A 55,862-nucleotide genomic window follows, 5' to 3' on the forward strand; every position below is an offset into this window, starting at 1 on the left:
GCACCACACCCGGCTAGAAAATTTTATATTTTTAATAAAAATTTTATGTATACTTATATATTACATATAATTTCTTGCTTTACTTAGAAATATTAGCTAGGCCTAGTGACACAGACCTATAATCCTAGCTACTTGGGAGGTTCAAGCAGGAGGACTGAATGTTTAAGGCAACAGAGTGAGTTCCAGGGCAGCAGAGGCAGTTCAGCAAGCCTCTGTTTCAAAAATGTGAAAAGAAAAATAGACTGTGGATATAGCTCAGTAATAGAGTGCCTGCCTAGCATTCAAGAGGCCCTGGGTTCAATTCCCAATACTGACAAAAAGAAATAGAAGGGGCTGGAGAGATGGCTTAGCAATTAAGAGCGTTTGCTACTCTTGCAGAGGATCTGAGTTCAGTTCCCAGCACCCACTTCAAGAAGATCACAACTATCTGTAACTCCAGCTCTAGAGGATCCAGCACTCTCTTGTGGCCACCACTACATATGTGGCATACACTCAAGACAGACACACATACACATGAATTTTTTTTTTTTTTTGGTCTTTTTGAGACAGTCTCCCTGTCACCCCAGCTGTCCTGGAACTCACTATGTAGACCAGGCTGGCCTTGAACTCATAGAGATCCACCTGCCTCTGCCTCCCAAGTGCTGGGACTACAGGCGTGTGCCATCATGCTTGGCCACATGAAAAATTTTTTAAGAAGAAATACTACTAGCTTCAGGTATTAACTGGACACACCTATGAAGAGGGAACCTCAACTGGGGAATTTCCTCTACCAGACTGGCCTGTAGACATGTCTGTGAAGCATTTTCTTCATTGTTGAATGATGTGGGAGGTCCCAGCTCATTGTGGGCAGTGTAATTCCCGGGCAGGTGGTCCTGGGTTGTATGAGAAAGCAGGCTGGGGACTGGAGAGATGACTCACAGTGTTAAGAGTACTGGCTGCTCTTGCAGAAGACCTGGGCTCAGTTCCCAGCACCCACATGGTGGCTAACAAACATTCGTAACTCCAGTTCCAGGGCATCTGATGCCCTCTTCTGATCTCCGTGGGCATGGCATGACATGGACGAACCTACCTCCATGGGCATGGCATGACATGGGCACACCTACCTACGTGGGCATGGCATGACATGGGCGCACCTACCTACATTCAGACAATATACTCATACATATAAAATAAAAACAATAAATAAAATATTTTAAAAAAGAAAGAAAGCAGAGTGGGCACAGGTCAGAGGAGGAAGCTAGTGAGCAGCATTCCTCCAAGGTCTGTGCTTCAGCTCCTGCCTATAGGTTCCAGCCCAGCTTAAGTTCCTGCCTTGGCTTCCCTCAATGATGGACCATCACTTAGAAGAATAAAATGCAATAAAACCTTTCCTCCCAAGTTGCTTTTGGTCATGGTGTTTATCATAGCAATAGAAAACCAAACTGAAACAACTACCAAACCCATGCCCTACCGTCTCAGGAAGGAGCCCACTCACTGCTTAGCTAGGAGGGAAAAAGGAGCCAAAAAGGAAGGCAGGGTGAGGAGGCTGTTTGAAGTCTGCTCTCTACTGCTGTGATAAGAATGCTGATTAAGGGCTGGAGAGATGGCTCAGTGATTAAACACTGACTGTTCTTGCAGAAGATCAGGGTTTGAATCTCAGCACCTACATGGCAGCTAACAACTGTCCATAATGCGAGTTCCAGGGGGTCCAACAGCTTCTTCTGTCCTCCGCAGGCATTGCATGACACAGGTGCACTTACCTACATGTAGGCAATACACTCATACACATAAAATAAAAATAGTAAAATATTTTTAAAAAAGAAGAACACTGATTAAGCCTAGCATGGTGGCGCATACCTTTAAGTTCAGCACTCAGGAGGCAGAGGCAGGCAGATCTCTATGAGATTGAGGCCAGCCTAGTCTACATAGTGAGCTTTAGGTCATCAGGGACTACAGGGAGATCCTATCTCAAAAAAAAAAAAAAAAAAAAAAAAAAAAAAACCACCAAAAGCAACACTGACCAAAAACAATTCAGAGTATTTTATCTAACATCTCCCTGATCACAATTCATCACTGAGGGAAGTCAGGGCAGGAACTCAAGTCAGGAACCTGGAAGCAAGAGTTGACACACAGACCATGGAGCATGACTGCTTACTGGCTTGCTCTCCTGGCCTGTGCTCAGCCTGCTTTCTTATATAACTAAGGACCACCTGCTCAGGGGTAGTACCACCTACAGTGGTCTGGGACCTCCCACATCATTGAACAAATGAGAAACTGCCTCACAGACATGCCCACAAGCCAATCTGATAGAGGAAATTCCCCAACTGAGGTTCCCTCTTCCCAGGTGTATCAAGTTGGCAACTGAAGCTATCCAACATAAGTGAGTCCATATTTTCTGTTGGAGCTGCACACTAGAATAGCCAATTGGGCTTTGCAAATTGGGTGCCTGTTTTCTACTGCAGATGAATTAAATCAGAACTTCTAGATGTGGACCTGGTGAGTGGGGACCTTGGTGCTTCTGGGTTCAGATGAATCTGCTGTGCACTGAGAGTTGAGAACCATCCTTTGAGAACAATGATTCCCACTCTTCAGTGCCTCTGAGTCCCCAGAAGGGCTGGTATGGGGCATACTGTGGACTCCTCACTTTGTAGCACTAGGATGAGACCTATGCATTTCCCATGACTCCTTTAACAAATCACCATTAATTTTGTGGCACAGCAGAAATCTGTGCTATTCTTAGGGTTCAAAATGTCTTGCTGGGCTAACATCACTGAATGGGGTTGTGCTACTTCCAGAGGTTCCAGGGAAGAACCTGGTTTTCTTACCTACCACTCTCAGTGAAAATCCTGTGTCCATCTCAAGGACTTCAAACAATGACAGTGTAAGGCGCTCACTTCAGTGTGGCCCCATGATTTGGACTGGGCTCAGTTGGCTGATTCTTCTGAACTCATTTGTATGGCTGCTGTCAACCTGTGGCAGCCTATGGTGTGATTGAGATGGATGATAAGGTGGCCTTCCCCCGAGCTCTTACAGCTGGTGTGGACTGTTGGACTTACTGGGGGCTTCCAGTAGGCTGGCCTGGGTTGCTTCTCTGGGCTTAAATGTTCCTAGAGGGCAAGCCCAATGCACATGGGACTTTCAGTCTTACTGATATGTAATGGCTCAAGCAAATCAAATGGGCAGCCAAGAGACCTTATGGGAGAAAGCTTCACAAGGGTGTGGGTGTAGAAGGCATGATTAATCAGGGACATATGTTAACAATCTGTTGGGACTACCCAGTACTAACTCCCCTGCCTCCCAAAGCACTCTACTCCTTCGGAGAATCCCTCATGGTGCAGGAACATGTTCCAACTTCCCACCAGGAAGGCAGAAGGTCCTGATGATTCTTGAACTCTCAGCAGGGATGTGAGACAGGAGAAGGGCAACGGCAAAACTGGCCCAGGCTACTTTCCAGGTGTTTCTGCCGTGACCTGGCCTCTAGGCCAGGAGTGACAGACCCTCTAAGAAGGGCCTCACATTCACAACCCCACAGTGGTGATGGCTTTGGTTCAGTGGGTATCACCAGTGAGATGCACCTGGAACTAGAGTTGTGTGGAGCTTGGCAGGGCACTTGTCCTCAAATAGGTACAAACAGGACAAATAGGATCTCTGTTTATGCATACACAGTTACAAGTGGGGACAGAGCCCAACTATGGAGCACCCAGTTCTGAGCACCCTGAAGACTCTGGGAAGGCAGGATCCTCAGGCTACCCAAATCTCTGACTCCTTTTACCCAGGTGTGGAGGGTGACGACAAGTTTTCAGGTCCCTTAGGCCAGAAGGCTACAAAGAGGGGACAAATGGGTGTCACCCAGATGTCATGCTAGGCTGACTGTATGTCCTATTCACCTGGGGCAGTTCTGTTTACACCTGCTGTCTCAGTGTAATTATTAATGATGCCCCTTTTCTGTTTGGTTTGAATGTTACAGGTGAAGGGTCCCCTAGTTAAAAACCATGTTCATCTAAGATGGCAAGAAGGTGACTGAGAAAGCTCAGCTGTGGCAGGAGCGCTTGTCTTGCTGCTGACAAACCAGGGGACTTACGCATGTCTGTTTTTCTCTCTGGTGGCAGTGTCTTCCTGTCTAACTTGAGGGGTTAGGTCAGATAGCCCACCCTATCTGTGGAATAAGTGAATGTGAGATGCTATCCTGTATGTGGTATCCTTAAGCTGATGAGCCTTTGACTCACTGTCCTCTAAAAACCCACCATATTCTGCTAGTTCTCTCCCCGCCTCCATCTATCTGTGCTACAACTTTTCCATATCTCTTAGTCTCTGTCTCAGGGCTCTAGGCCAACTGAGACCCAATATACCTGCCTTTTCCTCCTATACCCTGCTCCAGTCAGACCTTTCTTTACCCTGTACTTCCTAGCTGGGCATAGTTTTGGACAAGAAGTGATTTTCTCTATACATCGTATAGAGTGATGGTTTCAACCTTCCAGGGTTAAGGGTAATGTATATGAAGTACCCGGCTCATGCTGGAATTCCCCATGATATTAGAACACTTGCTACTCCATCTTAACATTAATCACCTGGAGGCCCCAACCCAGGTCCTCACAGGGTCATTTGAGAACTAAAGGGAGTGATTTGCAAATATGAAGGTCTCTGAAGTTTCTGCTGGAGCACTCTGTTACTGGACGTTTCTATGAAAACTCATTGCTTAATTCCACCTCACAGACTCCACTTTCCACCTTTCACTTGACTAATTAATGCACAGGATGAAGCAATATGGACACGTTGATCCCATTAAAATGATCACGTAGCTCCCTATGTATCCTAGCAAGGCCAAGCTGTTAAGCTGAACATCCTTCCCTAGTTTTTATTTTATGTGTATGCATGTATTGCCCGCATGTAGGTTAAATGCACCTGTGTCATGCAATGCCAGAGGAGGACAGAAGAGGCTGTCAGATCCCCTGGAACTGGAGTTACGGACAGTTAGCTGCCATGTGGGTGCTGGGATTCAAACCTGGGTCTTCCAGGGTTAGAATGGCTCAGTGGTTAAGAACACTGGTTCTTAACCACTGAGCCATCTCTCTAGCCCCAATTAATAATTATTTTTTATTTTTATTTATTTATTTTTTGTCTTTTTGAGACAGGGTCTCCCTGTAGCCCCAGCTGTTTTAGAACTCACTATGTAGACCAGGCTGATCTTGACTCACAGAGATCTGCCTGCCTCTGCCTCCCGAGTGCTGGGATTAAAGGCGTGCGCCACCGCCCGGCTTTATTTTTAATTATGTGTGTGGGTATGGGCATGTGAGTGCAGTGCAGGTGCCCGAGGAGACCAGAGGAGTCAGATCCTCCTGGAACTGGAGTCACATTTGGATAAATAGAAGAAATAGATAAACAAAATGTGGTATACACATACACTAGAATCTTACTCTGTAAAAGTGAAGGAAATTCTGACATGTACTACAACATGGATGACAGTGATGGATTCAGGATTTGCTTTCAGATATTTTGTAGCTGTTACAGTGGTTAAGACTCAGTGTCAGTTCCCTCTCAAAGACTTTACACTTTTCATGTAGGTAAGTGCACCCATGTCATGCAGTGCCCACAGAGGACAGAAGAGAACATTGGATCCCCTGGAACTGGAGTTATGGACGGTTGTTAGCTGCTATGTGGGTGCTGAGATTTGAATCCGGGTCTTCTGCAAGAACAACCAGTGTTCTTAACCACTGAGCCATCTTTTCAGCCCATTAAACTTTATTTTAAAAAGTGTTGCAGGGCGTGGTGGCGCACGCCTTTAATCCCAGCACTCGGGAGGCAGAGGCAGGTGGATCTCTGTGAGTTCGAGGCCACCCTGGTCTCCATGGTGAATCCAGGGCAGCTGGGGCTACAGGGAGACCCTGTCTCAAAAAGACAAAAAAATAAAAATAAAATAAAAATAAAGTTTAAAAAGAACCCACTCGTTCCGATTTAAAACAAAACAAAACAAAACAAAACAAAAAAACCTCAAAAGGAAAAACATGGATGAGCACATACCCAAGGCACTAAGATCAGTAATGGGGAGGTGGGGAATTAAATGAGTAGGTAGCTAGGGAACAGAGGTGGGAGCAGGACTTTCACTGTGTTCCTTTTAATATTTTTTCAATGACTGTACTTCCTGGTCAAACATTAAAAATATAATTACAAGATTTAAAAATAGTTCTTCCTGGTATTAACCCCCCTCCCCCAAATCTGTTCTACCATCATGAAGAGCAGGTCAAATTCTCCCTCAAAGCACCAGGCCTTTAGCATCTTGCAATTTTGTGCTGGGGCAGAGGTTGTCTGAACCTACGGCTGTCTAGGGGACACTATGGTTTGTAAATATCCAGCCTGTATGTCTCTCAGCTGCTCAAAGCACCTAATCTCTCCTTTGGAGAGTCTCCCACTATGCGCAGTCTCCATAGAAGGCCAACAGAACTTTGAAGAAGAGCTTCTGTTGGTGCTTTCCTCTGTCCACACTTGTCTAGTCAGGACACAGCATGTCACTCAACTAATCAACTGGCTCTTCCTAGGCTTCAGTCTTCATGGAGCGCTGCCAGGAAGCTTGGCCCTGGAGGTCCTATTTATTATCTGACCAGCAGTACCCCCACATATTGGATTATATAGTTCTTGAGCTTTCTCCTTTATGGAGTACCTGCTGCCAGCCTTCCAGGACCCATCACAGATCAATTAAGTGTTTTAGGTACTTGTTTCATTAACCTCTAATGATTCCCCACACTTTTTGGTCAGTCTTGACTCCTACTGTATGTTTGTTTTTTGAGACAGGGTCTCATGTAGCCTAGACTGGTCTTGAACTCACTATGTAGGCAATGATGACTTTGAACTTCTGAGCCTTTTGCCCCTAACCTCCCAAATTCTGGAATTACAGGCCACCATGCCTGTTTTATGTGATGTGGGGGAACCAGCCCAAGGCTTCATGCATGCTAGGGGAACACACTACCAAATAAGCTACACCCCCAGCCTACGCCTACAGTGTTTTAAGAATTGGACCTATGAACACTTCCTGTTCAAAGGAGTTGATCAAAAACATTTTAAGATTCTAAATGGAAACAAGAGCCTCATTTTAAACTGTAATGTTTTTAGTAGTATTTGGGAATAAACAAGTATGTTATTCTCTTGCTTTTGATACCAGAGCCAAATATTTTGTTCATAGACATTTTCTAGTTCTAATTGCTTGATTTATTCTAAATCTGCAGATAACTGATCAAATCAGGCATATACACCGATGGTAATTTCTTCCCTGGCTTTCAGCTTGTCTTCAGTGCCCTAGTCCTGCCAATGGTGGGTCAGCCCCTTTGGGAAAGGAGTTACTCAGAGCCCTGCCCTCTCCTTTAAGCACATTCTCTCCTCCTTTGAAACAACCAGTATTCTCAACCGCTGAGCCATCTCTCCAGCCCCTGAGCAGTTTACAGTTTTTTTTTTTTTTTTTTTTTTTTTTTTTTTTAAACAGGGTTTCCCTGTAGCCCCAGCTGTCCTGGAACATCACTATGTAGACCAGGCTGGCCTTGAACTCACAGAGATCCACCTGCCTCTGCCTCCCAAGTGCTGGGATTAAAGGTGTGCACCACCACACCCGGCTGGTTTACAATTTTAAACATACTAATTTTGAGAAAAGATGGGATTTTTCAGGAAGCTTTATCAGCATACATCTTGTTCTTCTGGTGTAAGCTCTGAGACTATGAAATTCTGTAGGAAGACAAACATTATTTTGTAGAGATAGCTTCCGATACATGTAAGAAAAATGCTTATTGGTGAAATGTCTTTCAAAAAAATCATAATAAAACTGGTTGCTGTATTTACATGTGAAAGTCTTAGAAAATAAATTTTGGACTTAAAAAAAATTGGAGCTAGAAAGATGGCTTAGTGGTTAAGAACACTGGCTGCTCTTGCAGAAGACCCAGGTTCACTTCCCAGCACCCACATGATGACTAACAACTGTCTCTAACTCCAGTACCAGGGGATTCAACACCCTCTTGTGACCTCCATGGGCACTGTGTGACATGGGCCCACCCTCTTTGGCCAACTTTTCAAGAGTTCCAGAGGAACTTATATCTGTGATAATCCCAATTTACAAAAGATTTTCCTATTCATTTCTAGTCAGGCATAAGAGCCACTGCTTCATCAAGTATGTACTCCATGATGTGTGCTAAACACATCACATTTGTCGGTCACCTCTGCCAGTACTGCCACTCTTATATGGGGAAAGAGAGACTCAGCAGCTTGCCAGCCAGTGGCCATTCAGCTATGATGTAGCAGGGTTGGGACTCCTGCCCTGGCCACTTTGAGTCTCTGAGTCAGTGCTGAATGCCATGCTGTGTGGACTTACTGGAGCTGTGTAAGTCAGATAGAGGATGAGACCAGGGAATTTTCATGCTCTAATCAGTTGTAGGACGGCTGACCAGTTTGAGAAGGTCTGACTCCTGGCCTAGTGCTCTTATCAATCTGCTTATGGGACCCAACCATAAGACGTGAGAGTACCGATGGTGACCTGCCAAGAGGGAAGGGCCACAGCGTGACCAGTCCTGCACCACTCTCCCAGCGCAGCCACACCTTTTAAGAAAGACAGTGGAACCACCTAACCACCTCCTCCTTCCCATCTGCCATTATGGTGCTACACCCTGCCTCTCCTTGGTTGTGGAAGGAACCATCCTGACTAGACTAATCATCACTGGTTATCAAGGAAGGCCTTACTTCAAAGATAGTTACTACTTCCTCAGGTAAAGCCTTACTTGCCAGACAGACTTGAGCAATGGATTCCTTGAACCCTAGGACAAGCCCAGAGTTCCAGCATGCAGGCAATGGGTAAGATCCTAGGGTAGGGAGGGGTATGGGGAAGGAGGTTTGAAATCATCTGCCAGGGGTTCATGAGACAAGGAAAGCCAGGTACTTATTACCTACTCTGCAAATCCCACATTGTGCTGGATAGCTTTAGTGTCAACTTGACACTCCTGGGTTGAGGGAGCCTCAATTGGGGAATTTCCTCTATTGGACTGGCCTGTGGCCATGTCTGAGGGGCATCTTCTTGATGAGTGATGTGGGAGGGCCAAGCCCACTGTGGGTGGTGCCACCTCTGGGCAGATGGGCCTGTGTTGTATAAAAAAGCAGGCTGAGCAAGGGCCAGGGGAGCAAGCCAGTAAGCAGCGTTCCTCCATGGCCTGTGCTCCAGCTCCTGCCTCCAGGTTCCTGCCCTGAGTTTCTACCTTGGGCTCCCTGATGAACTGCGACCTGGGAGATGTAAGCTGAATAAACCCTTTCCTCCCCAAGTTGGTATTGGTCAGAGTATTTTGTCACAGCAATGAAGAAACAAACTAGGACACACATCAAAGTTCATTTCTTCCATGAAGCCCACCCTGAGCACCCAAGGATGCTTGTCCTATTTATCCACGGGGAAACCTGTGTTTCCTCTTGATGGAGGACATCTTTTTTTATAGCTGTTTGGGTCTAATACTGAGTTATATATGCATTGGTTGCTCAGTACCTGCTTTAATTAGGTAAATTGAAAGAATTCATCCATTCATTCACTCAGAAAAACAATTCATAAGCTACTACCTAATCTCTCTCTCTCTCTCTCTCATGATATATGCATGTGTATGTGTATGTGCACATGTGAGTATACATTTGAAGGTCAGAAGTCCACACAAGGTGTCTTCCTCAATCATTCTTCACCTTATTTTTTGAGGCAGAGTCTCTCATTGAACTTGAAGTTCATTGATTTGGGAAAATTAGCCGGCCAGTAAGTTCCATGGATCCTCCTGTCTCTGTCTCCCCAGCACTGGGAATACAAGTGTGCACCACCATACCTGGATTTTAATGTGGATACTTGGATCCAAACTCAGGTCTTCATGCTTATACAGCAAGTGCCTTAACAACTGAGCCTTCTCTCCAATTCTCTGTCTCATCTCTCTGTCTCTCTCTGTCTCTCTGTCTCTCTCTGTATCTCTCTCTCTTTCTCTCTCTCCTCCATCTTTCTTTCTTAGACTGTCTCATGTATCCCAGGCTAACCTCACACGCCACATGTAGCCAAGGATGACCTTGAACTCCTATCTCTACAAGCATATGCTACCAGGTCTGGCATGGAGCTGGGCTCTCTTCTAGGTGCCTTTCACCTCAGGGCTGACTTTCTGGTGCTGGAGACAGATGCTAGGCAGACAAATAAACATAGAAGATGAGCCCATAGCACAAGAAGAACGAGAATAAATGTGGAGACTTGGGATAGGAGAAAGTAGAGACAGGGCCAGGAATGAGAGGCTCTTGTCAGACACTCTAGAGGTGACAGCCATCTAGCCTGGCATTTTGCTAGCTGGAGAGAGAATGTTCTGGGAAGTAACATATTTCCTAGGCTTCTGGGATAATGACTACTTTTTTTTTCCCTCTCAAGGGTATCAGAACTATTGGCCAGAACTATTGCAGAAACTCAGAGCCTGGCCCACCACAAAGATGGAGGGCAGTCAAGGAAAGGGACAGTGTCTGGGGTGTTGAAAGGAGCAATAACCTCAAAATATAGCAGTTGGAACCAGCAGCTGAGCCTAGGGGAACCAGAGTGAATCCCTAGCAAAAGTCTGAATTTTCCCTCCCTGTAGCCTTCCCCAGTCACCCTGTTTACACTGTACTCTACCTTCTCTTCTACTTTCCTTTTCCCTCAAGAGCAACCACTACCCTTCACAAATTCCAGATAGTCCACAGATGTCTGAAGCCACAGATGGTACCAAACTCTGTATATACTATATTTTTTCCTGTATTACACATGCTTCTGATAAAGTTCGTCAGTTGGGCACAGGAAGGAATGGATGTTAACAATAAAATGAAATAATTATGACAATGCACTCTAATAAAAGTCATTTAAAATTTATGAATTGTTTATTTCTGGAAGTTTTCATTGAATGTTTTTGGATCCCAGTTGATCACAAGTATGAAATGGAAAGGGACAACACAGGTAGGGGATGTGACCCTGCTTGCCTGCATGTTCATGTTTTGCTAGCCTCCCTCACTGTCTCTAGAATGCTGGCTCTAAGAACAAGGGTTTTTGCCTCTTTTGTTCACTGCTGTACCACAGGGCTTAGAACAGTGCCTGACATATAGTAGATGTTTAGAGAATATTACTCTCATCTTCCTTCATCTTCCTGAAGCATTCCCAGGTACTTACTCTGTGACCACCCTGTATTGTAGATGGGGAGACTTGATGAAAGACAACACCTGGGTGTTGGAGACTGGAGAAATGGCTCAGTAATTAGAAGCACTTCCTGCTCTTCCATAGGACCCCAGTTCAGTTCCCAGCACCCATATTGGGCAGTTCATAACTGCCTATAATTCTAGCTCCAGGGGATCTGATGCCCTCTTTTAGCCTCCAAGGGTAGCTGTACACACACACACATGCACACACACACACACACACACACACACACACACACACAGAGGGGGGGGGGAGAGAGAGAGAGAGAGAGAGAGAGCCTCCATCTTAAGGAGCCCATGACTCCACAGATCTGTGTGCTTCCCTAACTCATCCCAAAGTCCTTGTCTATCTACCAATAACCTTGGGTCTTAGTGCCTGCAGAGCTAATGTCATCAGTTTCTGTCTGTGGCCTCACTTTCTTGAATACTGTACAAGGTACCACTGAGGGGTGCAACACCTCAGCAGGAGACATAGGTACCATCAGTGGCTTGGCTAAGAGGATGCAGAGTATGGAGAAAAGAGAGGAGGCTGTGGGAAAGAGGAAGGACCCTATCTGTTTTCTGTGGCTATAAGTGAACACAAGCAGGGCAATTTATAAATACTAGAGATTATATAAGGGCTGATGCTGTAGTTTAGTGGTAGAGGGCTTGCCTCACATGCATGCATCCCTAGGTTCAATCCCCACTACTAAAAACAAAACAAAAAAAACAGCTGAAGTAGAAACAGAGAATTCAAATGCATATTTTCCCTCTACATTCCCTGCATTTTGGGTGCTAGACCATTGAGACCCTTCAAGCCACAGAGACTTTCTGACAAGTGGTAATGCAATACAGAAGAGGTAAAAAAGTGGAGCGGGGGGATGTAGCTCAATGGCAGAGTGCTTGCCTAGCATGACCAAAAAAAAATCATAAAAGTTTAAGCACTGTGGTATGTTGATATGCTAAATAAACGAATGGTTTTGGTATCCAGAAAGTTAATGCAGCATAACCATATTTGCCATTCACAAGGTGACAGGGTTTGGGTTTTTGTTTTTTTTAAAAAGGATTTTTAAAAAATTATTATTTTTATTTTATGTGTATGTGTGTATTGCCTGCATGTAGGTAAGTGCACCTGTGTTGTGTGTACAATGCCCTCGGAGGTCAGAAGAGTTTGTCGGATCCTCTAGGGACTGGAGTTACACACAGTTGTTAGCTGTCATGTGGGTGCTGGGATTCGAACCTGGGTCTTCTGCAAGAACAACTAGTGTTCTTAACTGATGAGCCATCTCTCCAGCCCCCAGGGTTTGTTTTTGAATGTTAATTCATGGTGACCTATCAGTTGAATGGCCCAGGAATGTGACCTAGGAAAAAACCATCTGATGACAGTGTCTCGCTTCAACCTTGGGTCTCTCACCATCTGAATTCCCTCATTTGCTTCCCTAGCCTGTCATAGGCTGGCAAGATGACTGAACAGGTGAAGGTGTCTGCCACAAAACCTGAAGACCTCAGTTAGATTCCTGATGCACATGGTGCAAGGAGAGACCTGCCTGCTGCAACTTGTCCTCTGACTTCCACATGCTGTGGCATGAGCATGCCCCCATCCCCTGTGCAAAATAAATAAAAAGTTTTAAATTTAAAGAATTTATTATTTTTTTAATTAAATGTATGTCTGTATGTGTCTGTTGGGATGTATGTGCATGTGAATGCAAGTACCCACATAAGTCAGAGGCATTGGATCCTCCTGGAGCTGGAGTTACAGGCAGTTGTGAGCCATCTGACATGAGTGCTAGGAACTGAAGCCGGGCCCGCTGGGGAAAACGTACATGCTCTTAACCACTGAGTCATCTCTTTGGCCCTAAAATTTTTAATACATTATTATATTATTATTATTATCTTATGTGTATGAGGGTATTGCCTGCATGTCATGAAATGCCCTTGGAAGTCAGTAGAGGGTGTTGGATCCCCCTGGAACTGGAGTTAGGGACAGTTGTTAGCCACCCTGTAGGTGCTGAGAATCAAACCTGGGTCCTCTGCAAAAGCAGCCGGTGCTCTTAACCGCTGAGCCATCTTTCCATTCCCCTTAAAAATTTTTGTTTCTTGTTTTTCGTTTTTTTTTTTAAATAGGATGTTGTAAGCCAGTCTCGGTGGGTCACTCCTGTAATCTCAGCATTTGGGAATCTAAGGCAAGAGGCCAGCCTGGGCTACAGAGACCCTGTCTCAAAAAACAGAAACATGAACAAAATAACAACAAAACCCCAAATTATGGTAGCAAATACTTATAATCCCAGCACTTTGGAGGTAGAGATAGAAGAATCACTGCAAGTTTAAGACTAAGCAAGTCTATGTAGTGAGTTCTAGGCCAGTCTGGACTACGTAAATTCTGTCTTAAAAAAAATTTTTTTAAAGATGTTGTAGAAGATGTGGAAAGATGTTTGTTTATGAACTATTCCATAATGCAAGCTACACATCAATATTACAGAACAAAACACTCTCTCCTGTACCCCTGTTGCCCCTCTCTAACAAGCTATAGGAGACACACATGCACCAAAATTCCAGTGTTGCTCCTTCATGGAGTACAAATGCTTTTCATTTTCTTTTTGTGTTTGGTCAATATTTTCCAAAATCTCTACTATATAAGGAAAATTAGAAATCACATTTATCTTGACAAAATACAGAGTAAGCATAGATTTAGTTTAGATATGGTCAAAGAGTGTGAAGATAATATGTGAAGATTGCACATGGCTAACTAAAAGATAATTCCTGATCATAGATTAGTGAACTTTTGGAAAAACTCTGTTCTAACAAGCTAGAATTTTTTCCCTACCCTTATCAGTTGTGGATAATTTTAGATTTATAGAAAAGTTAGAAAGATGGTAAAGTTCCCACACACCCTTCACCCACCTGACTCTGATATTAACCTCTTAGGCAACATGGTTCCTTTGTCCCAAGTAAGAAATCAACGTGGCTCCTTCGCTATGAACTAACTTAACTACTGTGTCTCACGATTCTCCATTAGCAAACTGTTCCAGTATCAGTCCAGAAGAGAGCATGGCATCCCCCCAGCCCCCACCCCTCACCCCGGTCCTCCAAGCTTCTCTTGTCTACAACACTTTCTCATTCTTTCCTTAGTTTTCATTCATGCATACCATTTGAGTTTTGTAAACTGAAGAAGAAAGGGATGCGTGCCTCACACCTGTAATTCCACCACTCGGGAAGACTGAGGCAGGAGGACTGCCAAGTGTTCAAGGCCAGCCTGGGCCACAGAGTGAGACACTTTCCGAAGGAGGAAGGTGGTGGTGATGGTGGTGGTAGTGGTGGTGACTTAAGTCTGGGAATTCCGGGAGTTTCGAGGGGCGCTGAGTTCCGGGCGGGCCCCTTGCCGGTTGGGCAGCTCACGGTGCGCGTGGGCGGCACCCGAGTCAGCTGCTTCGCGGCCCCCAGCGGCCACCCCGCCCTGTGCCCCGTCGTATAAGCATCTCCCGGGCCTCGGAGCCCAGGCTGCGGAGTGGCGTAGCCGGCGCGCAGGATGCCCAGGGGCACCAACCTCCGCTGGCGGCTGCCGCTCACCTGCCTGGCCCTGCAGGTGGCCATGGTGGTTCTCTTTGGCGTATTCGTGCGCTACGACTTCCAGGCCGATGCCCACTGGTGGTTGGAAAAGAAGCGCAGGAACATCTCCAGCGATTTGGAGAACGAATTCTACTATCGCTATCCAAGTAAGTCCCACGCCCCCGTAGGCTCACCTGAAACGTCTCCCAGTAGTCTCCACCTTGCTGGGCGGCCACCGCTGTGCTCCACGTTCTGCCCACTGCTGGCTCCTAACCAGGGTGGAGACCCGGACGGTGATGCTGCCCCTCAGTCCCCAGCTGGCCCCAGGGTAGACTCTGCATCAGCCTATCTCTGCCAGTCGAGCTGGGAAAATGGTCAGATGTACACACACTTTCCTGTGAAAGACTGGTAAGGAACCCTCCTGGGGAAGGTGGGTTGTTTTTGTTGTTTGTTCTTTTTGAAAAAACTTCAAGTCTCCTGGCCATCAAATGCCTCCTATGACCCTGTCCTACTTAGTGTCCTCGAAAGTCAGAGTCCCACCTCCATCACCCAACTAGCAGGTGCCCTGTCTCCCATACACTCCAAATAGGGGGTTAGATCAGATGTCCAGGGCTATAAAGGTGGCATGATGGCATTCCCATTGTGCTATGGGGGCAGGTATGTGGGACCAGAGGTAGTGTTGGGCTAGGAGGTTGGAACACCCACCTTAATCTTCTGTTACTATGGTGCTATGGTTAAGAATATGGCCCTGGAACAACAGGTCTCCTTTCTAACATGACTCTGTTGTGGGGAGGATGGTCTCAGGTAGGTGTAAACCTTGCTGAACACTAATTTCCTCCTCTACTGAATAGGGATGATGGTGAGACCCACCTGACAGAGGAACAGAGAGGCCAGCAGCAGACACCATGTGAAACTGAGGTCCAGTATTAGGAGTATAATCCTCACTTTAGAGCAATCATGACACAACCACTGAACACAGGTGCCATACAAGGACTCCCTAGGCATCTCTAAGAGCTAAAATAACTAGTCCAAGAACACTCTGGGCAGCTTAACCTTTAGGCTTCTAGCCCAGGACTCTTTCAATGTCCTTGTGCTTTCTGAATTTCCACTCCATTTGCCAGCAGCCAATGACATTTCTAACAGTGTTCACATGGTCATGGACCACTGGTTTTAGAAGGGACGCTGAAGCTTATCTCCAACAGTCACCTATATTAACTGCTCCTTCCTCTGCAGCTTATACAATCAGTATCAGGACATTCTTTTACTGTCTAGAAATAAAGGGGCTCTACTCAGGGCCATGTTTTAAAAGAGCTCTTGACATCTGTAGCTTCAGAATCCAAGTCGCAAATCCACTCTTCACATTGCCCAACTTTTCTATCCTGGTGGGAAGACCAGGCAGGCAAATGGGGACATGGGCAAGCCTGAGTGAGACCTTCCTCGGCTTATTCTATTTCATCCCTCCAACTCTCTTGCTTGAGCCATCCCCCCAGCAAAGTGTGAGGGCAAGTCCCTTCCATGGGTATTCATTGATCCTTTACCCATCCAGGCAGCGGAGGGCCTCAAGACATTGCAACAGGAGACTGCAGAACCTCACACTCCCTGAAGACGGGGTACAGTCCTTAGTTCCTCCAGCTCCTACCCCCCCACCCTCCACACTCAACCACCTGCCTCTTTTCCATCACTCCACAAACATTTGTCTATAGGGTAACCACAGACTATATCTTCCAGAGGAAGACACTTGGTGTTTAAGGGATGCGATGCTGGTGGCAGTGAGCCAGGACCCAGATATAAACCTTGACTGTCCCAGCAAATTAGGGCTTATGATTACTCTGGACAAACAAGTCGCATATTCTGAATCTCTGACTCCCAAGGTCTCTAAGATTTGTTGGTAACAGAATGTTGCACCCCCAAATTTGAGCAGGCAGATCTGAGTTCCATGGGGGGTAGTGAATTCTGAGGAGGAAGCAGGGCAGCTAAGGAGCCACTGAAAGGGAGAGCTGGGAATTTGAGGGTGTGAGAGGCCAGAATGGTCCAAGAGTAGGATTTGTGAGAGGGAAGAAGGAGAATACTGAGTGAGAAGGGGACCCCAACCACCAGGGATGGCCCTGAGTTGTCCCTGCCACTTCCCCCAGAGATGTGGGGTTGCTCTTGGTCTTGGAGTCAGGAAGTGGGAAGGAATCTTCCGTGGTGTTCCTAGGCAAGGACAAGGAGTATTGTGGTGGCAGAAGCACCTCCAGCCAAGCATGTGGTCCCTCCTTCACCATCATCCCACAAGGGTAGACATTTTTAATGCTCCCTCCCATTTTATAGGTGAGAAAACGAAATCCATAGAGAAGAGGTGTCTCACACAGGTCACCCAGTAAGAAACCAGGAGCTAGAGTAATGAATGGCCCTGGGGTCTGAGCTTATCCTTCTAGGTGACTCTCCCACTTCACATCTCATCTTTCACCTCTCTTCAGACCCACCATTTGAGCCCCATTCAGTCACAGTGACTGTGGTTAGGAGCTAAAGAGCAGGAGGGCTCCTGGCCAGGTAGGTCCCCAAGCCTTGGTTCCTGCATGACTGGATAGTTCCCAGGGGCGTGGGGGAGGGCAGGCCCCAGTGGTACTTCTAGTTCTTGGCTCACAGCCATCAGCACCTGTGCAGGGTGTACTGTGGGGGGCCTCATTCCTACCCAAGGGATTAGTGGAGCCTTCTGGGCATCTCTGGTTTCCAGAGTAAACCAGTTCCAGTGGGCATGGGCCAGGTCTCAGAAGGGCCTGAAGCCAGCTCTCCAGGCCACAGCCCCTCAACACAGCTAACCAGGAACCTGCTCCTGGTGCCTTGCAGGCCTGAGGTGCCATGTCAGCTGCTGAATATGAAGCCTCCTCCTCATGTGCCTTAGCCTCAGGGCCTGAGGCTGTGGCTCCAGAGGCTGGCCCAAGAAAGGCTACCAGGGCCTGACCCCAAAAGCCTCTTGGGAATGCCAAGCAAGGGTCAAGACACATCTTAGTAGGCCTGAGGCAGAGGATGCCCTGGTTTCAAACAACTGAAGGCCCTGTGTCCTGAGGCCAGAGCAGCCAAGCTTGCCTGGCCTCCTGGGGACCTGCACCTTAGATTCAGTTCCATTCCATCAGGACAAGTTTGGCCAGAACAGAGCCGAACATAGCCTAGTGATGGTGATAAGCTTGAAATGAAACATCTGGATCTGATCCTTCACTCAATGGTCTAATCCACTGAGTCTCAGTCTACCCCTCTGTGAAGTGGGACTATGCTATAAAGTACAGGGTCTCTAAGAAAATTCAAGATGCAGGGTACAAGTCTTTTGGTAAACATTGGCTTAAGCATTCCATAATATTTAAACGGAGGCTCAGCATCCCACTACAGATGTGACTGAGGAATATGCCTCTGGATACTAGTTTGAACTATCCATAGCCTTTAAGTTCCTTTGTACTCTTAGCTACTAAGTGCTGCTTGCCTGTTTTGTCAGGCAAGAAGTTTATTCTGTTTTACAGTAGAAGAAGCTTGGCTTAGGGAGCCTAACACTGGAGTTGGACAGTGGCATAGGAAGGGACAAAGCCAAACCCTTCCACTCTGCAGTCTGCCTGCTTCCCAGAATTGTCTGTGGCATTGCTGTGGCCCCTTACCTCCCCCACCCCTATCTGGACATTGTGTGGTACTGGTGTGTGGGGAGAATTAGGCAACTGGCCAATAGGTGTCAAAGAAAACAAGTGAAGGCTAATGAAATGGCCCAGCGTTTGCCATGCAAGCCTGATGAGCTGGATTTGATCCCTGTAATGCACAGTGGAAGAAGAGAACTGGTTCCTAAGTTATCCTCTAACCCCCACAGGAGTACCTTGGCATGCATGCACCTGCACATACACACAGAATAATAAGCAAAAACACAAAGCAAGTGAGTCTAGGCTCGCCTCTAGGGAATGGAAGCAGTGATCCCCAAGTTCCTACAGGGCACCTCCCTTATAGTCCTTATCATGCTAATGAGGAGGCTGTGTTTGTGATCCAATTTGGAATATTCAGCCCGTTTGCGGTTGGGAGAGGTAGGGGTGCCTGGAGTAGGAGAGCTGGAGCCGCTGTGTACTGGTGCCCCCTGGTGGCAGTTATCATTGCTGACAGGTGTCCCAGCTGGCCCCTATGTGTTGGTCTGCCTCATGAGACCTGTGGGTTGAGGAAACAGGGTCTGGGCAGGGCAGCTTGAATTGCCCAAGCTGGGGAGAGGGGCAAAAGGCCAACTGCCACTGACCAGCAGCAAGTCACCAGCACCTGGTTGCTCTTGACAGAGAAAAATAGAAATACCAGTTCGTAAGACTGAGCTAAAGAGCCAGGCCTGTACCAGGGCTCTGATGGGGTTCCCCCCATTAAAAGCTCCCTGACAGAGCCTCTCACTTGGCCCAGCTGTCTGAGCTCTGGCGACTGTCTCCAATTTACCAATAGGGAAGCAGTGATCAGAAAGGACATGCCCTTTGATGAGATGATACAGTCTGAATTTTCACATGGTTACTGCTTGGCTTTTGTGCTGGATAACTTGAGTGTCAACTTGACACACCTGGGTAGAGGGAGCCTCAATTGGTGAATTGCCTCCATTGAACTGGTCTGTAGCTATGTCTGTGGGACATCTTCTTGATTACTGAGTGATGTGGGAGGGCCCAGCTTACTATAGGTGGTGCCACCCCTGGGCAGGTGGGCCTATGTTATATAAGAAAGCAGTTTGAGCAGGGGGCAGGAGCAAGCCAGTAAGCAGCATTCCTCCATGGCCTTTGCTCCAGTTCCTACCTCCAGGTTCCTGCCCTAAATTTCTACCTTGGGCTCCCTCAGTGATTAACTGTTACCTGGGAGATGTAAGTGAAATAAACCCTTTCCTCCCCAAGTTGGTATTGGTCAGAGTGTTTTGTTACAGCAATTGAAAGCAAACTAGAACAACTTTTTCAGTTAGCACTAAACCTTGTGAAATGGAAATTGATGAGTGGATGATATCAGTGTCCTGCTAACTCAGGACCACTTTGGAAGAGAGAGAGGGGAGGTACCCAAAAAGGCACGAAGCTGGTGTTTGAGCACTGGGGAGGTGTCTACAAAGAGAGACAAAGAGAAGCAGGGCACTGGAGGGATGAGAGAGAGAGAGAGAGAGAGAGAGAGAGAGAGAGAGAGAGAGAGAGAGGCAGGGAGGAAGAACAGGGACAGCCAGGATTTCTTGTGCCCACTCTTGGACCACAGGGAGGCCAAAGGCAGCCTCAGCTTGTGCATATATCCCCTGATGCCCTTCTTCTCTGCTTTCCCTACATGACTCCTCTCTGCCACTTGGAGCCAGACTCTTCTTGACAGACTTCCACTTCCCCCCACTTCCCATTAGGCTGTCTTTTCCCAAGCACTCCCTCACTTTCCTTCTCTTTTTGCTAGCACACCAATACTCTACTTGTATGGGATCCTCTCACTATTCCTACTTTCTGGTTCCAGCTGTTTGCAGGCTGCTCCTCTTGGGGCCACCAGCCCACTCTTGGCCCTGCCCCCTGGTAGTCCTCTCAAGCTCAGGTCCTCAGCCAGGATGGGACCCCAAACTTACCTGCAACGGCAGCTTCTTCCCTCCCACTTCCTGAGTTTGTCAGTGCCCCTGCTTGCTGTCCTGCTACTCAGCTCTCCTCCCTGCTTGGGAGACTGGAGACTGTCCTCTGAATCTCTCTCTCTCTCTCTCTCTCTCTCTCTCTCTCTCTCTCTCTCCCTCTCTCTCCCTCCCTCCCTCCCTCCTCTTTTCTAGTCTGTCACCCAATTCTTCCCAGAATAACCATAAGACATTTTGTGGTGATTCACACACATTCATTCCATTTTTTTTCCACAGCAATTGGAAACGTGATAAGGCATGGAACACAATAATATAAGAAACACATGCATGTTGAGAAACCTGAACCTGGGTGTGTTGACTCCAGTAACCTCAGCACAGAACAGAATAAACCCCAAACCCTGAGGGAGGCTCAGAGCACCTCAGCTTTTCTGTAACCACTTGTGTCCCTACCCTTTGATGAATGGTGGGATCCCTTACTCCTGCTTGGTGGTTGCTGGCCAAGAGACCTGTGTCCCTGGCCTGGGCATCAGGGAAGCCTGGGACAGGGGTGAGGTGGGATGAGACACAGATGAGATCTGATAGGGGCAGCCAAGGTCAAGGCTGTCACAACAAAGGCATTGCTCCCCACTCCCTTGGCCAGACTACAGGGCCTGTCAGCCCTCTGTGTGGGAGGTGTTGGATAGAGAGGGGCCTCAAGCCTGCCTCACTGTAAAATCACCCCTGTGATTTCTTGACTGTGACCAGCTGGCTACAAACCAAAAGTGGTGAGGTTCCACTCTTGAAAAATATCATGGAGGGTCCACCTTGGCCCTCTCCTAGATGCTGGGAATATCCTGGTGGATAACACAGGCCCATCTTCTTGTAGTGTGATGGTCTAGTGGATTAGACAAACAAGTAAACATATAACTTATCAGTTGTAATAGAACTGGGAAGTAAAAGAGGTTATCATGGGGGGGACAGCCTGCCTTAAAACAGGTAGTCAGGAAGGCCTCTCTGATGAGGGGACATTTTGATAAGATCTATAGCAAGAAAAGTTTGCTGGCCATTTTGCAAGTTGTCCAAGTTGAGGAAGCACCACAGCAAAGACCCAGGAGTGGGACTGAGGACCAGAGGGACATAGGAAGGGAGACAGTATGTGAAGGAGAAAGCTGGTGACCTGGTAAGCCCCTTTTTCTTTTTAATTTGGAAATCATTTCAATTTTGTTAAAGTTGCTGAAATAGAAATAGCACAGACAGAAATAGTATGCTGTGTACTCATTAACTCAGATGTAGTCGTTGCTCTGTCTCCACCTACACAAACACATTCACACGAGTGCACACACACATATGCATGCACAGGCACACTTTTTTTCCCATTAACCATTTGAGAGTCAGTCCTATCCCTCACAACCCTCCTTCCTGACATACTCCAGCATATTTTCTAAGAACAGAGGTGTTTCCTTCCCTAACCACAATCCAACTTCACACATTCATAAATGATACACTTTTTTTTTAATGTGTATGAGTGCATTGCCTGTGTTTATGTAAGTGAACCCATGTCACGCAATGCCTGTGGAGGTCAGAAGAGGGTGTTGGATTCCCTTGGAACTGTTAGCTGCCATGTGGGTGCTGGGAACTGAACCCAGGTCCTCTGCAAGAGCAGCCAGTGCTCTTAACCCTTGAGCCATCTCTTCAGCCCCGGGGTATGATATCTTAGTCCACCATTAATACCCAATTCACGCAGTGGACCTACTAATGACCTTTATAGTACTCCCCCAAACTCCCTCTGCCAAATCCAGTGCAGACTTAAGTACTGAATTTAGTTGGCATGTCTTTGATTCTAGAACATTTCAAAAGCCTTTGCTTTGCTTTGTTAGGACATGGATATTTTTCAAGGGTACAGCCTTGTCACTTTTGTTTTTTGTTTCTTGAGACAAGTTCTCACTATGCAGCACAGGCTGACCTTAAATTTGCAATCCCCCTGCCTCAGTCTCTCAAGTTCTTGGATTGCAGACCTGTGCCATCATGCCCATCCCCAGCCTCAACCCCTTTTAACAATAGACTCCTCACTTTGTACCTGACTTTTTTTCATTATTAAATTTGGCTGTCTCAGGGAGAATACCCTATGGGGGATATTGGATGATCCTTTATGAGGTGTCCCATCTGGAGGCACACAATGTCCTTTGCTGCCATTGGTCATGTTAATGTTGATCCCCCAGACAACACATAACCTAATTTATCCACTGTGCAATTACTATTTGTTCCTCCCCTGTGACCAATAAGTCATCCATAGGCAGAATCTTTAAGACAGTGCAAATGTCCTGCTCTTTGTTAAAATTTCATTCTGAATTTATCACCACTCATTGAGTCTTTACTGTGAAAGTGATGATTTTTCCATTTCTAACACATTCTAACACATTTCTAACATCAGCATTCTACTTTGAGTCCTATCTGCTACCCCATCCACTTTTACCTATTTATTATCAGCATGGACTCATGAATTCCTGTCTTTAAGTGGTTTTAATTCATTATGGCATATCATTCTTTCAGTGCTTAAATTGTCCCAGATGTGGCCAATGGAAGCCCTTCCATCTGGCTGCTGTGTCCCATGACATCTGCAGTTCCTTATGTGCCTTATACTTATGTCTTCATGTCTCAAAGCTCTTTGCCTTCTGTTTTTTTGTTTTGTTTTGTTTTTTATTTTTGAGCCTAAACGCAAGCAATGTTAGTGCTGGAAGAACAGTTAACATCACTCTAGTCCATTCCAGTCATTCTAGCGCCTCTCTTTAGTTCTATTAGAGATGGGGGAATGGTTTGCCAGAGACACTATAGTTGGCAGAAGAGCCTGATTAGGGCTCAGAAATAAGCCATGCCCAAGTAAAAAGAATTGATGATAGAGGTCCAGTTGTGTCACCTGTTATGGATACACACTGTGCCAAGTGCTTTACACATACACCTGCCATTTAACCTCTGCAACATCAGTGAACCGAGCTTCACAGAAGGTGCTGAGCTCCATGTCTGTTTGCTAACAGAGTCACTTCCATCCAGTAGATAGAACAGAGGGGGTCCAAATTCCCCCACTGGGTAACTAAAAGTGTATTTGCTGGAGGTGGTAGTGGGATGTGGGCATGACTATGTGTGACTATGCTTGGTCCGCCAAGGCTCAGCACGATCAGATAAACATTGATTTTCCTCCCCCAGGGAGGCTACGGTGCCTACTATGATCTGTGCTCTAAATTCTAGACCCTGGGTGTAACTCATGACCTGGCTTCAAATTCAAATGCCCAGACTGTGGAAGTAGTGCAATGATAGAGTACATGAGTAAAAGTCCCATGTCCAATGCCCAGCACTGAGAGACAGAGACAGAGAGGGGGAAGAGAGAGAGAGAGAGAGAGAGAGAGAGAGAGAGAGAGAGAATGAATCAAATGCCCAACTGCCCACCCCAGTGAGGGCCAGCAGAGCTATCTGTTTGGAAGGTGGAACAAGAAAGCTATCATCTCCCAATGGTAATTCTCAGGCATCTCTTGACTATAATCCAATGGTCTAAGCTGGAGACCCATCTCTGATCCCAAGGCCCCCTCCAGAGGATCTTACAAGATGAAGGTAGTGACTGATTTGCCAATAGAGGAGCATTTGTTACTGTGGCCCAGTTAGAGTCTGGTTTCAGGAATGAGGGGAACAGGGAGTCAGGGCTCTGGGTTCTGCCATGGTCTAGTGGGCGGTGGAAAATACAGGAGCTGCCCCAGGCTGCGCTGGCAGATCAGACCCAAGGCTGTGGTGGGTCTTCCCAGGACCACAGACGCCCCTAACTGCGCACTCTCTGCAGGCTTCCAGGACGTGCACGCAATGGTCCTCGTGGGCTTCGGCTTCCTCATGACCTTCCTGCAACGCTACGGGTTCAGCGCGGTGGGCTTCAACTTCCTGCTGGCGGCTTTGGGCGTTCAGTGGGCGCTGCTCATGCAGGGCTGGCTCAACCACTTTGAAGAAGGCCAGATCCTCCTGGGCATTGAGAAGTGAGCGCAGGAGTGCCCGAGGGGCGGGACGGACTGGGCGGGGCCCAGTGGGTGTGGGCAGAGCCTGCAGTGATGGAGTGGGGTTGGGGGGATGCCCTGGGCGGGGCTCGAAGGGTGAGTGCGGGGCGGGTGGTGAGGGATAGGTGATGGAGGCTGGGGGATGGTAGGGGAACGAAAGGAGCAGGAGCCAGGCGGGGCATGTTGGGGAGGTGGGGCTGGGACTAAGAGTGGGGCCAGTCGTGATGGGGATGGCCACCCTGGGTGGGCAAGATGAAATGAATAAGGCTCAGCGTATGGGGCCTGGCGAGCAGGAGATGGGGCTGCGGTGAGGGCGGGAGCAAAAAGGAGTGGGCAGGGCACAGAGGGCGGGGTCTGGCAGGTGAGGCTGAAGGAGGTGGCAATCCTGGTGAGCCCTGGAGGCTTGGGTTTTGAGGCAGCTCCTCGTTTAGAACACTGCAGGTCTGTGACCGAACTAAGGCGCTCAGCCCCCCCACCCCCAACACACACGCAATGTTTCCTCATCAACAACTTTCCAGCACGGGCCTTTTGATGGCGTCCTGGTGCTGTGGGAGATTCCCTTCCCCTAGGAAAGAGACTGCAGGAACATGAGGCTAGACTTTTCCCCAAAGAGGGAAAGGCCCAGACTGTCCATCCTAGGCACATTGCCGAGTTTGTGTCCTAAGACAGTACAGCACCAGGAACCCAGGAGGGACAATGCCTGAACCAACTTCAGAAGACTCCTTGCTGGGGGAACACTGAAATGTGAAACTCATTCAAGTTAGAGAGGTTTCTCTTTGCATTTAGGAAAGAGCTGGGAGGCTGGTGTGGGTGTGGAAGGTTCCAGAGGAAGCTTCCTTGCCTGACCTCTCAGGGTAGGGCACCAATCCTCTCATCTCCAGCTTTCCAAATAACTTCTCTGTGAAGGTTTGATGAGTGCTACCAACCCTTCCGACAAGGTACCTCACTCTCTTGTGAAGTGGCCTTCCAGTCTCCCCTCACCCACAGCACCAACAGGTTGGAAAATACCCCCAAACCAAAAGCAAAGCTGATCTCCACCTGGGTGGTCTGAAACTACAGCTGTTTATGTTGTTTGGGGCCTGTGAGAGATACCTCCTAATTTCACGAAAGTTTTAATTGTAGGCTCTTCTTTGAGACAGGTTATCTTCTTTGAGATGGTTTCCTGTTTATGTGGACAAAGGAGGAGTTTGGTTGAAGGGGGGAATTCTCAAGTTGATAAAGATGTTAGTGGCTCTGAAAATAAACATTCATTAATTAGCCTGCTCACAAAGTCCACAAAAATGGTTTAGGGGCAAACTAGTATAAAACCACATACAGGGGCTGGAAATATGACTCAGCAGTTAAGAGTACTGACTGCTCTTGCAGAGGTCGGGGGTTCGATTCCAGCACCCACATGGCGGCTAACAACTGTCGTAACTCCAGTTCCAGGGAAGTTGAACACCCATTCTGACCTCTCTGCTGGCATTGCATGACAAGGGTGCGCCTACCAACATGCAGGCAATACACTAATACACATAAAATAAAAATAATAAAATACTTAAAAATCTTTTTTAAAAAAAACTACATACAGCCGGGTGGCGCATGCCTTTAATCCCAGCACTCAGGAGGCAGAGGCAGGTGGATCTCTGTGAGTTCAAGGCCAGCCTGGTCTATATAGTGAGTTCTAGGCAAGCTGGGGCTACAGGGAGACCCTGTCTCAAAAAGACCAAAAACAAAAAAACAACCAAAAATAAAATAACAAACAAACAACAAAAAAAACCCCAACTTTACATACAAAGGACAAATAAATCCCTGCTGTCACAAATAGGGCAACAGTCAGGTGTCATGGGCCAGGTGTCTGAAAATTAAAACATTTGCAAAAGACAAGTTCACTCAAGCGGGTTAATGACACACAATTAAGAGAAACAAGATAGTTGATGAGATAAACTGTTGGAAACAGTAAATTAGAGTTTTAAATAAAATCTGTGACACATATTAGTTCAAAATACACAATACAGTCTCATTCTTAATGCCATAGACCCAAAGTATCAATACACCTGTTACACATCTAATTAGCTACTGCAACGGAATAGCTATGACTGCATGGAAAAAAAATGCACCGTTTCAACTTTTTTCCTAAAGGAATGATTACAAACTTTGTGAGTTAGCAGGTTTTGGGTGAACTACTTATTCAGCAAGCTGGTCACTTGATAAATTGAGTTTGGGCAAATTGGCTTTTGGGAAATTGGTTTCCAGTCACTGACCTGGAGCTTGTGTCTGGAGCCTAGGACTGGGCTGAGCATGCTGTCCCCAGACGTGGCCTTTGTGGACCCAGAGGCATGGATCTACTTCACCTCTCCTGGTTCTACCTACCTGTCACTCTAGGGCCGTTCTTTTCTGTGGGCTTTTCCTAGGACTCCATGCCCCTCCATGTGGCAGCTCTGTATCCCAGATGTTGATGATTGTAAGTCCAGACTTTTCTATTTTCTCTCTCTCTCCCTCCTAAAAGGCACCTCCATCAGATGACTTTTGGGGCTGCAGCTAGGGGACTCTGGGCAAGTTGCTGGACTTCTCTGAGTCTTCATTTCCTTATTGTGTGATGTAGCTAATGGGAATACACACCTTTTGCAGTCTGGGTGCGGTTCAAGAGGGCATGTGATTGGCACTCAGGAGCCCATCACCCCTTAAGCTAGAACCTGGGGACACAGTGATGAATACAGGGAGCAGAGGAGGGACATTTTAGGAAATGTCCTCTGAAGGAACCCTGCCCCCATTCCTCAAACCAGCCCTCAATTAGCTTGCATCTCACCCAAATTCTCTGTTTCACATACACCCTTGAGCATGGAGATGGGGTCTTCTCATATGCCACAGCCTTCTTTTTCTATACCCACCCTGCTGACAACTGCTATGGCCCTGAAAGCCATACTGGGAGTCTGCCTGGGAATGCAGAATAGCCTTGTTGCTGGCAGTAGACAATAGGGCTCAGGCCAGGCAAAGAGATGGTAGACAGAACCAGGATCCACTTTGACCACACAATACCCACCTAGATGTCCAACTCTCCCTGAACCCTCTGCTGGGTTGGCTGGCTGGTATGGGGTTCAGAATCAAGGGGGACCTGTGTACCTCTCTTTGCCTTATTTCTTTGTGGGCCTTCCTGCTCCCTCCTTCTACTGAGTCCCACTCCAGATCCTTATTTCCTGCGGGAAGGTCTCTCTCTTTTTTCCCTAGACACTGACACTTCCTTCTGGGTAAAGTGTTGGGAAGGATTCAGTAGTCCTGGAGCAGAGACCACATTGGAGGGGCTGAGGAAGGCTTTTAGAAAGAAGAGGCAGCAAGAAGAGGCTCTGGAAAGTCAGGCAAAAGACAGGGCAGGGTTGTATCCCAAATATGGGACTCTTTCAACAACAATCGCCAGATCACTTGGGTTCCCTGACCATAAGCTTCCTGTAAAGGTATGGGGGCTTCAAGAGCAGACACAACATCTTGAATGCCACTGCTGGACTTGGCACTACATGTTTGTGGCCTTATGATGATCCCATTAACACAGATGATGAAACTGAGGCTCAGAAAGTTTAAACCAGCAGTCCCAGTACAAAAAGAACTAAAGTCCAGATTCAACCCCAGGTCTTGGGGTGTTGCTTCTGGTTGTTGTTACAGCCCCTTCTTGGCCTATCTCCCCATAGCCTCATCAATGCTGACTTCTGCGTGGCATCTACCTGTGTGGCCTTTGGGGCAGTTCTGGGCAAAGTCAGCCCCGTCCAACTGCTCATCATGACCTTCTCCCAAGTGACTCTCTTCACACTGAATGAGTTCATCCTCCTGAAACAGATGGAGGTGAGCAAGACTCAGAAGAGGGAAGGAACACTGGAGGAGATGAAGAAGGATAGAGAAAAAGAGGTCTGGGGACACATGCCAACCTGGAAAGTCACTCAGCTTCCTGGATCTCAATTTCCTCATCTGTAGGAATTATGATATCTTCCAGAAAATATCACAATCTGCCTAGTGTATCAGCCTAGCACCTGGATAGAATGGGCATTCATTGAATTTTGGTTCCCCTCTCCTTTTCTCTTCCATCAGATGGAAAGAGTGGGAGACTCGCGTGTATTCTTGCATGCATACATTCCTAGATCTTTCACCTGAGAATAAGACCCAGTGTATATTAAGGATAAATCTGTCAGGAAAGATCTCAGGGATGGGATCATATGTAGCTGCACAGGTTGTAAATTCCACAACCCCATAGACTGCCATTCTTGGATTGTGGCAAGAATACTGCCCTCTGGGTTTGGGTGATTCCATGATCCAGCTAAGGAGTACCTTAGACCTCTGACTCCCAGAAATCAGCCTAGTGCCTTGGTGTGGAAGAGAGTGCCATTTGGTTACCTTATGCATTTCTGAGTCTCCTCTTCTACATTTGAGCCCAGCCTGGAACACTCCCTGCCTGGGGGAGGAGTTTAGATCATCCTAACCTCCAGTTAATCATTGTGCCATTTTTTTTCAGCCCTCAGCCACTATCTCTCTTCTCCCTGACTTATCTCCAGGCTCATCCTTTTCTACTCACTCGGTGAGACCAGTCTCCAACATCAGCCAGAGTGGGCTTTTAATCAGGTGTAGAAGACAATGCCCCTTATTAAAAGCTACCAGGGATTTCATTTCACTTAGAATAGAATCCAGCTTGGTATATGGCCCTGCAGGTTCTGGCCACAGTCCACCCCACCTGCACTGCCCCAAGCTTAGCTCCTGCTCTCTCCCCATTGGCTGTTCTTTGGACATGACCTTCTGTCTGCCCTCAATCACCTTGAGTTTGATCCCTGTCAAGGCATTTTCTCTTGCACTCCTTTCTGCCTGGAGCAGCTACCTTCATTCCTTTCAAGATCCACGTCTCAAGTTGAAGTCACTTCTGAGAAGCCCTACGGCCTTTCCTCCACTTTATCCCTCCCAGTCCTTGCTCTCAAATTGCTTCACATTGCTCTTACATTGCCTTGATCTGTTTCCTTCATAGCACTTCCACTTGTTTGATAAGGGCAGGGAACCCTATATGTCTGAATGCTCTCTGCCCTAGCACCTGGCCAACTCATCATAGGTACTCAGATTTCAGAGTCTGAGGATCAGTTGAGCTATACTGAAGGCTCTAGGGTGCAGAGGGGTGCAGGCTGCACTGAGATAGTCCTCCCCTCACACACACCTCCCCACCTGAGCTCACAATCCAGAAAAGGATAGAGGCATAGAAACACTAAACATGTCCTGTAATAAGGAGCAAGCTCTGGGGCTAGGCAGCCCAGCAGAAGGCATCACAACCAGCCTGATGGGCCAGGAAGGCTTCCTGCAGTCAAGAAGGCAGAGCCAGAAGCTCACTAGGAGCTAACCAGACCAAGTAGAGAGCAAGAGGGAAGAGCCCTGGTATTTTGCTGACCGGCCAGCAATCTGGATACATGGATCCCTACCTCCCCCTGCTCACTTCATTGGTCTGTGCGGAGCCTAGACTCTGTTCCAAAGTGAAGAGTCAAAGACAGCTAAATGTGTGTGCGTGTGTGGGGGTAAGGGGGTGCGGCTATGAGGAAGGAGGGAGAGAAGATTCCAGGCCCTGATGGGTCCCTTGCACTCCAGGTGAAGGATGCAGGGGGCTCTATGACTATCCACACATTTGGCGCCTACTTTGGGCTCACAGTGACCTGGATCCTCTACCGAAGGAACCTGGAGCAGAGCAAACAGAGACTGAGTTCAGTGTACCATTCGGACCTCTTTGCCATGATCGGTGAGAGCTGACAGCTGCCATTTTGGTGAGGGCAGCCATAGTGGGTAAGATCTGCCACACTGATGAGGGCTGTCATAGTGGGCGAGAGCTGCCACGATAGGTAAGAACTGCTATGAATGGGTAAGGACAACAATGATCGAAAGGCTGCCATGATGGGTGAAGGTCACCATGATGAAGACAGGACCACTTTAGTAAGTGAGGACCACCATCATGGGTGAGGACCACTATGAATGTGTGATGGTCTACCATGATGGGTGAGGATCATCATCCACCATCCTTGATGGGTGACTGTTAGATCCTTTGGGAAGAAGGGCAGAGGGAGGTGGCCTGTAGACATTTCTAGGGTCCTGACTGTCTACTTCTTCCCCTCATGGGGCTGAGAGAAGTTGATCACTCCTCTTATGTGTTCCCTAGAATGACCTAAGACAGACAGTGGTAACTAGGAACTGGCCACTTGGTCCCAGGGCTGGGGCAAGGTGTGCAGTCCCACTTCCTATACCCCTTCATTCCAGAGAATACATGAAATCTCTAAGACCCCAGCCCTGCCTCCCAGCCCCACTTAGAGAGATGGTAGTGCTGCCAGCTAATCTCTCTACAGAGGGGAGAGATTATTCCACATGATGCTATAAGAGTTGGGGAAAACATTTAATCAGTTCCGGGGATCAGTGGAGATAGAGGAGGCTCTTTAAAGTAGTGTGGGAAGCCAAGTGGGAACTAGGAGGTGAGTGAGACCAGGAGGGCCTTCCAGGAGGAGCTCTGGGGCAAGAGTGAACTCAGAGGTGGGAAGCAGCTGGGGTTGTGGTCACTGAACATCTCTGGAGCTGAAAGGCAGTACTTATGTCTGGACTCTGGGGGCTCCATCTAATACCTCCTCTCTCGGGCCCTGGACCTGCATATGGTCTGCTCAGGAACCCTCTTCCTGTGGATGTACTGGCCTAGCTTCAATTCAGCCATTTCCTTCCATGGAGACACCCAACATCGAGCAGTTCTCAACACCTACCTCTCCTTGACTGCCAGTGTCCTCACCTCAGTGGCAATGTCCAGTGTCGTACATAAGAAGGGCAAGCTGGACATGGTGAGCAGGGGGCCTCTGCCGGGGGGGGGGGGGTTGCTGCCTGGACTGCCCATACTCCTAAGCAGAGTTTCTGAGGGTGGTCCCTCTGGCAGGCCCTCATCCTCCTGACACTACTGGCCTCTCAATCTTCTTAAAGCTGCTCCAGCCCACCTCTGAGGAGCCATCCCCTCATGCTTTGTGCACTCTACTGTGGAAGTCTGAAGGGTGTGGTGTGGTATAGTGTCCTTGGTGCCACACCACTGGGACAGTTATTTTGTCAGTGAGGAGGAGCCAAGCCTCATGGGTGATGGGTGACTTTTTTTTTTTAACAAAAACAAAACTAGAGACATGAACTCTATCTTATTTGGACACAAGCTTCTTGACATGCACATATGTGTGCAGAGACATTGTCAGGAATTCTATCATGGGATCCCTGCCATGGGTCCCCAGATATACTGGACACAGGTGGCAACTGGACACTACAGGGAACATAGGAAGATGCACCCAAACCCACACACAGGGACATGGAATGGGCTCCGGGACAGAGGCTCTGGCTCCACATAGGGCTGCATCAAGATATCTTTCTTGAGTCGGGTGTGGTGGTACATTTGTAATGCCAGCACTGAGGGAAGAGAATTGCTGAGTTTGAGGCCAGCCTGGGCTATGTAGAAAGACCTTGTCTCAAAAAGAGAGAGGGAGGAGAGGAAGGGAGGGGGAACAGAGGGAGGAAGGGAGGAGGGAAGGAAGGAAGAAGAAAGGAAGGATGGAAGTAAGAAAGGAAGGGAAGGGAAGGAAGAGACATCTTTCTGCCCCTTGCTGGCTCTGTACTCTTATATTTGCACTTTAATCAGTCAGCAAATATGGAAAGATAACTGCCAATCCTATGGGCTTGCTGTGGAGATAGAATGAACTAACCCCCCAGCAGCAGCACAGCACCTGGCACAGGCTGACAGAGAGCATCAATGATGGATGGGTATGCATAGGGCCCATGGACACCTGGTGGACATACATGCACTATATCTGCAGGGTGGCACACAGGTAGATATAGAGAAAGGGAATATGCGTACGGACTCTCAGGGCCCATTAATATATCAGGAGTACACTGCCTCATGGAGCACAGAACACATCCAGACCTACTGGGGGTTGTGGGTGGCATGCTTGCAGGGCACACAGGGGGCAGCTGTACTAAACTGGGGCCAAGGTTAGCCCCCACTGCATGCTCCTGGCTTTCTGAGGCAGACTCTGAGCTTTCCCTGGTTCCCAGGGCAGACTTGCACATTGTATGAGCACAGATAACACCAAAGGGACAGGACTGAGCTCTTTCCCACTCTGCCCACCCTGCCCAGGTGCACATTCAAAATGCCACACTGGCAGGCGGGGTGGGTGTGGGCACGGCTGCAGAGATGATGCTCACACCTTACGGTGCTCTCATCGTGGGCTTCTTCTGCGGCACCTTCTCCGCCCTAGGATTTGCATACCTGACGGTGAGGGCCCTGGCTGGGAGTGCTGTGGGTTTTTATGTTCCTGACAGGGAAGAGAGAGGGAGGGGGCTGAGGCTTGGGGAATCCTGGGTCCCTTTGTTTTTGAGGGCCTCCCCATGCCCCTGCCACAGCCCCAGCCTAAGCAGTGCCTCCTTCCCCACTTAGCCATTCCTGGAGTCCCGCCTGCGCATCCAGGACACATGTGGCATTCATAACCTGCATGGCATCCCTGGCATCATAGGTGGCATCGTGGGTGCTGTGACAGCAGCCTACTCCTCCCCTGATGTATATGGAGAGCCAGGGTAAATGTGGAGGAAGTGTGAAAGTGGGCCTTCCTCCTTCCTTCTCCTTCCCTCCTTCCTGCAGAAGCAAGTGTCTTTCTCCCCTTCCTTCCCCACTCTTTACTAACTCTCCCCAACCTCAGACCCTCCATAGGCATGTGAGAAGACTATTCCATACAGTGGCCCCAATTTTGAATTGGGGAGGCTGAAACCCAGAGTGGCAACAAAATGATTCCCTATCCTCTCCTTGCCTTCATGTGTCTGTCTCAGGCTTATTCATTCTTTCAGCTTTGAAGGATATAGGGTGGACTCGACCAAGAAAATGCAGGGCAGGGTCCAGATATATGGCCTCCTCCTGACCTTGGCCATGGCCCTGGTGGGCGGCACCATCGTGGGTGAGTGAGAGTGGCTAGACCTGAAAAGTCCTGGTGGGGGACTGCCTGAGTGGGAATCCCAAAAGCATGTCTTAGGGATGAGCTTGGGTTTTCCCAAATCCTTTGTACTGTCAGTTGGGAAACTGGGAAGGTGGGGTCCCAGCTGAGGGAAAGGGCTGGATTCAGTAAAGAATGTTTTCTGACCTTCTGTGTCCTCCAATCTCTTTAGGGCTCATTTTGAAATTACCATTCTGGGGCCAAGCAGCTGATGAGAACTGCTTCGAGGACACTGTCTACTGGAAGGTGAGTCCTAGAGATTCATCTCTCTAGAGGCACAAGGACAGTATCATCCCCTCTCTCTGTCTGCACCTGCTGTGACATCTATGCAGGACACCTGCATCTATGCTGTGACATCTATGCAGTACACTGAAGACTCTTTTCCTATCCTTTTCTCTTCTTCCTTTCCTTCTGGACCCTAGGGCTTGGAGGGGGTCATGTGGGCCTGTCTACATACTCCGAGAGTGGGGGTTACAGGAGCAGCCTAGTGTCAGGCCTGCAGCCAGAGTGTCAGCCAGCTATATTCTAGTGATCCCAAGGACTGTTCCCCTGCCCCAGCAACAGCTGTATCACCCCCCCCCAGAGCAGGAAGCTGAGGCAAAAGGATTGCCACAAGTTTGAGGGAAGCCTGAGGTAGAGTGAGGCTATTTCAATAAACAAAATAGCCAAGGCTATGGAGGTAGCTCAGTTGGTAAAGTGCTTGGCTAGCATGCATGAAGTCCTGGGTTAGATCCCCAGTACCACATAATACAGGTGATATACACCTGTAATACACTAGAGGTGAAGACAGGAGGATCAGAAATTCAAGGTCATCCTAAGATACACCGCAAGTTCAAGGTCAGCCTGGCATGATACATGAGAAAACAAATTCTGTCATCCCACCCAGAACTGTTAACATTCCCCCTGGGTAATTCTGATAGAAACCACATTTGAGAATGTCATCATCTGCCTATTCTTTTGAAACAGGGTCTTTCCATGAACCTGGGGCTCACGTTTTCTCAGCTTGGCCAGAAGCCAGCCAGTCTCAGTGATCCTCCTGTCTTCACCTGCCCCCTTGGAGCTGAGGTTACAGGCATGTACCAGATGCCTGACTTGTTACATGGGTGCTGGGGTCTGAACTCTGGTCCTCATGATTGCACATCTCTCCAGCCTCTCTTGATTTCTTTCTACCTTTGTAATTTATTCGAAGTTCATATCTTCTCTCAGCTATATATTTTCAGAAGTACTAGGTTAGGAGAAACAAAATTCCAAATCATTAGAAGTGAAAGGTATAGCCTGCATCCCTGAATTGTCTATCTGGGAACTGAGGGGCTTCCCAGAGTAAGGGGTGAGATAGTTGTTCCCCAGGACCACAGAGAGGGGTTCCTCATGAGGAGAAGGCAGGGGCCACCCATACTCCACCTTTCAGATCCACTTCCAGCCTTTGCATTTCCTCATTCTACTTTTGGACCTGTTCTAACATTCCACACTCCTCGTCTTTCAAAAAATGGGGTCAGTGAAACCTCCCAGAATCCCTCTAGCATGCAATTTAAACTCTTATGTAACCCTGCATTCCCCCTGCTATTGTCCTTGTGGGGCAAAGACCCTATTTGGTCCTTGCTGTGCCCCAGCACTCAAGACAATGCCAACCATGAAGAGCAAGCTACGAAGTGATGTTCCGGTCATGCGATCTTCAGAGTAATCACAAGGTGGCGCTCGCCGCGCAAGATTTGCAGCCTTTGGCTCACCCAGACAATTCTAGTTCCAGTAGGGACACCAGATCTCACCTCTTGCTTCCTCTCTTCACAGATTCATGAAGAAGCACATCCTGTCTACATTCCTGAGGACCCCTCCCTCAAACCTCCAGCTCCTCTGGTACCCTCAATACCCTTGGCACCTTCAGCATCCTTGAGATATTCCGTACCTCCAACACCCCCAGTATCCTTGGCATCTCCAGCACCTTCAGCATCCTTAGTACCCTAAGCTCCCAGGGTAGGTGAGAAGCAGGTGAACCTTATCTGTCGGGGATGAGGGCCTGGTTCTCCAAGTGGGGGCCCAGGTTTCAAAGTCAGATGCCACAGCAAGTGGGCAAAGAAGTAGACATGAAGAAATGAGGGTGCGTTCCCCTACCCCTGAGGTGGGATAGGCAGGCTGGAGTGGAAGACTAGAGACCTGGGGACCTTGTCTTTGTGACTGCTTGCTGCTGTGTCACTTGAAGAGTCTCTTCAGCCTAGAAATTGAGCCTCTGTTTCCTCCTCTATAAAAGAAGAATTCATAGGTCTGGCCTTACTCAAGTGGTTAGATCAGACTAGACATTCCCACCTCCTTTTTCTCCCCTATGGAGCACAGCTGTGCTGATGGGGTGCTGTTATAGCTATCTAGCCCTTATGAAATTTCCATGTGGCAGAGTTAATTACTTCCCTTTTATTCCTAGCCTAGGCTGGCCTGGAACTAAGAATCCTCCTACCTCAGCCCTCTTAAGTGCTGGGATTACAGGTGTGTGCTACCATGTCCAGCCACCCCACACCCCACACACACCTTTTTAAAGGCAGGGTCTGATGTGCGACGGACCAGCCCAGACCGGAGCAGTTTAGTCCGACGGGAGCAGGGTCCCCAAAGGGTGGACAAGGATTTGGCGAATGACAAACAGACAAACACACAGGAGTTGGTGAAAGTCTGAGTGTAATTTTGTAGCTGTAGAGCTCAGATTATAAATTACAAAGTTACATGATTACATTAATAAGCCATTGTTTTGTGGTTTAACCATTTTTTAAGAGTTTTGATTTTAGAGACAAAAGTGAAACACAGGTGAATCAAAATACATTGTCAAACATTAACTAGTGCTAAACAAAGTTTTTGTTTTTTATTTTGGTGAGTTACATTAGAGACTTTTAAAATTTATATTTTGTGGTTACACAATGAGCTGACCTTAAACCACTATATGCTTTTAATACTAGCTTTATAGTCATTAATAATTTTATTTGAATTTCAGGTGAATCACAATAATGTTGCTTTATATTTGTCTTTTTTTTCTGTTTATTAATATGTTTTAAACCCCATTACATCAGTATCCCATTTTAAACCTGTAGCTCTCATGAAATCCTTTTAAGTATGGGACTTATAAACATAACTACTTTATTTTACTTTTTATAAAATAAACATTGTCTCTGTATGTTTTTTTTTTAACTAAGCAGGCACCAAGGTGGCCTAAATCTGGCAAGTCTATCCATAAACTGTAATAAATATCATGAAACTTTCCTTTCTTAAATAATCACTCATTTATTATTTTTTACATAAACTCTTAATTTTTACTGTAACTTATCTAAGAGTTTTTAAGGTTGTCTGTTTTTAGCTGCTTTGATTATTATATGTTTAGGTCTCAGGTCTCAAGCCTCAGGTCCCTACATTTTTTTTATTATTTTAAGTGAGGCTTTTTAGGGATAGCCCCAAAAATGGGAGTCACCGTCCCCTTTTTTTATTTTATTATGACCTCCCTGTCTTAGGTTGCCTCTCCTCAGGTTTTAAAGTTGCCCGTCCTTGGGTAACCATGATTGCCCTCATGGCCCCTGTCTTGGGTTCATCAGTCTGGGAAGGTCTTACCCGTCATTGAAATTAGTCATACATGTGATTATCAGGGGTCTATCCCATAAAGAGGACAAAACAGCCTCACATTTTTAGGCCAACTCAAACATCCAGGCCTAGACTTGTCTAGGGGAGGGACCCAAAAAAAATTGACTGGACCAAGACTTTTTCTGTCTTGGCTTCTTAATGACTAAACAAAGACACCTAAAAATATATAATATTAAATGACTAAGTTCCCAAAAATCATCCATATCTAATTTCTCTTTAGGTGGGCCTAACGATCCGAGTAGGTACAAAATAATCTCTCTATGAAGAAAGAATAAAAATAATATTGCATCAATAAAGAAAGGAACTAAAGTAGAACAGCCAAAGACACGGCATGCTCTTTTAACACAGCCATCTCCAGGAGGCATTCTTCCTTTAAAGTTTTCTCAGCCTTGCCCTACGGAGAGTACCTCACGCAACCTCCACTGGAGGTGACATGACACTGATGTATCTCAGGCTGACCTTGAACTCACTATGTAGCCAAGGATGACCTCGAAATCTTGATCACCCTGCCTCTGTCTCCAAAGTGCTAGAATTACAGGCCTGTGCTGCTATGCCCACTTTATACAGTGCTGGGCATCAAACCCAGAACTTCATGCTTGCATGGCAAGCCCTACCAACTGAGCCACATCCCTAGCATCCTCTTCCCCTCTTTTTTTTTTTTTGGTCTTTTTGAAACCGGGTCTCTCTGTAGCCCCAGCTGTCCTGGAACTCATTATGTAGACCAGGCTAGCCTTGAACTCACAGAGATCCGCCAGATTAAAAGCGTGCACCACCACACCCAGCTTGCTCTTCCCCTCTTTTGAATAGAAGAGAAAATAAGGCTGAGAGAAATTCGGGCTCTTCAAGGCCACACAGTTGACAAGTTAGGGAATGGGGGTCTTTCTAGATCTCTGTAGCTTTTGATCTCCCTGGAGACCAGAGCTTGGAAGTAGCTGGGTCTAGGGTAAAAATGGCCAAGTGACATATCAGGAGAGAATGTTGTGGAGGGGGGAGAAAAGCCAGCCTGTGCATTGCTGCTAGTGTCTACCCCATCCAAAAAAAGGAAAAGGTTCCTTGGGGGCTGCAGCAGGTCCAACAGTGACTGACCAGCTGCTCTCCTTCTCCCTTCAGGTTCCACTGGCTATCAGAGCTCTGGAAGAGGTGGGGCTGACCTAGCTGGGGACTCAGGAGCAAGGCTGCTGAAAGGCTGGCTGGCCTGGCCCTAGCACTTCCCACACCCTTCCTTCATCCCAGGGGTCTTGTCTGAGAAAGGAGGAGATTCAGACAAAGTGGGCACCAAGCCAGTGTCCAATGCAGAAGGTCTGCCCCTGCCTGGGTCATGATGCCATAAGCTGAGCAAAGCAGGCATGGAGTAGGGCTGGGGCCCAGGGATACTCCCTGGCCCTCCAGGAAGTATAATCTTCTGGACTCCCAGCACCTGCCTGTCTCCAGAACAGCACTTTCCATGCTTCCTGGGACTCCAGACCACTCTGTGCTGTGTAGTGAATAAATGTTGATGTTCTTTGTAGAATGGGTGTGACTGCTACCATAGGGGCCCTGTGAAGGATACATGGACCCAGGAGACCTGGCCTCTTGCCCTACCCTGACTCTCACCCTGAAGGGCCACTCTTCCTACAAGAAAGCTCATCCCAGCATGAACAAGCCCCACAGGGCTCAGCCCAGGTCTGGGACCTTTTCCCAAGCCCCTGTCTCCTCCTGTTTACTAGACCACACCCTTGAGAAAGTCCTCCATCCACAAGGGCTTGCTCTGGGGGCATATTCCAGCAGATTGCTAAGTAGAGAGGGAGCACACACACCCCCAACCTGGCAGATTCCTTTCCCCATCCTTTGCTTCTTCCTCTGACAACCCTGCCCAACCCTATACAGTGGGGAAGTTTCAGATTACCACGTGTGGATAGAATGGAAAGGTAGAATGTGATAGGAGTTCCTGGAGTAGCAATCTGTGACCAGGTGGTGTCCGGGTGGGCCCACCAGAACTAGGCTGTGGAGGTGAATAGGAGTTTACTAGTAGAGTAACAAAGGGATAGCCTTGGGCCAAACTAAAGAACAGGAACCGACATGATGATTCCCTATGGCTAACAGAGATGGGAGGGAAGAGTGCAGGTTGGAGAGCAATAGAATTCAGATCTTTTGCAGAGCAAAGGCTCCTGGGAAGAAGGGTAAAGAGAGGAAGAGAGGAAAGGGATGGTCTCCCCGGCCTCCGACTCCGCCCTCCCCGCCCCCCTCCCAGCGCGCTCCCCCCCTCCCGCCCCCTCGGCTGTGTTCCCCTTTGCAGAGCAGCGGGAGGGGGAGGAGGAAAGGAGGGAGCTGAAGTGCCACCTATTCATGTTCCGCGATGTAACACCCCTCATTTTCCATGCTGGGTAAAGACAAAAACCCTTTACAACCTGTTTCTGGAACTTGTCAGCAGCTGCCAAGAGGAGCATGTTAATTAAACGTCGGCAAAGATGGAAGCCGGAGGCCCCGGCTCTAATTGGACAGTTTGCTTCACCGGATTGAAAAACATTGTGACAAAGGAGGAGGTGCGCGGCAGCCTGGCAGGGGGGGCGGCGGCTTTGATTCCAGCTGATCAGCCCGGCCCCTCCCCCCTCCGCCCCGCCCTGCCCGCCCGTCGGGGCCGGGCCGGGTGCAGGGGCGGGGCCTGAGAAGGGTGTAGGGAGGAGTGCAGGGGGCGGGACCTAGGAGGGGCGCAGGTGGCGGGATGCGGGAGGGTCGAGGGAAGGGTGCAGCGGCAGGATCTGGGATGCAAGGGGTCCAAGGGGCAGGGTGCCCTTGGTGGAGTGCAGGGAGCAGGGTTCTCCACAGGGCCACACCTCAGGTCTCGGGAACGCTCTCCCAAATTGCTAGAACTAACTGAGGACCGGGCTTTGAGATCACTGAAGTATGATGCTCCTCCCTGATCACAGGACCTGGATGCTGAGGATAGCAGCTAGCAGGCCTCTGCCCTCAGGTAGCTTCGAGGTTGCCACGCAAGTGAGTCCAGCCCTTTCCAGGGAGCGAGCTGGGCCCTAGTAACATAATCTGCATGAGTAAGCAGCAAGTTTCACTCAGCTGGGAGGGAGCTTGGGGATTGTCCCACAAAATTGGACTGTAGGTTCCTAGGGAGCCTACAGAGCTTCTTCTCTCCACCAGGGCCAAGGACCACGAGACCCTGCCCATCCCTGTCCTATGACTGTGCTTCAGGTCCCCCACCCCACCCCTGAACAATTGTGTATTGAATGCTGACTGCACGCTATCCTCAGGACTTCATTCACCCTATCATTTAACTTCCCAGCAACCCTGAGAGAGGTTGTTGTCTTCCAAGTTTACTGGTGAGGAAACTGAGGCTCAGAGACCATAATACCCTGTATCCAAGGTCACTGTGTGTTGTTTTTTTTTTTTATTTGGGGGGGGGGTGTTGAAACAGTGTTTCATTATATGCCCAGATTGGCCTGGAATTCCATAATCCATCCAGGCTGGCTTCGAACTTGAAATCCTCCTGCCTCTATCTCCAATTATGAATGTTCTTAAAGACAGCCTAGGGTGAGACATGGGCCTCTGACTCCCATGTCTGCCCCTGGGTTCCTGTTCCCTGCCCTTTGACTCCAGGCCCATTCATCAGTCCACAGGATAGTCTGAGCAGTGTGAGGTTACTACATGGACCTACTATTCTTTCTGGACTCCCAGACTACATTGCCCCAAGGATGGTATACAGCAAGCTAGAGGTCACTCCAGAGGACCTCACATATGTCCCCAGGTCCTGTGCCCTAGGAAGGGGATGCTTAGCTGCTATAGGGGGGTATTGGGGTGGAAGGTCAAGCTGAGACTGGGGAAAGCCAATAAGTAGCAAGAATGGGATAAGGCACCATTGTCGCTGGGCCGAGGGGATTAAGAACTCCAAATTGGATGTGGAAGGCTGGAACCATTGACTGCCACCCCTATGAGCTGAGTTCCCAGGCAGAGGCTGGAGCAGCCGGTGTCTACTCTTGTCCAGACTGCCTGCTGGGCCTAATCCCCTGGGAGCCAGGCCCAGGAGCCCAGACAAAGCTGCTGGGGGAGACAGCCTGCCCTTGACAGGGTCAGGCTGTCCTGGGTGCTGAGGTGGTCACCCAGAGGAGGAATGGGTGGGTCATGAGCAGTTATACCTGAAGGGGTCTGCACAGCTGCCCTAGCCTGCTCATGGTATGTAGGATGTCTTAAAGATGGGCAGCCCAATGTATTAGGGTGTGTGTGTGTGTGTGTGTGTGTGTGTGTGTGTGTGTGTGTGTCTCGCACGCACTTGAGGGCTGATCGAGCAGGGTGCTCGAGAGCAGCCCTTCAGAGGCTGCTGGAGGGGCTCTGCAAATTGTAATCAGATTAAGGGGACCAATCACTTAGGGCTCTTGAAAAGGCCACAAGGTTCCTAATCAGCCTTGAGCGCCCCAGCCTACAAAGCTGTGGGAGGAACTCTGCAGGAGACACCCTCTGGGGGGCCAAGGGGTGGGGGCTTCTTTCTTCCCTCTCTGTCTTTGGTAATTATGTCAATTTGCTAGCCAAATTGTTTGCTCAAGTGGACAGGGGGGCATGTGCCCCATTCATGTGGTAATGTGGGAACCAGCAGGACTCCCGGCTGGGAAAATAGGAGGAACTGGGACCCTTCTCCAGGGAGCAGGCAAGGAAGGGGCAACGGGGTGTAAAGGCCTCTGGTGGGCTTTCCTCCCACCTTCCTAGTGCTAAGTATGGACCCCAGGACCTTGTGTTGTGTACACTAAAGAATCAACTGAGCTACAGCCCTTAGTGTTGGGCCTTTATTTCACAAATTCCAGAAACTTCCAACATAGCTTGTCCACTGGGACAGCACTGGGGCAGACTAAGCTAAAGAGTAAGATGGAGGATAGGGAGGGAGCCAAGGGGCCCAGACAGAGGGTTGAACAGGAGAGGCTTACCCAAGATCCCTCCATGAAAGTGGGCAGCTATCTGTCTGGCTCTGTGGGACATGCTCAGACTTGAGCAATTTGGAAGTGACATGAGACCTAAGAGGTGCCAGAGAGATCGAGTTCTGAGAGGTGAGTCACACCCTTGATGGAGTTGTGCATATATTCAGGGATGTGCAGGGACTTGGAGAAAGTTCTTCCCGGCTTATTGAGCATTTATGCCTGCAGCTGTCTCTGTGCCACAGTTACTGGGTATTCTAATTTACAAACAAGAATACAGAGGCTCAGTCAGGTGTGGCACATGCCTTTAGTCCCAGCCCTCGGGAGGCAGACGCAGGCGCATCTCTGTGAGTTCGAGGACAGCCTGGTCTACATAGCAAGTTCCAGGCCAACTGGGGCTACAGGGAAACCCTGTCTCAAGAAGACCAAACAAAACAGAAGGACCTAGAGGCTTAGGAAAGCTTCATGACTTGCCCAAAGCCACACAGCTTGTAGGTGAGCAACAGAAATTTGAACCCTCTCTGTCCCTCTGCCCCACCCCACTACATGAATTTATTCCTTCCTTCAGTTAGCAAACAGGAATTGACTATGTGCTTGTCCCCTCTCCTGTATGGGGCACTGAGACTATGGAAGACTAAGCTGAGCCAGGAAGGGAATGATCACTGGGACCCTGAGCATGGGCATATCATGCCCTGTGTTGCATTACTCAGCATGGGGTTGTGAGCACACAGAAAGGCCAAGCATTAGACATGGCACTTAGGACCAGTGCTCATTATGAAGTGATGTCATCAGTCCAGATACAACATGTACCACCTGCCTTTCTCTGCCTTCTGGGTTCCCAGAATCCCCTTCAGCATGTGAGGACCCTTCCCATCTTCCCATCTGGCATCCCAGCACCACTGCCAGGCACCCCTACTCCATGGCTGCTTCTCTGTCCCTTCCAGGGCTGTTAGGATCTGCCCTGCTGGAAAATGGCCTGAGGCTAAGTGCAAGGAGCGGGTTAGGGTGGGAAAGAGACCTCAGGAGAATGAACAACCACAGGAAAGTGCTCCTTAGGACTGGGGAGATGACCAGAGACGGTGTTTGTTATTGTATGGGGTAATGACCAGAAGTTCTGTCTTTTCAGAGCAGATCTGAATGTTGAGGCAGTTACCACAGGACTCAGCTGGGCCAGGTGCTATGATGCTCAGACACTCTGATCACCAGCCTCCCCAGCTCTCATCCAGGGAGGTAAAACCCAGAATATAGTACCTTCTCAGGATAAGAGAAGACTAACAACTTCCAACAGTCAACACAGAAGCACTATTTTGTGCACTGCTGTATATTAATTTGACATTTTCACAACTACCCTCTAAGGAGGAGAGTTATTCCCCTTTTCATCTTATATGAAAATGAAGCACAGAGAGGTTGAATAAATGGCCCGAGGTGCCAAAGCTAACTGAGTGGCACACCTTGATCTCATGCCCCTCCCTCCTGGCAAAGCCACAGAGAGTTCATGGATCTGAATACACAAACAGGAGAATGTCTGCTCAACATCCAGCCTCTCTAGAGATCATATCTAAACTGTGTCCTGAAGGACCAGTGGAAATTTTTGAGACGAAGGATAGGGGTTGAGGGAACTAGCTCCTGGGAGGTAGCAGATTATCTAAATCAGTCATTATGAGGGCAGAGATGAAGGCAGGAACCTCCTATTCAAGGGTAAATTTGGATCTTACACTATAGCTAATGGGAAGAAATGATCTTTTGAGCAGCAAAGGTGACATGATGGGGAACAGCCTTCTCCCTCCTTGCTGAAGGGTATCTCAGGGCTCTGTTAACTTTTAGAAATTAGCTACTCTCAGTTCTGCCTCAGAATCTTTCCTTACCTTGTGCCCATTGCCTAGGCTGTTCTCCATACATTGTTGGAGGCCAAGCCTTAAGTGTACCCCTGCCCCAGTTTGAAACAACCAGGTGGCCTTGTAAAAACATGTTTTTCTTGCCCTGATTTTTTTCTACATTTTACTTCCTTATCTTGTGAAACCACCAGGGCTTATGACTATAGTAGAAATTCCCCAGCAGGGCCTTGCCCCCTTCCACTACCCCCCCCCCCCGCCTTCTCTCCGCCCTTTACCTTCCCCCACCCTCTGCTTTACTATATTAACACTGTGTGATTGCTCAATAAAAGAGACTTGATCAGAATACTGTCTTGTCTCCATTTCTTCGTGCCCCCTGTCTATTCATTCCTCCAGGTTCAGTCTCGGTGCCCTACGCTGTTGCTCCGCGGGTCGGGGCAATACATGACCCATTCCATTGACTTCATTCATTCCTACTCCTGCTCTACTTACCCAGTGCCTTTTCTTCATAGTGTTTATTAAGTCTGTAGTAGTGTTTTTCTTTGAGTGGTTAGCTGTTAACTCCCCATGTGTTCTACCAGGACAGGCATCCTGTCTGCCAAGGATGCTCCTGACATATTATAGAGCTTGATCAGTACTTATGAAATGAAAGAATGATGGATGAATGGATAGATGATGGAGGATATGGATGAATGGATAGATGATGGAGGATATGGATGAATGGAGAGATGATGGAGGATATGGATGGATGGATGGATGGATGGATGGATGGATGCATGGATGGATGAGTAGATAGATGCACTTCAGCTACACTGGGAGAATGAGGCTGAAAATAACAGAGATGTTAATGTATGATGCTCTGCCAAGGACCAATTCAAGTCAGCACCATGTGGACTATGAACATGGATGGCTGACTATCAGTGAAGGCAATGGATGTGTTGAGTACCTTCATGATTATAAGGAAAGACTTAAAGGATTTGAACTGCCTTTAGTATTTCTCCTTGATTTGAGGTAGAATCATGGGCTAGAAAAGCAGAGGCCCCAGGTACAACCTACAAGTCTTTTCTTCAACCTAGAAACCTTTGCCACTTTACATTCCAAATAATAAATGAATAACCATGCTTCAAGTTGAGGAAGGAAATAACCACAGTGTCAGTAATAAGGGTGACAGACAGTAAATATGAGAGGGCAGGGGCTAGTGAGATGACTTGGTGGTTAAGAGCACTTCCTGCTCTTCCAGAGGACAAGAGTTTGGACCCCCACACCCATGTTGGGCAGCTCACAACTGCCTGTAACTCCACCCTCAAGAGATCTGACCCCCTCTTCTGGGCTCTGTGGACACCTGCATGCATGTGTGCATAATGCACAAGCAGGTGCAGTTCTACACATAAATAGAAGTAAAAAAATCTTAAATGAAATAAGAGAGGGTAAAGCTGGCATCCTTGAACTTGCTTTGGGGCACAGGACACCTGGTAGACCCACATCTGCTTATCCTTCTTGCCTCACTTGCTCATGCACTTGGCCCTGAATTTTTTTTTCTTTGCCTTGGAACACCTCTTATCTGTTCCTTGAAGGTGCCAACAGAAGCAAAGCCACCATATGTGCAATTACAACTAGATGTAGTAAAGAGCCACTCAAATCTCTAAAACAAAGATACAGAGCTAAGGCTGAACCACTTAAGAGACACATTGTTGAATTTTATTTTTGGTCTTTTTTGAGACAGGGTCTCCCTGTAGCCCCAGCTGGCCTGGAACTCACTGTGTATATCAGGCAGGCCCTGAATTCACAGAGATCCGCCTGCCTCTGCTTCCCAAGTGCTGGGACTATAGGTGTGCACCACCATGCCTGGCTGTTTTTTTTTGTTTTTGTTTTTTGTTTTTTTGCCTCTATGGATAGTGCACACATGTAGTGCACTTACATACATGCAGGCAAAACACTCATACACATAAGATAAAAAGAATGACATTGTTGCCTTGTCCAAGTAACAGAAAGATCATTGGTTGTCCTATCACATGGGTACATGGCCTCCTAGTCTAAAACTACATTTCCCAACTTTCTCTGAAGCTATCTTGCAATCACATTGCCAAGTTCTGGCCAATGAGAAGCAAGCACAACCTGTCAGGCTTCAGGAAGGAAGACCTTTCCATCTTCCTGCTAGCTGACATACATATAAAATTGATGTTTCATTGCAGAGCAACAAGATGGAAAGAGTCTGGGTGCCTGCAGCCATTGGGGCTATCATTCCATCACTAGGTCATCTACCCAGATTTTTATGTAAGAAAAAACTTTAATTGTTTATGCCCTATTCCTTCGGATCTTTTTTTTTTCAGCACCTAAGCTGATATCCTGACAGATATACAACTTCTGATGTGGGTGATTGGAAGAGCTTTAAAAAGGGGGTTGTGGATTAGAAGCACAGTCTGAAGTTGTGAGCATTTATGAATCTTGGTCTATAAATTCAAGTGTATAAGACAGTGATTCTGTCATGCCTTTCTTCTCTCCTCCCTCAAAAGAATGTCGCTCTATTCCAAGGGTGGTGGGGAAAAGAGAACACCTCCTTCCTACTCAGCTCTCCAAGACATCATACCGTTGCTCTCAAACATGCTGTACTATCATGGAGGCCTAGGCTTTGGGAGAAGAAGCCAAGAAGATAGGTACTTTCCTTCTGCTTCCCAGACAGACCATCAGACCAGGATGGCAGTAGGCAGAGCAGACGCCCCTGTAAATGGGAACAAAATTGGACAGGAACAGATACTTGTTTACTTGGAGTCAACAGCACAAGCGTCATGGGGAATGGCCCAGAATGGTGGATGCAGGACACCAAGTAAAGAAGAAGGTGCAGTTTTGTCCAAACCCAGAGACAGCAGCTGGGGACATAGCTCAGAGGTAAAGTGCCTGCCTAGCATACAGGAGACACTGGGTTCAATCCCCAGTACCACAACAATAAACCCAGAGACAGCTGGCATCACTGGACTACATCTAAGATATGATTCCAGGCTTGTGTATTCTACATTTTGATGTAGGGAAAAGAGTAGATGTATCAGTCAGATAGACATGGCTTCAAATCCATTTTTTTCTGATACAGTTTTGACCTTGTGAGTGTCATTTCATTTCCTTGAGCTTTCACGTCCTTAGGTAGTAAATGTGGAAGTCTACCACAGATTCAGCCATGAGCATTAAAGGGATAATTAGCATGGGGTAGCTAACCAACAATGTTAACATCACTGAGGGACAGTACATCAGTGGCACACTACTATTTGTGTAGAACACCAAGGTTATATATGGGGGCTTAGAGATGGCTCAGCAGTTAAGAGTGCTTACTTTCTTCCAGAGGATCAGAGTTCAGTTCCCAGCACCTATTCAGGGAGCTCACAACCACTTATAGCTCCAGCTCCAGCTCTAGGGGATCGAATGCTCTTTTCTGGTCTCCAAGGGCACCTGCACACATGTGTACATATTTCCCATACCCACACACAAATACACATAATTTAAAATAAACCTTTTTAAAAAGCTGGGCTTAATGGTGGCCGGGCGTGGTGGCGCATGCCTTTAATCTGAGCACTCGAGAATCAGAGGCAGGTGGTTCTCTGTGAGTTCAAGGCCAGCCTGGTCTATATAGTGAGTTCCAGACCAGACAGGGCTACCTAGAGAGACACTGTCTCCCTCCAAAATAAAATAAATATTAAAAAATTTTATGTTCTGTGACTACGTAATAAACATATATTTATATACAGATGGTCTTAGATTTTTTTAACTTTTTTTTCTTGAGACAGGGCCTCATTATGTAGCCCCAGCTGACCCGGAACACACTCTGTAGACCAAGCTGGCCTTGAACTCACAGAGGTCCACCTCCCTCTGCCTCCCAAGGACTGGAATAAAATGCATGCACCATCATACCTGGCTTAAGATTTTGACTTTTAGATGGTATGAAAGTGAAAAACATTAAGTAGAAACTGTATTTTGAATTATTTTTTAGTAAATGTTACATTTTTCACCTTTTAATTTTGTTTATTTTATTTATTATTTATTTATTTTTATTTTTATTTTTATGGTCTTTTCAAGACAGGGTCTCCCTGTAGCCCCAGCTGTCCTGGATTCACTATGGAGATCAGGCTGGCCTTGAACTCATAGAGATCTGCCTGCCTCTGCCTCCCGAGTGCTGGGATTAAAGGCATGCGCCACCACGCCTGGCCTTGATTATTATTTAATTAATTAATTAATTTATTTATTTAATGTGTATGAGTGTTTTGTCTGTGTGCTAATGTGCAATGCCTGAAGAGGCCAGAAGAGGGTGTCAGATCCCTTGGAACCAAAGGTTGTTAACTGCCACGTGGGTGCTAGGAACCAAACCCTGGGTCCTCTTCAAGAGCAGTGAGTGCTCTTAAACATTGAGCCATCTCTTCAGCCCCTTATACAATATGCCCTTTGGATGCTGGGCAGTGACAATGAGTGATGGATGAACTCCTAGTCAGCCATGCAACCATGAAAGAAAACATAGGTCCTCCACAGTGTTGCTGTGCTGTAATGGTCAGCAGCTTAAAATGCTGGATGCTCTGTTGTTTGTGTGTGTGTGTGTGTGTGTGTGTGTGTGTGTGTGTGTGTGATATGTATGCGCATATGTGCATACATGTGGAGGCCTGAGGACAACCTTGTGTGTCATCCTCAGGAACATTGTGCACCTCCTTTGAGACAGGGTCTCTCATTGGCCTGGACCTCGTCAATGAGGCTAGGCTAGCTGGTAAGCAAATCCCACCTGTCTCCCCTTCCCCAGCACCAGAATTACAAACACCACACCACCATGTCCAGCATTTTCACATGGGTTCTAGGGATTAAACTCAGCTCCCCATACTTGCAAGGTAAGCACTTTATGGACTGAGCTATCTCTCCAGATGTTTTTGTTTTTTGAGACAGAGTCTCACTATATACCTCAGACACTAGCCTTGAACTCACAGAGATCCGCTTGCCTCTGCCTCCCAAGTGCTGGGACTAAAGGCGTGCACTACTACGCCCGGCCTTATTTATTATTTTGTTTGTTTTTGAGACAGGATGTTCTAGTTTACTTTTCTGCTGTTGTAACAGACATCATGACCAAAAACAATTTGGGAAGGAAAGAGTTTATTTCAGCTTACACTTCTAGGTCACAATCCATCAGTGAGGGAAGTCAGGAACTCAAGCTGGAACTGAAGCAGAAACCATGGAGGAACACCACTTGCTAACTTGTTCTCTGGGCTTGTGCTCAACCAGCTTTCTTATACAGCCCATGACCACCTGCCCAGAAGTAGCGCTACCCACAGTGGGCTGGGCCTCCCACATTAATTAGCAATCAAGACAATTCCCTACAGACATGGCCACAGGCCAGTCTGCTCTGGGAAATGCCTCACTTGAGACTTCCTCTTCCCAGGTGACTCTTGGTTATGTCAAGTTGACAATAAAAACTAACTAGGACAGAAGGTCTCACATATAACCCACGTCAGCCTAGAACTCACTATATAGCCTAGGCTGGCTTCCATGTGTCCAAATGATAGGTAAGCCCAGTTTTTAAATTTACCTTTTTTTGCCTTAATTTTTTTGGTAATTAACTTACTTTTATTTTATGTGTATAAGTATTTTGCCTGTAGCTATGTAAGTGCATCCATGTCATGAAGTGAGGGTAAAGGCCGGAAGAGGACATCAGATGCCCCTGGAACTGGAGTTTCATGGTTGTTAGCTGCCATGTGCATGCTGGGATCCAAACCTAAGTCCTCTGCAAGAGCAGCCTAACTGCTGGGGCATCTCTCCAGCCCGCATGTTTTGTTTTATTGAGACAGGGTCTCATATAGCATAGGCTCACCTATAGCAGTTACTCACTACATAACTGAGGATGATCTTGAACTCCTGATCCTCCTTCCCCCATCTCCCAAGTGCCAGTATGTGACACTATGCCCAGTTTTTAAATGTACTGTGTGTGTGCGTTTGTGTGTATGTGGGGTGTGTGTGTGTGTGTGTGTGTGTGTGTGTGTGCGTGTGTGTACACTCACCCAATGAGTATGGAGGTCTGCATTTGGCACCAGGGTATATTTCTTTAATCATTTCTCCACCTAATTTTATGGGAGACAGAGTCTCTTACCGAACCTGGAGCTCACACTGTTTTGGCTAGACTAGTTGACCGGTAAACCCCTGGGAAATTTCTATCTCACCCCTTAGGGCTAGGGGTATAGGTTATATGACACAGTACCCCAATTTTTTGTGGGTTCTAGGAATCTGAAATCAGGTCCTCATGTTTGTGCAGCAAGCACTTTACCCATTCAGCCCTAAATGCACTTTAAAAAAAATTTTTTTTGGTCTTTTTGAAGCAGGGTCTCCCTGTAGCCCCAGCTGTCCTGGAACTCACTATGTAGACCATTCTGGCCTTGAACTCACAGAGATCCACCTGCCTCTGCCTCCCAAGTGCTGGGACTACAGGTGTGCGCCACCACGCCCAGCTGTAAATGCACTTTTTTTGAGACAGGGTCTCACTATGTAGCCCTGGCTGGTCTGGAACTTGCTAAGTAGACCAAGCTGATCTTGAACTCACAGAGATCTGCCTGCCTCTACCTTACAAATGCTGGGATTAAAGGCATGCACCATCACACCTGGCCTCCTAAATGCACTTCTGACTTACAATATTTTCAATATACAGTTGGTCTCTCAGGATGTAGCTCTAAATCAAGATGTGTGTATTCATATATAATATGAATACACACATCAATAATTGATGGGATATCTGAGTTATCCTTCAAAGCGCATGCACACACACACACACACACACACACACACACACTTCCTGGTATTCATGCCTTTATATAATCCCATCTCCTGTTTGCTTCTTTTGACAGAATCTGGGACTGGCTACCAATCAATATAATGAAACAAAAGTCATGAGGTATATGGCAGGCTTGCAGGGGCCCCAACTAAGCCATTTTAGGACAGAGGCTGTGAGATAATATGTGTGCCTTATCTTGCTGAGTTTGTATGGATCTATGTTCATCAATCATCTACTTATCATCTGCTTCTATATTATAAATGGTACAGAGGGATATCCACACACCACACCCATGTTTGACCAAGTTTGGCATCCCATCCCCTTGACCACATGATTGGAGTAGATAAGGGCACATGACACAGCTAATCCAATCCTGCTCCTTTTCCGAGACTTTGTAGATGGAGGCAGAGGGAAACAGAGCCTCCTCTTTCCTCGAGGCTTGCTCTGGTTCTACAATGTGAGCTTTATGGTTGAAAAAAAAAAATCTATGCATGGAGAAAGCAATGCCACTGAGTCACAAAAGAGAAGAGCCCAGATGCATTGAAAAGGAAGCTAATTGACATGTTTTGAGTCATAGGCCCCTAGACTGATTTCAGCCTGTTCCTAGATTTCACAGTTGTGTGAGCCATTAAATTCCTGCTTTTACTTTTCTTGGCTTTCTTGTAGGATCTGAACTCCTGGAGGTCAGGACATCTGCCACCTTCTTTATAATATTATTATTTGGGGGGGTACTTTTGAGACAGGGTCTCCCAGTTGTAGTCCCAGCTGACCTGGAACTCACTATGTAGACCAGATTGGCCTCGAACTCACAGAGATCCACTGGCCTCTCCCTCCCAAGTGCTGGGATTAAAGGCACGTGCCACCACAGTTGGTTTACAATATTATCTTTTTAACCCAGCTCAGATGGTTTTTCCAGAATTAAGTATAGTATTCGGTAGCTGGATAGAAAAACCTTACTATGTGTACATGAAGTGCCTGAAAGAACATTCACCCATAGGATCCTTTTATAATTATTTATTTATTTATTTATTTATATTTTTATGTGTATGAGTGTATTACCTGCATGTATGTAAGTGTGCCTGTGTCATGCAGTGCTTTCAGAGGACAGAAGAAGGTGTTAGACCCCCCGGAACTGGAGTTATGGGTGGTTGTTAACTGCCATGTGGATGCTAGGATTTGAATCTGGGTCTTCTGCCAGACCAACCAGTGCTCTTAACTGCTGAGCCATCTCTCCAGCCCCATCACCTACAGGATCTTATTCAATTTATCTGTCTATTTGAGACAGAGCCTCATGTAGCCTAAGCTGGCCTCAAACTCTCTATGTAGCTGGGGATGACTTAAAATTTCTGGTCCTCTTGCCTCTACCTCCCAAGCATATCAGTTAGATGGTTTTTATTTTAAATAACAGAAAACCCCAAGGAAAATATGACTTTTGCTTCCACAACCTGCAAAATTAAAAATTTGGGAATGGAGACTGACAATTTGAATTTAACCAGCCTGCCACTGATCCTGATGTATGCCAAGTTGAATACTGTTGCTCTAATTTACTTAGACCATTCTCCTTTAATGGGCATTTGAGTTGCTTCCAATTTCTTCCACTATAATATGTCCCTTTCTATGTGGTTTTACATACTAGAAGAACATTTTTCTCCTAAGATTTTTTTCACATTGATGCTTTTTCTCTCCCTCCCCAATCCCTTCTCCCTCCTGGTGGATGGAACCTAGAGCTTCACACATACTAGGTAGGCCAGTTCTTTCTTACTGAGTCACACTTCCAGATCTTATACTGACTTCCATACAAACATTACCATCTGCCTTTAAGTCCCAATCTCAGAGGTATTGCATTGAATTTGAATATATGTTTTAATGTGGGAAGGATTGACATCTTAGTTTTCTCATCAAATATTGAAATAAACCCTATAAAAATTTTAAGTATTTATTTTATTTCTAATTATGTGTATGTGTGTGTCTGTATGTGGATATGTGTGTGTGAGGGCAGGTGCCTGAGGAGGCCAGAAGAGGGCATTGGATGCCCTGCAGCTGGAGTTACAGGCACTTGTGAGCCCCCTGACATGAATGCTGGGAATCACATGAGATTCTCTGGAAGTGCACTCAAGTGCTGAGCCATCTCTCCAGCCCCAAAATCCTGCAAAATTTTAAGTATGCCACATAACTATCAGCAATTCAGGTACACTTAGGTGTGATCCTAACTATAACAGTTTTTGTTTTGTTTGTTTTGTCTTTTTTGAGACAGGGTCTCCCTGTAGCTCCAGCTGTCCTGGAACTCACTAGGTAGTCCAGGTTGGCATCAAACTCACAGAGATCTGCCTGCCTCTGCCTCTGCCTCCCAGGTGCTGGGGATTAAAGGCATGTTACAGCCTTAACTATAACAGTTGTAGGAGATCACATCATGGGCTCCTTCTTCCCTGGATTTTGTGAAACTGAGAACATCATCATGAAGGGACTTAGTTTTCCTCCTGGGATTAACTTGTCTTTTCTACTGGCCTCACAGTCATGATTCAGTTAAGTTTATGACTTACTTCGAGAGCAAAGAAGTTTTTCCCAAGGATCTCCCAAACACACTTTCCCTGTGTTTCATTGACTGTGAAACATTTAAACTAAGACCCCCAAATTCCTTAACATTTCTCCCTTTGAGCAGTGAAATTGATGGCTTCTTTGAATCTGAGTGAGGTGGCCACCTGATGCATAGAATGTGCAAACATGGCTCAGTTGTTAGAGCACTGACTGCTCTTGCAGAAGACCTGGGTTTGAATCCCAGAACCCACATGGCAGCTAACAACAGTAGGTAACTCCAGTTCCAAGGGATCCAAACCTTTGTCCTCCATGGGCACTGCATGACATGGTGCACTTACATGTATGCAGGTGTAACACTCATACACATAAAATAAAAATGATTAAATAAGCAGACTGCCATCAAGGAGAACAGAGGAGCAGCTGCTGTGGGTCTTCTGCAGCATCTATGAAGGATGTCAGTTCCATGGGGTGAAGCAAGTGGCCCAAGGTCACTCATCCAGAATGTGGTAGGCCAGACTTTGAGGCTAGACTACCCTCAGCCAGCAGGAGCAAAGAGGAAATGGCTTCTGCACATAACCACTCTTCCTCCTACTTTGAGAGCTTGTTCCAGCATCTCCCTTCCCCAAAGCTTGCCTGGTCCTGAACACATACAGAATTTTTGTTTCTTGTCATTATTCCATAAATAATGTAACTGTTCCTATAGCATTTATATTGTATTTGCTATTACACATCATAAGAGATCATTTAAATATACAAGAGGACATGAGTAAGTTCTGTGCAGATATGACACCATTCTATAGGAGGTATCAAACTTTCCACAGATTGAGGTATCTGTAGAGGGTTCTAATCCCTCATGGATACCAAGGGACAACTATATAGGCAAAATTAACATTGCTGGGGTTTAAAATTGCCCAGCAAAGTAGGATACATGATTTATACATAAAGTCTCAAAAGTAATACATATGTAAATAGATAATAGATGTACTATGCAGTATACATAAAAGAGTATTGAACTCGGGTCATCAGGCTTGCAGCTTTTACCCATTGAGCCATCTCATCAGTCCTTCATTAGTTCTTCTAAGGCAGAGTCTCATGTACTCCAAGCTAGTCTCAAAATCGGTATGTAGTTGAATTTCTGATTCTTTTGCCTCTATCTCCTAAGTGCTGGATTGCCTGGTCAGTTTATGTGGTGCTGTGTATCAAACCCAGAGCTTTATGCACGTTAGGCAAGAACTCTACCAACAGAACTATATCCCCAACCCCTGTACAGAATTTTTAATTTTAAAACATTTAAAAGGACTGGAGAGATGGCTCAGCAGTTAAGAACATTGGCTGTTCTTGCAGAAGACCTGGGTTCGAATCCCAGCACCCATATGGCAGCCAACAACTGTCCGTAACTCCAGTTCCGGAGGATCCAATAGCCTCGTCTCTCCTCTGCAGGCTTTGCGCGACACGGGTGCACTTACTCACATGCAGGCATAACACTCATACACATAAAAAAAATAATAAAATAAAATAAATTTTAAAATTTAAAAAAAAATTTTAAAATGTATTTTTTTATGTGTATGGGTATTTTGCTGCATGTAAGTGCATCACGTGCATGCAATGCCCTGAAGAGGCCAGAATAGAGTGTCAGATCCCCTGAAACTGGAGTTACATGTGAGTGCTAGGAAACAAACCCAGGTACCCTGGAACAGCAAGTGTTCTTAACCACTGAACCATCTCTCCAGCCCCTTAAAGCATTGTTTTTTTTTTTTTTGGTCTTTTTGAGACAGGGTCTTCCTATAGCCCCAGCTGTCCTGGAATTCACTATGTAGACCAAGCTGGCCTTGAACTCACAAAGATCCGCCTGCCTCTGCCTCCTGTGCGCTGGGATTAAAGGCGTGCGCCACCACACCTAGCTTAAAGCATTTTTTAAAGATTATTTTTAATGTATATGAATGTTTTGCCTTCATGTAAGTGCACCATGTGCATTCAGTTCCCATGGAGGCCAGAAGAGGGTGTTGGATCCCCTGGGACTGGAGTTACATACAGTTGTAAGCCACCATGTGGGTGCTGAGAACCAATCCCAGGTCCTCTGCAAAAGTAGTAAGTGCTCTTAAGCACTGAACTATCTCCCAGCTCCTAATTTTAAAACATTTTGAGAGTAAATCATTACATGCATTTTAGTTAAAGGCACAGACAATAAATGTCACTGTGAATGATTCTCTGGTTGTTTCTTCTCTTTCTCTCTCATTTTCTGCCTCTCTCCTTGCTTTCCTGCCCTCCCACTGGCCTTCTCTAACGGGTGCTGTGGGAGCATGCCAAGCCCAGAGGGAAGGTCAAAGTACCCTGCGGGCACCAGCACAGACTGCCATTAACCTGTCACTTCTGCCTCCAGCTGGAAAAACAGAGGGCTCAGGAAAGCAGGAATTGCAGTCTCTGGAGATGGGACAGCTCTGGTGTGACATGTGTCAGCAAAGGCCAGTCAGTGGGCTGCAGGCAGATCTGTGCCAGAGCACCAAGGAGAGAAGGCATGGGATCTGGGTTCCTGCTCTCTTCTGACTTCTGGGCAGAAGAAGCGTGTGTGTGTGTGTGTGTGTGTGTGTGTGTGTGTGTGCTGACAGTTAAGTTTCCTTTGCCTATGTGACAGGGATTGGGACCTTACTTGATACATGACAAAAGTCTGAACATAGCAGTACATAGTTGAGTGTGTTCCCAAGCCCAGGGCTTCAAAATGTGAAATAGCATTTCAAACCCTGTGAATTTCACATTTTAAAAAAGCTTCTTGGGGGCTGGAGAGATGGCTCGGCGGTTAAGAACACTGGTTGTTCTTGCAGAAGACCCAGGTTTGAATCCCAGCACCCACATGGCAGCTAACAACTGTCCGTAACTCCAGTTCCAGGAGATCCAACAACCCCTTCTGTCCTCCGAGGACATTGCATGACATGGGTGCACTTACCTATATGCAAGCAATACACTCATACACATAAAATAAAAA

General features: G+C 47.1%; 1 protein-coding gene across 1 annotated transcript; it reads left to right on the forward strand.

Annotated features, from left to right (window-relative positions):
- The first annotated feature begins 14,674 nt into the window (after window positions 1-14,674).
- Rhcg (Rh family C glycoprotein) lies at window positions 14,675-35,220 on the forward strand. The gene is made up of 10 exons (XM_008852816.1): window positions 14,675-14,861; window positions 24,051-24,237; window positions 27,918-28,068; window positions 29,839-29,986; window positions 30,895-31,061; window positions 32,387-32,524; window positions 32,687-32,823; window positions 33,073-33,197; window positions 33,406-33,479; window positions 35,022-35,220. The coding sequence occupies exons 1-10, from the start codon at window positions 14,675-14,677 to the stop codon at window positions 35,193-35,195; spliced, it is 1,488 nt and encodes a 495-aa protein (XP_008851038.1). The 3' UTR covers window positions 35,196-35,220.
- Window positions 35,221-55,862: the final 20,642 nt, after the last annotated feature.

The sequence above is a fragment of the Nannospalax galili genome, unplaced genomic scaffold (assembly GCF_000622305.1).
Source record: "Nannospalax galili isolate Female #2095 unplaced genomic scaffold, S.galili_v1.0 scaffold185, whole genome shotgun sequence".
In the NCBI taxonomy this organism is placed as follows: domain Eukaryota; kingdom Metazoa; phylum Chordata; class Mammalia; order Rodentia; family Spalacidae; genus Nannospalax; species Nannospalax galili.

Excerpts from the sequence above, each read along its gene's own strand:
- Rhcg (XM_008852816.1), top strand. The coding sequence starts at position 14,675 with ATGCCCAGGGGCACCAACCTCCGCTGGCGGCTGCCGCTCACCTGCCTG. Across the intron at positions 29,987-30,894 it reads GGACCTCTTTGCCATGATCG|GAACCCTCTTCCTGTGGATG; the intron begins GTGAGAGCTGAC and ends TGGTCTGCTCAG. Across the intron at positions 31,062-32,386 it reads AGAAGGGCAAGCTGGACATG|GTGCACATTCAAAATGCCAC; the intron begins GTGAGCAGGGGG and ends CACCCTGCCCAG.